Source organism: Pinus tabuliformis, chromosome 7, assembly GCF_031772625.1.
Source record: "Pinus tabuliformis cultivar Carrire ecotype Pingquan chromosome 7, CPIR1, whole genome shotgun sequence".
In the NCBI taxonomy this organism is placed as follows: Eukaryota; Viridiplantae; Streptophyta; class Pinopsida; order Pinales; family Pinaceae; genus Pinus; species Pinus tabuliformis.
In genome coordinates, this window is record NC_142293.1 from 1,611,087,380 (window position 1) to 1,611,159,468 (window position 72,089).

The 72,089-nt window shown below is 35.8% G+C and overlaps 1 pseudogene; it reads right to left on the reverse strand.

Annotated features, from left to right (window-relative positions):
- Positions 1-25,703: 25,703 nt before the first annotated feature.
- On the reverse strand, positions 25,704-26,452 carry LOC149254352 (7-deoxyloganetin glucosyltransferase pseudogene; annotated as a pseudogene).
- Between the last annotated feature and the right edge of the window lie 45,637 nt (positions 26,453-72,089).

Consider the following 72,089-nt stretch of genomic DNA (forward strand, 5'->3'; position numbering starts at 1 on the left):
TCAAAACTACTCTAATCAAAATTATGCAACCTTTTATACATTCACAACCACCGACAGTGAAGTATCAATGATTTTTTAATTAAAAAATAAAAAAATGCTCCACAACAATGGAATATGCTTCTTATTTTGGGACGACTTCATATGGGCACAATAGTGGACTATTAATTTACTTTTGTAGTTAAACCAAGAAAAAACATGTAGTATGCTTTGGTTTTATGCTACCATGGGGCAACCCAATACTTACAGTCAAAGGGAGTGCATATCTTCTCTCAATAAGGTCAGATATTCTGAATTTGGTTTGTTGTTGATTTGCCTCCACTACAGTCTGTCATCAAGAAAGACTTTGTGTTAGTTGCACGCACACCCTTTTTTTAGAGACAATTTGCCAATTCCCTACAACAATGTAAACTTGAGGCGTTGATAGATGATTATTTAAATGGCATAAAATGACAAGCTGAAGACCACTAAACTAGAAAGGATTCACTAGGATTGTGTTGAAATTACAAGTGTACCATTTCCATAGTAATATTGACCAAGGGCACAAGAAATACATAAAAAATTATTGAATATAGGTAACAAATGGAAACACCGCTAGAATAAGGAAAACAAAATTCCTAAATGAGCATTAATACATGGTTAGCTAGCAAGAAGAAAGAAACAAAAAGATCACAAAGCTAAAACACCAAAGGCCTTGTACCTTAATTCTATCTTCTTCAATTGAAATATTTGTTGCTTTTTAGTAGCTTTGGAGGTACTCCAAGCGCTAGGGTTCGAGGTTTGGAAGTTGGAGCACCACAAAAGGGCTTTGTGGGCTTAGAACCCAAGGTGTTAGATTTTCACCCAAGTTGGGGGTGTGAATCCGTGAGGAGTTTCAATGATTTGACACATGGAGGTGTTAGAGGACCCTTAGAGGAGAAAGGGGCAGCGAAAATCATTGAAATTTGAGCTCTAGAAGTGGAGAAATGATTTTTTCTATGTGGCTATAGGTTAATTTGGCATACAAGTCAGGTTGTCTTGAGTATTAAGTGTGAAAAAACATAATGTTATGAATCCACATGTGAAAGGTATAAAAAGAAGAGAATGTGAGGTCATTTTCTCACATCCAAGAGTCCATCTCTCATACGAAAACCATCCCTAAGGTAGCCATAGCTCTAGAAGAGGACGAAAAGTATGTTTGGAGACTATTTGTGGGTTCTTGGGATGACTTGGAAAGTCTTTTGAAGAGAAACGACACAGCCACATACCTAGAGACAATTTGGGCAATGTTTTGGTGAAGTTTTTGTGTGGTTTTTCTCTCTTGAATATACCACATTTCTAGGTCATAATTTCAGGTAGGCCATTGGCCTTTTTCGTCTTGGGACATGGAGCTGAAATGGTATTGAACAACCCATGAAGGTTGTAGGCCTGTATAGGTGGACATAAGAGCTTGTTTGGGGCTGGTTTCTAGTCGATATTGGAAGAAAATGTGGGCATACATGTTTAGAGATAGGTCACAACTGAGAAGGAGCCCCATACGTGAAGGAGGGATATTGTAGTAGTGTTGTTGCAGCCCTAACCAGAGGTTCATACCTACAACATTTCATAACAGGCCATGAAGGATGAAAAGGTATGTGTTTTGTTGATGGTTTCATGTTGAGTTGATTCTAGCTTGATAGGTTGGATAGAAGTTTGTTTTTGACATCTTGTGGCTGGCGGAGGGAAATAAGTAGGTGTCTAAGCGTATACCTAAAGTAGTGGACAAGAAGGAATTTGGGCAACTGTGAGTTGGGTGAAGTGTGGGTGGCCTAAGTAGTTCCTTAATGGACTAAGGAGGCTACTAGAGGAGGCAGATTGGAGCTCAAAGTTTGGCCATCCAGAAGAGAAGTTTGTCTGAACTCTTTTTCATCATTGGAGAAGTGAAATTTGATGGTGATAGGTGGTAGCCATTGTTATCGGGAAAACTAATGTCCATTCAGAGTTGCTAGTCCCACTAAGGTGGGTAGCTATCTTAGAAACAAACAAACTAAAGTCACTTGTGTTTTCCTTTATGAGAGATAGATGAGAGAGAAGCAGAGAGTACCAACCTGAGTCTTTTGCTTGGCTCCTTGTTTGTTTCCTCCCTCCTTTGACAAAAATTCACCACTCCTTCCTTACTTGTCCCACTTCAAAGAAGACCTGTAGAGTCAAAGAAGCATAATACCATCAAAGCATAGAGATCTATAGCCATAAACAATATAGGATCAGATGTATATTAACCACAAAAATGCATATATCAATACAAGATTTAGAGATATACAAGAATATGGAGGAAAACTCAAATAGCGTTATTGATAGAAGTAGTAGAAGAGAGGATTAGAACCCATTGGTCTGATCCAGCGCCATCCTCCCAGCATGAAAGACCTCTTCACCTCATGAAAAGCTTAGATCACCCAAGAATACAATGTTGCACAGAGAAACCAATAGCACTTCCTTACAAAATACAAATTTCCAGCCTCTAGATCTCTAGAATGAGGGATCCATATATAGATATTTGCAGGTGGGTGAGTCAGCTTCTGGGATTTTGATTAGTGTCATCTCTCTGATAGTTCTTGGTTCCACTTGGAGATTTCATGATCTCTTACTCATCCCTGGACGAATTCAGAGAGGCAAGTGTCAAATGGGCAGTTTCTAGAAGATTCTTTGGGTTTCCACCTAGCCAACTGCCTCTACCATTTGTCTGCTCTCGCTCATCACACCCTATAGAAGGGTTTTTCAGTATGCATCACACTTTTTGCATGTGGTAGGTGAGATGCATCGTGCCCTTAGCACTGAGCAGTCTGTATGGTCCAATTTTGACCAGTTCTGGGTAGTTTTTTAGGGAGAACTTATGGGAGATGATGTAATCAGCTAACCTTGTTCCTTTAGGGTATGAAACAACACATTTAGGAGCTTAGAAGCCCTTGGTTTATGGACATATGAGATTGGGGTTGCAGTGCCCAAATATGTCTATAATAGTTGCCCCTTAAAGCATGAGGTCGTAAAACTTCTGATGTTGGGTGAAATGCTTTATCATGAGGATCCAAGGTTTTTCGAACTAGAAGGTGACTTGTAATAAGATACAATACAATACATTAGCTTCATAATGTTTTCATGATCTAGCCAAGGCAGGCATTCCCATGCTCAACTTTATAAATTCATTTTCATGTACATAGTACAAACAACCGTCTGTGTGGCAGACTGATGATTCTGGTAGAGCCATCATCCATTAGCTCGAATGATTATCTGTGCAGCTATGATGTACATTTGATGTCTTTATTTTCTTGAATATATCGCAGCCCGAATGGATGAAACTAGATCCGTGGTCTTCAAAACTCGTTCAATCTTCGCCTGAAGTACAAGTTGATCCATGTGAAAAGATGTTCTGACGTCAAACACAGAAGACGTTCCTTGATTACCAGCCAATGATGTAAGCTATTGATAGGCATGAGAGGAATCACCAATAATGATAATGACCCTCATGGTACTGCAGTACAATTTACATGGTGTGAATACATGAGTCGATGTCAAACACCACGCAAAATCTTTCGGTCGAAGGCCATTGATGTAAACCCATCACCGGAAGTGAGAAAGTTGCCATTGAGGCATGCAAGCTTCCAAGTACTGAAATGGTTGTTCCTAAGTCGACTTCTTGGATAATGATCTGATGTCGACAAGAAGTGACCCATCATAGGAGGGCCTTAATGAATCCCACATCTACAACACGGAATGAAGCAAATGATTTTGCGGAGGTGAAAATGGTCTGATGATATAAGTTTCACGGTGGCAGTCATGAAAGAATAAAGCATGAAGGTATTGCAGCGGATGAGACATAAGCTGGGTTGGTGAATTCTCTGAGTGACTTCTCTTGAACATATCGACGACACTGAAATGGATTAGTAGCGTTAACCCCAAAATGGATGGTACGGAGGACCAATGGTGATATGACCGGTGAACGAAATAACCCAACCTGACTCAATCATGGTGATGGAGTGAAAGTGTCATGTTCAAGAGTGACCTGCTACCAATAAAGTTTCTTCAAGTTTTCTTCCCAATTTTTCCCCAGTCATTGCTGACCAGTACCTGTTTATTTTTGTCAAGCTTGAGGAGGATAACATATGCTTGTTCTATAATTTTCCCTTCAGGCAAACCTGTCGCTATGTTTTAGCGAGCCTAGCGACAGTGAAACTCGCTCTTGTCTACATGGACAAGTTTGTCGCTATTGTTTTAACGAGTTTAACAACAAAGATAACTTGGTCCTTTTCAATTTCAGAGAGTCTAAAAAGAGATAAAAAGGCAACTCCAATATTCCTTTTTCGTAATATAATACCTTAAGTCCGAAAAGGTATAAAATAATATGAAAGGGATGACTTTTCGATAGTTTTAACGAGCCGAACAAGACAAACGCTCGATCTTTTTGTGTAATGATCCCTTAGGTCCAAAAAGATTAAAATCTAGAGGGATGGCACTTCCAATCACTTTAACGAGCTGGAGAGGCCAATTGCTCAACAATCTTTTCATATTTTACGAGTCAGATGAAAAGAGCTTAAAGGAGACTCGTTTTTTGAGGAACGAGTGATGTTGTCAGATAGCAGCTGGTTCTAGTTCAGGTTTGGAACTTTTAAATTATGACAATGTAAAGAAGGTGAATAATAGAATCACTCATCGTAGCTGTTCCTCAAAAGTGGTAAACAATCAAATGGAGGCATATGATTGGCTAAAAAAGAGTGGAGGTGATGGTAAGAACACAATCAAGGTTCAAAAGCTGATAATTATGTGATCGCAATGGTTCTTTACTGAAGATGGGTTCATTTTTTAATGAGCTTAAACTTTGGTGGAACATATGCTCATTGCTAGGTTTATTTTTTAACGAGCTTGAACCTCGCATAAAACTGCTCATGCTAGTCCTATAATAAGGATGTCTCATTGATAGGTTCATTTTTTAGGGAGCTTGCCCCATTCGAAGCTTTGCTCTGGAGCCTTTATTATGCAAGCTAGGAATGACCCACCTATGAGGTTAAAGGGTTGAGAGCCTACAAACTATGAAAATAGAAGGTCACTTTTCACTTGCATGAAAAATGGTTGCATGCCCCTAGGTATAAAGAAAAGTAGAGTTTCCAGGTTACCATATGAAGGTTTCTCGCATTTGCAGACAAAACACTTCCTTGGCTCTGTCCATCGAAATAGACAAAGGTGAATGGTGGGATGCATCCACTCACATAACTTTGATGAGGGGATCTTATTCTAGTCTAATCCCATTTTCCTAAATGGATGGGTGTGTCAGACTTGTCATATATCCTCCGCGGAAACCTACCCTATACCTAAAGTTTTCCTGTTGTAGCAGACCAGGGTGCATGCCCCCTAGATTTCAGTCACAATCACCGAATCACTCACGCTCAACAGGTGGATGAATTGGAGATTGATGAGACATTCCTTGCGTAAAAAGACCACTTAGGGATGGCATTTGACTAATAGCTGTCTTTGAACCAAGGAATGAAAGCCGGTCAACTAGGTGAACCACTCTGCCTTCATGTGGAAAACACATCTCTCGGAAGAGCGAGGAAACATTAGCTCCCATGTTATAAATGTGGTCACGCCCAAGGAGTATATTGTAATCTATAGGTCCTTGGACTACCATAACAATTAGATGAGTGGTTTTCCTTCTCAAAGTTATAGGAAAATTTGGAAGGATCCCTAATGGTCTACTGGTTCCTTTGTTGAAGCCTATCAGATTTCGAATCTCAGGCAGAAGCGACAGTGAACCAAGTGCTTTCCAGGCGGTTGAGGAAAGGATACTCACAGAAGCCCCTTCATCTATGATAGTACCGACCATGATCATTCTGTAAGCTTGTACTACAATTCAGAATGGTACATTAGATGGTAGGTAGGGTCTGCCTAGTAGATTCCAATCGAAGGAAACAACTAGATTGCTTGGAGGAGGGACGGAATAAATGGCCAGATAAATCTCTGACGAACTTCCTTCCTATGGTAAAGGGACAGGTAGATTGCACCCGTGTTCATCGGATTTTGTGTTAAGGAAAATAATTTGAAAGGTGTCATCCTCATTCTCTTTGGTGACTGTATCATCTGAAGGTGGACCTTCTGAAGACAAGACTGGGTCGACTGCCGTCTCGACCTGTTGAATTTGGTCTGGTGTGGACTCAGAGGGTTTATCTTCAATGATAGGTGATTCGACCGACAACAAAGGTGTGTCGATCAGATTTTCAACTAGCGATGGACTAGGCAAGAGTTTCTTGTATCCAGGAGGAAGTCGCTGCGGTGAAGCAGGATAGTTGTCCAAGACTCTTTTAGCTTCATCGAAGAAGGGACAACAGTGGAGGGCATGATCGCCTTCACACAGTCTACAAGGAATTTAGATCTTCCTTTCTGTCCATTGATTTTGTTTTCACTAGTTAACAGTGTACTCTCAACAGGATCGTCAGAGGCTAACGACACCGGATTGTGCAAGCGGGGAGACCAGTCCCTTAAGATCCATGGGATGCAAGGACAATCTCGATGATAGTGGTCCCCTTTGCAAATGACACATGGAGATCTAGGTTTTGATGGTGCAGTGTGTGGAATTTTGCCAGATGATGCATGGTTGCCCCCTTCCATCATTGGCTTCTTCTTGTTCTTCTCCTTCCCTTTCTTCTTCTTCTCAGATACTTGGTTTTTAGTTTCACTAGCTTCACTAAGCGAAGAGGAAGAATGAGAGGGAGAAAAAAACGAAGTAGAAGGTTGGTGGGTAGCTCTAGTATCATCTGGTTGCTGATTTGATTGCTCAGAAATCACGGTGTTTTGAATGACAAAGGTCGAGAAAAGCCATACTGGCAGGCAAATTGTAAGCCCTGGAAGGGAAAATGTAGCCATATGGGGTGCACCAACATCTCCCCAAGAGAAGAAGGGACAAGGATTCCATCCTTGATTGGTGGACTCCATTTTCTCAACCTAATACCAATGAGGGAATAGTGATGTTATTCCGATTAAAAAAAAAATTATGACGCTCTGACACAACTTTCTTTTTCAATTTTTAAGAGTCGAGAAAAAGCTAAAGATGACTCTAGTCGCCTTCAATTTTTAATGAGCCGGAACTGACAAGTGCTCAGATGGACCTTTTCTTTTAAGGAGTCTGAAAAGGAATGAAAGTGACTACTCTGGAAATCTAGATAGAGGGATTACCAAACCAATCACAAAACTGCAGAATACTTTTTACGGTACGACAGTCAATCTTCCCGAATGCTGTGTTCAGTGCATTGCAATCGATAGGTTGGCAGACACGGCTTCCTAAGGATAAAGGATGTAGCCTATTGTGGTCTCCCAATATATACTCGACGGTACGTGGGAGCACAAGTTCATACTAGCACTTGTCGTATCAAAGAGGAGGAATCACCCAACCTATGATGAAGATGATAGTTACTAGGCTTTACGACACCGGACTACGTCTCTAGCCTAGACTTCTATATGTTGTGCATTAGGTTCCAAAGCATTTTATGTTCATTGAAATTTATTTAACAGTTAATCTTTCTTAAGAAGTTTTCCGTTAAGGTTCACCGCGTGATGTAGATATACAATTCCTAAATATGCAATCTAAGATGATAAACAGTCGTTTACTTTCTTTTTTCAATCAAAATCCTAGCTACTAAGGAAAGAGAAGTAAAATGCTTTCAACATAGAGCAGAGAGCACACACTAAGATGCATTGTCCTAAATCAATTTCTGCATGAAGTCTAAATGCAAATGCATATGCATGTATTTGTTTTCCGCTTTCTTAATGCGTAAATGACAAAAAGAATGCTAAGTATAGATCTGAACTATTTTTTCTTTCAAAGCGACAGTACTAACAATTTTCTTTTCAAAAAAGAAAGGAAGACTAAGATGAAACTTTGCGATTTTGAATTCAAAAAATGAAAGGAAGACCACTTTGCGATTTCGAATTCAAAAACGAAAGGAAGGCTAAGACGACACTTTGTGATTTCAAATTTGAAAAATGAAAGGAAGACTAAGAGCGACACTTTCAACTTCAATTTGAAAACTACTTTCAACACTTCAAAGAATTGATGATTCAAATCAAATACAATAGCAAAAGTGCAATCAACTATCAAAAAGAGGAAGACTTTATGACACTCTTTTCTTTGATTGAAAACGACACTTGCGACACTTTCAAATCAAAAGCCGACAGTTCGATTAAGCTACTATTTGAAAAATAGAACTGTAAATGATGAAAAATACATAAAAACATTCACAATTCTTTATCAGTGGAGGCTAAATAATGCAAAGGAAGATGGTTTCAACAGTGATATACTGATCATAGACAGTTAAACCACTGAATAAAGTCGAAGACAATGAAGAAAAAACAAAAATCTGGAGGCAGAAACAGTCTCACCTAATCATCACACATGTAACATAGGGAAATAGGGATGCATATCACCTTCAGCACATGGGAGGTGTGATGCATCTAGACTACCAATGAGAAACAGTGCGATGGTCCAGGGACAAGACTGAGCTTGGTTTTTGCTCACAGTTTGCAGCTAAGTTCAGGGGTTTAGGCTGAGGTAATGATAGGCAGTAAACACAAAGTATAGGGGCTGATCTAATGAAGTTAGTTGAGCTACCACCAGGGCACTTATGATGTTTTCAAGTCAGTTCTTCAGTTCATAAACAAACCTGGAGATTGACTAAAGCAGCGTTGATCTACTTTGAACTTGCATAGCAAATGCAGTTCGAACGCTAGTTGGCTTAACTTAAGGCTCCATCTGTAGTTTATAAAGCAAACAAATAGAAACAAGCAAACAAGCTATTCGATCCCGAGCGGAGTCGTCATTTTGTTATCGGGAAAAGTAGTATCCATTCAAAGTTGTTCATCCCACTAAGACGGGTAGCTATCTTAGAAACAAACAAACTAAAGTCACTTGTGTTTTCCTTTATGAGAGATAGATGAGAGAGAAGCAGAGAGTACCAACCTCAATCTTTCACTTGGCTCCTTGCTTCTTTCCTCCCTCCTTTGACAGAACTTCGCCACTCCTTCCTTACTTGTCCCACTTCAAAGAACACCTGTAGAGTCAAAGTAGCATAATACCATCAAAGCATAGAGATCTATAGCCATAAACAATATAGGATCAGATGTATATTAACCACACAAATGCATATATCAATACAAGATTTAGAGATATACAAGAATATGGAGGAAAACTCAAATAGCTTTATTGATAAAAGTAGTAGAAGAGAGGATTAAAACCCATTGGTCTGATCCAGTGCCATCCTCCCAGCATGAAAGCCCTCTTCACCTCATGAAAAGCTTAGATCACCCAACAATATAATGTTGCACAGAGAAACCAACAACACTTCCTTACAAAATACAAAGTTCCAGCCTCTGGATCTCTAGGATGGGGGATCCATATATAGATATTTGTAGGTGGGTGACTCAGCTTCTGGTATTTTGATTAGTGTCATCTCTCTGATTGTTCTTGGTTCCACTTGGAGATTTCATGATCTCTTACTCATCCCTGGATTCAAAGAGGCAAGTGTCAAATGGGCAGTTTCTAGAAGATTCTCTAGGTTTCCACCTAGCCAACTGCCTCTGCCATTTGTCTACTCTCTCTCATCGCACCCTATAGAAGGGTTTTCATTATGCATCTCGCTTTTTGCATGTGGCAGGTGAGATGCATCGCACCCTTAGCACTGAGCATTCTGTATGGTCCGATTTTGACCAGTTCTGAGTAGTTTTTTAGGGAGAACTTCTGGGAGATGATGTAATCAGCTGACCTTGTTCCTTTAGGGTATGAAACAACACTTTTAGGAACTTAGAAGCGCTTGGTTTATGGACATATTATATTGGGGTTACAGTGCCCAAATATGTCTATAAAAATCATCCTACCCTATGTTAGTCTTCATTGGAGCAGCATAGGAAGACAATAGTGGGAAGACAAGTCCCAAAAGAGCTAAGTAGCATCAGTGGGAAAAAGTCTCTATATATTGATGATAGATGGAATTATGATCAGCTAGAGGAAAGATTATGGATATTGAGTTTAGTGGCCTAAATGAATTGGTACATTGATAGAGGCAAGTGCTACAAACTGGGAGCAAAAGACCCGCAGGTGTATAGGATATGACAAAGAAGTTGTGATCATAGACTGCATTAGATAAACTATCAGATTTTCTTTGATTTTCTATTCTTGTACTTATGGATATTTGAGATCCATTATCCCTGGTGAGGGAATTCTAGGCTGTTGTATTATTTAGTTTGATTAATATAACAAAGATTGGGTTATTGTAGAAGATTGTGTAAAAAGTTGTGTATATTTTGTGCACTAGTAGATTTATTATTGTTTATATTCCGTTGTGCAAAGTAGCTTCATTGTGATTCTTGGTTTGGTAGCGTCAATGATTTAAGATTCTATCCTAGACACAGGATCGTGGAAAATTAACAATATCAACATCAAGTTCACAAAGAGCATATAACAAAGCTCTAAAATCTTACTTATTGCCTATTTTAGCCTATTCACAACATGAGAAAATGTTAGATAATATTTTCCTATTACATAACATAGCACATGAAATTTCTCTAGCTTATGTAGTTCATATAATTTACTGCAAGAATTCAAGATTTCTAAAATCTAACCAACCATCTTGGAGATTATGGGATAATGGAAAGACAAATAAACAACAGAACACTAGGAACTAGTCCTGGATCACCTCCCAAGATTTGTTCGTTTTAATATTTTGAGAAAAAGACAATAAATTTTGTATGATTTTTAAACCCTTCTTACTAATCACATACCTATAATCCATGAAATAAACAACCCAAATAAATATGTCAGCATTATGCCAATAGTAATTGAAAGTTATTCCACAGAAAAGAGACCATGGTCAATTACAATTAATATTTCTAGGGCTTTACAAGTCACTTACATCCATGCAAATATGGCTCCTTAGAAAACCATGATGAAGATATATTCCCAAGGTGAAAAACATAAGAAATTAAGAATAGGAAACTCACTTGATTTATAGTACCAAGAGCTCCTCGCAAGTGCTTCAGAGCTATCTCAGCTATATATATTGGTACCTCAATTTACCACAACACATGAGTAACATCATAGGCTCGACAACATTACTACAATAACTACCTTATCAAAGGTTTTCGAGGAGGAAGGGCACGTGAGGGAGTTGGAAACTTAATGTGAAAGATATCTCTCCCATTCCAAATCCTATCAAAAATCTATTTGCGTACAATACTAGAGAATTCTGCTACAACGTAAATGTGGCAAGACTAAATCAGAAGTACTTTATGTTATTTGTTTGTTCCTCAACTTCTACTCCCATTGACAACCTGCCTCACTCATCAAAGAAATTTTTTTTCTTCTAGTTTTGTTCTCAGGAGAGATCATAGGTATATTTTGTATGAAAGTTTGTGAAAAGTGGCTATTAGGTGCCCTGATTTTTCTTTTTGGAAGTGATATGGCATTTTATAAACACTTTTCTATGTATTTTCCTTCTCCAAACCACGAAATAGAAACTTATGCATTATTTCTCTATAGAATTTCTATAAACATTAAATTATGAATGAAATTCAAGCTCTCTTTATCAGTTGCACCTTCTTGGAAAAAATGCAGCATGTCTTTTCAGTTTCATACTCAGTGGATTTATCAGTTCCACTCTTGGAAAACATTTGATGTGTTGTTTCAAATTCAAACTCAGTGGATTTATCAATTCTATCCTTGGAAAAAATGTTGTCTGTTGTTTCAGTTTCATATGGAGAGCTACCAATGAGTGCACATAAGGAGTCCATGGCTGAGATGACTACTCTAATATTGAGCTTTAACATATCAAAGGATTCATAAAATGGGAAACAAAAGTGGCATTATGTTAAAGGAAATATTGGATAGATGGTGTTAATTTCATCCTTCAAGAGAAGCATATTGAGCTTTTTACTTTTTCCAAGAATTTTCAAGGACTTCTAAGTTCATACATGAGAGTATGGTATGAAGCATATGGTGTTTCCATATTGTTTAATTTTCTACTTGGGTGCTAGTGTCAATTCTATTAGTTGATAATTATAGATGAAAAAAAAATAAAAATATTGAAACTTTTTTCGCAACAATGTTACTATTCGCTTATCAAGGCTCATTTAGATTCCATCATTCATGTACATGATATTCGACATCTGTTTTATGTTATTTTCCTTTCTTTTTACTGCTTTGCACTCATTCTCTTTTGCATGTTTGGAGCTAGGCCTTGATTTCATTTTATAAGATATTGTCTATGCACTATAGGCTAGGGGTTATACTTGGAAGTTCATTTCTTGTGAAATGAGACATAGTGTTCAAGTGCAATGTTTTTCCCCAGGTGTCAGATGTCGTGCGGGCTGGTTATGTAATGCCTCATAGTATCTGGGTAACCATATTATGATGTTTTGATGCAGGGAATTCACTGGCTAGCTATTAGTGCCACCAACATTACCCTTTTGCCAAACTTTACACTCCATGTTATAGAACTTTCAAACTTCCTGTAGCTATAAATTCCAAAACATTCAGGTATGATAGAGCCTCATATCCTATAATCATTGATCACAGGTTTAATGACATACATTTTGTTTTCAGATATACTTTATTTCATCTACAGATTTTCCTTCTGCCCCACAAATTCACAATTCAAAATATGAATAAAAATAAACATGATGACAGGATTCACAACCTATAACAATACACTTACCAACATTCACTCATCATATAATCCACAAGATATTTTACCATTAATATGATTAACGACCATCAAATGCCATTCAACGTTCCTATCAAATCTGGAACCCTTGCTACCTAGAGGTTTAGGTGACCCATGTAATCTCAACCACAGATTTAATCGTCAAACAACTCAAGGTCGTTGATTTACCAATCATGAATATCTGAAATTGAAATTTCCAAGGAGTAAAACACCCAGCGATATGGCTACTTCTCAAACAAAAGGAAAAATATTTTATTCTGGATCTCCTTTTACCAAATTGTTCCTGCAGTTTCTCTTCAATTTTATAGATGGGCTCTTGTCATTTTGTTTGTTACAGATCATCTGAATTCATCATGTCTTTATGAATGCTTAACCCTGGGGACCTTTATGACATAGTAATGGCTTCACACTTTTCAACATAAAGATGAATCGTCTCTCTTCAATACCCTTAAACCTGCCAATACTTAACTGAGGACACAATTCCAGAATTGAGAGAGACGAGGTGTTCGAAACCCCACGATTTGACCAATCGCTTTCAACACCTTTTCCTACAGCGATTTCTCAACACAGAAATTTGTCAGTCACAGAGATTTTTCAACACACTATTCAAAACACAGTTAACATTGAAATTGCTCAACATGGGTTTCTAGTTGAAATTCAATCTCTTTCAGATGACATTCAAATTTCGTCACTTGAAAAGACAACCCTTGATTCTTCCAAACTCAAATTCTCATCGTGAATTCAATCTCACTCTCAAAATAAATTCATCCTTCACTTTGTCTACCATTACCAATTCGAAATGCATTCAACACTACCGTCTTACATATGGAATTACAAAGTCTCATTATATTGATTGCACAGAAAATTAGTCTAATTTCACAAGAGTTTATTAATGTAGAGATCAACTCTGTTTTTTACAGAAACAAACCACATTCCACAGAAAATCTATTACAGGAATTTGCACATATAATCACACACAAATCTTCCTTAACCATAACTATTGTATTCTAGTCTCATCAACCCAGGATGGGCGTTCCTTTATTGGCCCTTTTCTCTCTCGTTCCTTTTCTCGCCCTCTTTGCCTCTACGTACTTAAAATAAAAACAATCTGCTCAGATCCAAACAAATAGGATCTGCAACTAACTAAAAGAAAAATCCTTGGTTCTATTTAAATAAATAAAAATATCTAATTTAACACTCAATCCTATCCTTGGCAACAAATGCCATTTATTTCCGCACAGCTCACCACTCAATTCAAACAAACTTGATTTTCGAAACATCAACAAAACAAAATAGAAAAGTTAAATGATCCCCCTGTATCATGTTTTATGAGTAATAACCTGACTAAATTTTTCTCCTTATCAAGTCATGAGATGGTCAACACTAAAGTTTTCTTTTAAGTTTGGTTGAAGGGAAAGGAGTAGTCTGTAACATTCTGGGGCTTAATAATAACTATGAAACGAGATCTGATTTTTTAAATCAAATTTTCCACCTACCCTCCTCCATCTTTGTAGCATATAAAATGTCTTTCAAAAACAAAATTTTCGATCAATTTTTTTTTCAAAAATGTTCCTCAACTTATACGAGACTACTTTTGCATCTTTTACATTTTTTAAGTTTTTTGTCATGGGCTTCTCCACTGATAAGATTATCAACAATAGGGCTTCTCTGTTTCTCTATGCAAATGTTGCTAGTACATCTTGTTCTTCTGTGTCATTTCCTCATCCACATAAATTATTGTGTCAAAGCATATTCTCCATTAAAATGATCCAATATTTTTCACTTTAAATCCTGTGATTCTAACAGTGTGTATTAACCACCTAACATCTTGTTAGTTTTAAAATGACTTTTACAAATTACCTTTGTTTTGTTGAAACCAAAAAAAATATATGATAACCTCTATTCTGTCTCCCCATTGATTGTTCTTCTATTCCACCACTAATTATTGTTGTGTCTCACTACTGTCTGTAACCACTGCATGCCATTCATTGTACTCCCCGTCGTCTGCTAGTTTGTACACCCAAAAACTAAATGAAAGTTTGCAATCCACTTCTTCCAAACTTCTAAACAACTGCAAATAAATTTACCCACTACTCCCATATGCCCAAACTAATAGTCAATTCTTATAATCAAACACAAACTTTAAACTCATTATTTTCTTTTTGTTGAAATAAACTTGGAAATTTCTGTTATTTGCATATTAAAAATTTTAGCCCTAAAGCCCTATATCGGTTGGTAGAATCCTATTTTAGACATTTGAGAATTACCTTTTATGGGGATATATTTTTGTTGTCTCAAATATGCAATAAAATGGTGATCCAAATCAATTTATGTGGGTTTGTTTAGTTTGCACTTCAGATTTAGCAAGTGACATTAATTTTCCAGATGTATAAATGTTTTAGCCTTGTATATACTTAAATTCACATCTATTTGAAAGCTAAACAAATATATTTTTTAGCATTGTATATACTTAAATTCACATCTAATTCAAGGCTAAACAAATATATTGTAATTTACTTGGTTGTTAATTCAATTTTGTTCACTTTTTATTCAATTTTAAAACAACAATAAACTATTTTCAAGATCTGGAAATTAATGGGATGAAAACTCATAAGGGATACTTCATAAGCCTCCTCAAGCTTGCTTGAAATGAACATTAAAATCAGATCTGAATATTTCCTTAAAGAATCATCTCAAATGATAATTCACAAGCCCCCTCAAGCTTTCCTGAAATGAACATTAAAACCAGATCTGAAAATTTCCTTAAAGAATCTGCTCAATTGATAACTTGTTATCATACGAAGTTGATCCATGTGGATAGTAACTTAAGAAACCATAAACTTCTTTCTCTAGGGAACCTAATTGTTCTGCTCCTAGGGAAGTCTCCCTTTTGTTGATTATGAAATATTTGGTGAGGTGACAGTGACAACTCTTCCAAGTTATGCTTGCTCTTGTAACTCATGAAGGTTTTGCAATAAGGGGTGCAAGTTTGGGTGATAACAAGTCCCATCTTGTGACTTGTGGGGATACAAGAACATTGGATTTTGGAGAGTGAAGAGCCATGTAAATCTCCTTTGCATGATGACATAGTTGCAACAGCAAGTAAGGAATACAATTTTTTTAACCAATATTTTGTGAACTTTAATAAGAGACTCTATTGTAAAGGCAATGAAATGAACTAAAATTTTAGGGATGGAAATATTTAGAAACTTTGGTGAATCTTAATTCTCCCTAATATACAAATTGTAAAATGTTTGGCTATATTTTTGTAAAAGTATTGAAATTTGTAATCATTTTATATTGTCTTTGTAAAATATTAGTGATTTTTAAGGTAAAATAATTTTATAATAAAAAATTTGGATGAAATATTTAAAAAAATGGAAATTGGAATTTTTTTTTTTTGGAAAACCATGGAAAATTAGTCCACTTGATAATATTATCCCCTAAAATTTTCCCTAAATAAAATTTTCCTTCCAAAATACTCAGCCATTTATGAATGTTTCTTATACAGATTGTTCACCTTATTTTTTTCTTGAATAGATGCATTATAGATCAAACGTTCATATTTAAAGAGTCTCCCATGAGTGTCTTGCATCCAAAACACACTTGTCTTTTTTGTAAAATCTGTGATCCTTGTATGCAATTTCATCCCTACTGGATTAGTGAATAAAATAATGAAGACATGATTTAATTATAAATATTATAGCATTTGGTAATCTCTCTCAAGAAAGTAATACTCCTAGAGGTTAAAGTAATATTCATTTTACCAGCCATACCTATCAGCTTGATTCTAACTTCTAGCTATGTTATGAATAACACACCTAGCATTGCACAGGTTACTATGAACACATCATCATTTTTCTACTAAATTAATGGTCAAATGAATTTGAATGCCCTATATCTCCAATATTTGAGATTTACCAATATATTATACTACTAAGATGTGCACATATTTTGGTTTACAAAATAAATTTCTTGAAAATGGAAATTGTCGATTCATTTAGGAATTTTGAACTATTACTCGATGTTGCCAATTAGAATTGATTTGAGTTCAAATCCTTAGGTTCCTTTCTAGGAAAGATGACTTTACTAGAAACACTCAGCTATCTTGTAAGAGACGAGAATATACAAATTTTAGAAGCTTTAGATAGGGCTTCATTGCATGGACAACTTTCATTCATATATATTATCAACTCATTTTCTTATTTACTCTCTTTTGTACTCAGCTATCTTGTAAGAGACGAGAATATACAAATTTTAGAAGCTTTAGATAGGGCTTCATTGCATTGACAACTTTCATTCATATATATTATCAACTCATTTTCTTATTTACTCTCTTTTGTATTATTTTTACTAGGTAAAATTAATTAGTTTGCAGTGTTTACATCACTAATATCACTGAAAATTATTGGTAAAAACATAATGGGTATAGTTGTAGGATCATAATCATTATAATATATTGAAGGAATGAATAATCACTATACAAACATGATTAATTTGAGGAACAAGATTTTTCATTTAAGTTGTGTGGAGCATACAACATGATGCCGAAGCTACCAAGGGAGCAGCTATAGATGGGATTTATTTTCTCTTCTGCTCGTAATCATGCTCATGGCGTTGCATTGGCAGCTCAAAAACTATTATGTAATGCAGTGATAGCAATGTCGGTTATAACCCTTGAAATCAAGGTTAACTTATTTTTACATGCTCTAGAGCTTATGGATGTCTTATATATATATATATAACATTTAATGGATATTGAATTTTTATTTGTAGCTAATCTAAGAATGGAAAGAAGATTAACAGGTGACCAATTTACAAGGGATGCAAGAGCTTTAGATCTATTGAAACTTTAAGATTTTATCAACTCTTGTTAAAGCATATTAGTCACATTTCAATAACTGGAAGTTTGAGAAGTGTCTATGTGAAGTTCTTGTCCACTCAGAATGAATGATTGATATTTGTGTAGAATTTTTGGGTGGTGGAAGCAAAAATGATTAGTTAGTGTTTTTGCAGTGGAAATTGATTGACAAACTTGGTGCGACGGTTGTCCTTGTTGGTTATTCATATGATGAAGCCCAAATTTATGCTAAGAAATGAAGTGAAGAGGAGGATCTCACTTGTATACCTCTTTTTGATCATGTGAGATCATTTCGATGACTTTACTACATTGGTCCTTGGAAAAAACATGTATTCTTATTCTTAACCATTAGGTGAGTCTAAGTTGATGATAAGGTTTACATTAACATTTGAGGTCAAACCTTATGTTCACCCTAGAGCTGACAAAGTCATAAGATTTTGAGTTAAGGGATTTCTAAAAGCATAAGATAACTAGACTGGAGCTAACAATGTCGAAAGATTTAGAGCAGAGGGTTTTCTAAATGAAGGGGGTGGCATTGTCTATTTTCTAAAAGAGTGAGGTGAAAAGCCTGGAGCTAGAAATGTGGGAATATTTGGCGCTTAGGGTTTCTAAAAGCACAACATGATTAGCCAGGATCTAGAAATATGGGAAGATGTGAGTACTCTATGAAAGGTGTGATTACCTTGGAGCCAACAACATGGTAAAATGTGAGCAATGTGGAAAGATGTGGCTAGCCTGGAGCTGGCAATGTAGGATGGTTTGGATTTGAGGAGTTTCTATGAAAAAAAATGCATATAAATGAAAGCTAACATTCCATTTCCTTGTACTCTATAAGAGGCCTAACAGAACCATGTAAATTTATAAACATGAGCGGTAATATCCCTTACTTTTATGAATCCTAATTAAAAAATTAACCCAATTACCTAAACTATATATAAAAAAATGTTTGTGTCGCACCATACAAATGGCGTTTTGGCAAATGGAACTGAACGATTTGAATGTCATATAAACACATTTGTGGTGTCGCTCAGTAACCTTAGCAAGATTTGAAAGAGGATGGAAGTGATTTTGAAGAGCATTTCTGGTATCGCTAAGGAATTTTAGCGAGATTCGGAAGAGAATGGAAGTCAAAGAAACAGAAAAAGGCTCATTTTCATCAAAAAAAATTTCTATTTCAAATTATCAAAACAAACCCTGTCATGTATTTTTATTGAGACGCGACAGGGATGTGACCAGGGTAATCTGCAATTAACTTAATACTCATGTAAGATGTGATAAAACAGATAACGTTTATGGAGTTGATCAGCACCAAGGATTCCACTCTACCGAAATAAAAATGTTAATTAAGCTACAGGCCCTATGTTGCTCTCTAAAACTCAACTTCAAGAACGAATTGGCGTTTCATACTTAAAACAAAATTACAAGCCCCAATCGTGTGCTTGTTTACATTTATGTATTTTGAAAACGAAACTGCGTTGTGGCAAACCCAAATTTCCAAACAATAAAGGTACAACAAAAGACTAATTAAAGCAACACAATAGAAGTGCGTGCTCATGATATTATGGTTTCTACAATCATTAAAATCCTGCTACAAATCTAAATACAATCCCAATCGCACAGGTGGGGTAAGAACTTGTTCTCAAAGGTCCCAGGCAAAACCCATGTGATCCAAACATTTGGGAGCTCAACCAATGAAACACAAAATTATAGGCATAGATTCCTTCTCAATGAAAGAAACACACGAATTCAAACATAAACCTCTCATAAAAGGAACATAACAAGCAAACCTTACTCGCCACCGATGCGGTAATGAGAAGTATTCAAGCGAAAAAAAACACCTAGAACGCAATCCCTATCAAGCTGTAATCTTTTAAATCTTCGAGTAACCTAGTAAATAAATAAATAGGGACTCCAAATAGAACCAATTCGATTCAAAAGAATTATACCAAGTGGGTGGACAGCACAAGAGTCCCAATAGCTGACTTGAGAAAAATTGTCATACATATCTCTAATAAGCCCAATCAGGGCTCTAGAACACTATGTCATCATCCAAATTCAAAAAAATAAAAAAAATGTTTAATTAGTGTGGCTGAAATGGTCAATACTAATCCAAAGTTTACAGGGAAAAGAAAAACACCAAGAAAACGAGGGTAATGTTTTTCAATACGACTCCACTATAATCTGAATTGAAAAGGACAACACATCAACATACAACTTTTATCATATTCTTCATTTTACATAATGAAATTAATACAAAAAATGCAGAATTATCGTGAATATGCCCGTGTGAATAAATTCATGATAAATTTATGTGTCATTCAGAGAGGAGGAGGTAATTTAGTAGCTCGATGACCCAAGCTCACAGTCTTTGAAATGGAGCCTTACAAACCTCAGATCAATTCCTAGGCGACATACCAAACTGTTGTCCTGGGTTAGTGAAAGGCTTACAAATTAACTCCTAGATTGTGGTAACTTCCATGCCCAAAATCATTATCCATACAAATAGATGAATTTTGACTCCATTTTCCCAAAATAATAGAGGTTCTATGCACTCTTTCCAAATAGAAGATAGGTTGCGCTCTCACCCAGTAGAACAGAGGTTGCGCTCTCGCCCAACAGAAAAGAGGTTGTGCTCTCTGTTACTCCCACAGGCCATGATACTCCCTACCTGAGGTTGAAAATAGAGGAGTGGTTGAACTCTACAAAGGTTGGGAATAGGGGAGAGGTTGCACTCTAAGATACTCCCTAGCTGAGGTAAAACAAAGTCTCTCCTAACAGAACAGAGGTTGCTCTCAATTACTGCAATGGGCCAAGATACTCCCTGTGTATTTTTGACCTATGCTTGGCCAATATTTCATATAAAAAATACCATATAATATATATATTATTATATAACATATAAAACCCCTCTCATCCCTTATTATATAGTCAATATATTATTTTGTGTTTTTATTTTTATTTTTTATACCCTAATATGAACGCACCAGATATTGTATTTCTTCATCAATGAAGCCCCCATGACCTACTTCCATATGACCCATTCGTTCTATCCCCATGTCCATGGATGATCTGGACTAGCCCTTGTCGATGCCAGTCTGAAAAAATCTTAAGAAGCATAGCATTAACCTCCATTTGCTTCTCTTGTGCCTATATGATCTAGTCATTATCTGCCTTACAACTCCTTATCTCTTCCTTCAAAATTCTCAATGTAACTGCCAAATTGGAAAGATTCCTAACAACATACTACTCTTAAGATTCATAGGGAGAGTCTTTGTAGTCAACCATCTTTCTAGCCTTTTGATATTTCTTCCTGCAATAGATAATATGTCAGATAAGCCAAATCACAATAAAATGATGTACCTTAGTATAGATTGGGGAGGATACATTGTCTACAAGATCACCAAATCAATGTGATACAAGTATAACATAATCATAACAACATATAGACATATAAATATAAGTGTATCAACACATAAACATCACTCTAGCTAGGGTCCAATCATCCATGCAAAGCCATATCAAAAATGCATACTATGACCTCATGCATGACAATAACCATTACTACATTTTACACATTGCCATACGCAACCAACAACATGCACAAGCAATGCCTAATCAACTACACATACACATAAATGCATGTAGTCGAAAGGTGACATAAAATCAACATGTAAGTGATATATAATCCATATGCAACGATTCACATACTCATGAGAAATACATTTCATGAAATCAATATCAAATTCTCCAAAACAACCATACTACAACCATAATCAATCATCAAGTTAATGCAACAAGCACATGAAATGCAAGTGTAAGAGACACATGAAACTGGCATGCATGCATGACCAACACGCACCTCTCATCCGGTCTGAGAGTTGAACCATGCTTTGGTACCAGTCTGTAACACCCTCCTCCCACATTTACCCAAGTAACTATGCCAACTGGGTTAAACATGAGACAAGAGGCTACTATGATCAGATTCCACCTCCTATGTAAGCTTAATGAAGTGGAGTTGACGGAAACATCACACACAATCATCCAACATCAGCTTCAGAATCCTTGGAAGACATGTCAACTACTCAGACAGTCTGTCCCTAGGTCCCTCTGTTGTTATGGATCTCTTAGGCCACAACTGCTCTCATGCTATGGGCAAGCAAGCGAACAGAAACCCAAAGTATCTCTCACATGCTTGCCCACCAACGACTAGAGACCAAAGTTGCCAGTTCTATGCTAGCGACCCCGAGATTTAAGCCATTGTTTCAAGCCTAGAGCCAAGGTCACTAAATAGAATGGAGTGATATTTTGAAAGCTGTAAAAGAATAGGGAGAGAATGATGCGAAAGAAATAAGATAAACAAGACCATAACCAAACCCGTACTACCCATGATAGGCATTTTGTCAAACATGTCATCAACATGTAACTTATAGGTGTAAACAACATAATTAAGTGTACGGGTCTCATACTTATCTGAGAATCGATATGAACCATTGGTCCCTCATGTCACTTGTTGCACTATCATTTATTAGGTGATAGACACATTATCCATTCATGTACAGGTAAAAACAAGCTGAGATCCCTACATGGATGTTGTGGTGTATATATATATATATATATATATATATATATATATATATATAACCTATCAACATAAATGCCATAAACATAGTAGCCATCAAAATCCACATATACATTAATACATTCACACATGAAAATCAAGGAAATGAATCTTCCATTAATAAATGCAATGAACCAACCAGAGATGGAACTACCATGTTCCACCCGACCATAGATTGGTTGATCCAAGTCTCTTTTCAGCCAATCACCCCCATGCCATATTCCAAGCATGAATGTGGGACTCATAGAACACACCATAAACACCAATCAACATGGATGCCATTGGAGTTCTTCTCCTACACCATGAAGAATTTGAGTGCCTCCTAGTCTCTTAGGATTTATCATGTATCCAGAGTGCGATCTGGGGATAGCTACGACTTACACTGAGACATACTCTCTAGGCTTTACCATGCATCCCATCCCAAGACCACTGGGCCCAACGGAGAGAAAGTCCACCTCTTGGCTTTGTCGCATATCCTGCCATTCACTTGCAAGGATTCCTAGGCCCACTGAGGCACACAATCTGGCTTTACTGCAACCGACAGTCTGGTTCAGGGGTTATTAAGCCAGTGGCATTATGATCCTCAATCTAGTTCAGAGACCACTTAGACCATGTGTTTTTCAATTCGGAGATCCACCCCAATCAACTTCAAATCCAATCTAGCCATCCTACGTAAACTAAATGAGAGAACCCATCTCATCAAAGCTATCGGGAAATGGCAAGGCTAGGCTGAAAATACTTTCACACCTAGAAAAATCCATGCCATGGTATAAATGAACCACATGAAATCCCATTCATGCCAAATATAGCAAGGAAAATACACATGAAAATCTATACCTGCAATGAATCCTGTCGTAGCTGCTTGATCTTGCATTTCCCTGCTTGATCTTTGTTTGCTCTTGCCTTCTTTTCCTTTCTTGCTCGAATGTCAAAGTACTCCAAGAAACTCTAAGTTTACAAGAGTGAGAGAGAGAGAGAAACAATAACGAGAGAGCTCCAAACTTCAACTAATAGAAGGCTAGCAACTGATCTTCAGAAGCCTTTTTTATTAATGAGGCCTCTATTTTCTTTATTTTCCATTATTTTCCTTCATTTTCCTCCGCACAAGCAACCTATGACCTGTCACCTTCCTTTTCTCATAATTTCTATTATTTTCATAAACAAATGTGTCAAAAATGTCATTTTTCCTTTCCAAAGCCTTAGTCATTGTCTTTTTCAATTTCCTTAGCCATAAGCAATCATATAAACACCCCCTAGAATGCCTTGCCCAACATTCAACTTAGAATAAGTGTCATATCAACCATGGTTATCGTTTTTAACCATTACTCTTAACATTAAATAAAATATTTCAAGAGAGATAAAACAACTAAAAAAAAGTTATTTTTCACATTTAACTGCGGGCAAGATGTGTTTCTTATATTTTAAAAGAATACTCCAAAATATTTAAATAAATTATTTGAGTATCTATTAAGGTCAATTATATATATATATATATAAAGAAAACATGTTACCATAATAAAACATTTCAATTCCACTAAAAAAAAATTTCCTAATAAAAATAATAATAATAAGAGAGAGATGTATAATTCATTCCATTTTTAATATAAAATTAATATGTGGTATTTAAAAGATGTTATTAATAATAAAAAAATTAAATGTGGGTCATAGATAAACTATTTCAATACCCCATATCAAATAATATATATATATATATATATATATATATATATATATATAGGGTTAAACAAAAAACTATGTATATATCATATAAAACAATTAAAAAAATATCTTATTTTTAAGAAATTTCAAGTAGCTTCACTATTTTACATTTTCGCCTTTTGTTATGTATATTTTTTTGTTAATTTTGTATGAAAGCTAGCAAATATTTGTTGGAATTGCAAGTTTAAGTTGAGTTCAAGAAATTGAATCCATTTATGTATTCCAAAATATAATTTCAACTATGAAAAGTGATATATATATATAAACCTCTATAAAATTGTGAAGACCAAAATTTTTGAGCTAGAATCTTTTTTTCAAAATTTTCATTCTAAACAAGATTTGTACTTTAAAAAATATCATCACCCTCATCCCTTGTAATATATATGATTAAGATATGTATATATAATAGTTGGTTTTGAATAATTGATCTTAAAAAAAAAACACTTAATTTTAAAGTATTGAGTTTTTCTATTAATTTGTCTTTGACAAAAAATTTATGACACTTATCCATAGTTTAACATTAGGAATTAAGTTTTATTGTTTTTTATAATTATTGAAATTTGTTTATTTATAAGTGATTGGTTGAGGTCATATTATGGGTTGTTTAGTAACTTCCATTTCTATTAGTTACTAATTTTTTGTTTTTTGTTTTATTTCCTTTTTATTCAACTTTTTCTTTTTTCTATTATTTCTATTTTCATAAATTGTAATTTTTTCACAATGTTTTCAATTTACAATGATTTATTACTATATTAAAAACATATTTTAATAAATTTAATTATAGACAAGTATATATATATTAATAAAAATACAATGGACACACGCACAGATATATATATATATATATATATAAACAATATTAGTTAATCATATTTTTGGTGATGACATTAAACAATATAATATTTTATTAGTTGTTTTATTTTCATTATGAAATCTTTGTTTTTGTTATTTTTTGTTTCATTAAACTATATTTAAGCTAAGCTACAGATACTAGCTACTATGTAGCCTTTGTTATACATTAAAACATAATAAAAATTATTATCTTTTTATAAATGATCTTCCTAGCTATTACATACTTAGTTGTCATGTATGTTAACTACTATTAAATATGTATTAAATATGTGTTGCAGATTTAACCTACTTATTAAAAACAAAAAAACTTAACAGTGTACCGTAATATAATATAAAAAGTGTTGCAGATTTAACCTAGTTATTAAAAAACAAAAAACTTAAAAGTGTACCGCAATATATATAAAAAAATAAAAAGATTTGAAAGTATATATGTATATATATAACTAGAGCAACCGTAGCAACCGTTTAACCACAATGCCACATAGTTTGCCAAGGAATAAGTCTATAAGTATTCATTTGAGGGCGACTTAAACTCGTACATGGAACCGAAATATCCTTATTTTAGCTCGTCTATCTTTGAGCTTGAAACGAGGCTGGCAGATCACGATGTTGCATCAGTCATGAGGTAAAAATGTACGTGAAGTGGAGCTGAAACATTAGAAATTGTAGCTGCAGATGAGCTCAACAACCTGAATATATAGAAATTGCAGAACGATATGTAACATTAAAGATTAAATTGGGCCTCTCGACTTGAGGTGGTCTTTAGAGGTTTGCTTAGGTTTCCTTCTACCATCTGATTAGCATGTGATGCATTCTTTTGAGGAATAATTTGGTGGAGTAACTTGTCTAAGTTGTTGTTAGAAGATCCTCCTTCCTCGACAGCTCGCTTCGCACTTTCCTTCAATTGTCCATTTCTTCTCCTCATTTTGACTCCTCCCTCTCCTTATATCAAATTCCTCACCAGCGCTGCCACCTTTTCCCTTTTCACGGTCTGTTTCGAGTGCTGTCCTATGCTCCACTCTTCACGAACAAATTTCGCATTTGTAAGTTGCTCGGCACAGAAGGGCCAGCATATCATCGGCACTCTCGTGCTTATGCTTTCCAACGTGGAGTTCCACCCGTTGTGAGTCAGAAATCCTCCCACAGAAGGGTGGGACAGTACCTTTATCTGAGGCACCCACCCAACCAACAAACCTCTATCCTTTGTTTCTTCAATGAATTCCTAATTTCCTTGGGCAATATGGCAGACTCACCATGAACTATATCTTCTCGGACAACCCACAGAAAGTGTTGGTTGCTGGAAGCCAATCCCCATGCAAATTCCAGGAGTTGTTGATTAGACAAAGCTGTAATGCTTCCCAAACAAACGTACATGACAGAGCATGGATTCCGAGAATCCAACCATGTGAGGCAACTATATTCTTCCTTCCACATACTCAACTTATCCGAGGATCCGTCGTTATCTTTACAATGGAAGGACTGAGAGAGCAGTAGAGGACCGACGGGATATACACGGAAGTTAAGTCTGAGTTTCTCTAATACTGGGCCTTCCAGTTCTTCGAATGTGTTAACTATTATTGCAGCTGCCGATAATGCACCTTGGCCTTCAATTATACTATATTGAATACCCGGATCCGAAATGTCTGTAACTAAGAGGAAGTTTGGAAGGTCCCTCAGCCGCAGCGGGGGCATTCCTGGAATGCAAGTAATTCTCACTTCATCAAGATATTGCTCGGTAAGGCAGCTTTCATCTGTCAGACATGAAAACTATTCTATAATAATACAAAAGAAAATCCATAGAATGTTTTAAAATACGTTTGTGTACAGAACAAAATTTGAATGATTTTAGCTACTCGAGACAATTATATTTTGACTAGAGTAAACGTGAGCAGGTGGTGTAGTATGTATATTTTCAGTTTCCGAAAATATACATATAATAGAATATTGTAAAAGTCAATTTGTATATAAATTGAATGTAAATCACATGTGATAATTTTATTATAATAATTTGACCTGGAATCTAACGACTAAATCTAAATAATCCACATGTATGGAAGGAAGGGAAAAGATACAAATATATATATATATATTATAAATTTTATTTTACATTATATATATATATAGTTATTTTTATTTAAATTATAGATTTTGTATATATAATAATTAATAGTTGATTTAACATATGTTACTTAGATTTATTATATATTTAATAATTTAAGGTAGTTAATACTAACTTGTCAACCAATATAATTATATTAGTAAATGTGGTTGATATAAGTTGTTTGGCTTCATTTTAATACACCAACTACTATATAAAAAAGGGAAATTGCTATATATCAATGACGTTTAGTAATGTGATTGTGCTTGTATTATAAATTTAGTATATATAGTTATCAATAACTGGAACTTGTCAATAGAGTGTTAGGGTTTAAGTTTTCGCTCTGCAAAATGAGATAATTTAGGTTGCAAGTTTTGAAGGACCTTGGGCCCTCCCCCCATTTCAGTGCGCTCCCCATATTGCCATCCCACCGATTCATACAAAATGCATGAAGACAAGGTGGATTTTTCTAAGGACCCCCACAGGGGCCAAACCATTCGAAGATCTCCACCCCCAACCTTAGAACACTCGATGGACCTTGGCGTGCAGTTGAATAACAATAATTTTTCAAAAAGGAAATCATCAGTAGGCTCTCCAAAGGAAGGATGAATGGAGGAGTAGTAGGTATTTCCTTGAATTTCCACCCCACCTCCTACAATAATGACCGAATCAACTCCAAATACATCACTCCCTTCAACAAGTGACAAAAGAACCCCTCCCCCATTCCTAGACTTAACTTATCAGCCAATGACTCCTGCGTCTCCCCACTCCCCACTAGATTTTACTAACTTAGTATCTTGATAGCTACATAGTAGATATCCTCCTTCAACGGACCTTCTCTTTAGCCGTTAGTATTATAGCTCATCTTCTAGTTTCTTATGCATCCTTCTCACAATAGACGTTGAAAGCATAGATGGTAAAAACCCTAGGTTGTTTATTCTCTCACCTCCACTTGTTGATGATCCACCAAGGCAAAAGAGGAAGTGCATCAAAAGAAACAATGAGGATCCTTCCCAAGTTCTAGGAAAGGATGTGCAATTGATTGAGATTTTATGTGTGGAAAATGAGTTGGCATTTTGCTAGCAAAAGAGTGTCCATGGTTGTCCTATAGGTGGATAGAGAAAAACATTTTTTTCTTCTTTTGGATATGCCCCAAAATTCTTGATATTAGTTAAGGGTTGGATGGGGTATCCGACAAAGACAAAAGTGGATGTACAAAGGCACTTCAATGAAAAATCATTTGGGATCTATTGGGTACTCTATCTGAAACCATGGACAAGATTTGGAAAAGAAAAAATTGATGCCCATGTAGGTTCAACCTCCAAGGCTTCCACTAAAGTTTTGGTTTGAGGAAATCTTCATGGAAATTTTGAATACACTAGGTTTTTTTTTATGTAGTGGTAAGTCACAAATCCTCATGTAGAGGAGTAAATGAAATCCTATCTATTTCTCAAAGCATGGCTCACTTAGAAATCAATGCTAGAAAACAAAAATCCATTATTTGAGCTCTTAGGGAATCTATCCCTATAAAAGCTCCTAAATGAAGTTCCTCTCCCTCAGTTACAAGGCACTAACCAACCCCTCATAAAACTTGGCTATGAAAGGACTAATGGGCCTCCACTCCCTCACATCCTACTCTTATAGGAGTATATGGTTGAAGAGATAAAATCCATTTCTTCTCTCAAACAAATTCTTTGGTATTGGTGTTTTATTGGTTTGGATGTAATTAGGAGATTAGGGGTTATTGTCTCTAGACGAGACACTAGATGCGTTCATTTAATTTCGAACTTGTCCTTCAAACCATGACTTTCCATGACCATTCTCTCTAGAGAAATGGACAAAGTCTTCCTTTTCATAAATGTGTATGGTCCCTTTACAAATCATGAGGTTTATTGGTTAAAAATTCCTAGACTCCCTTACATGGATTATGGAATTGTTATCATTGAAGGAGACATAAATTTCACATTGGGAGTTGTTGATGTCTAGGGAACTTGTGCAAGAATTGACCCACTGATGAGATTCTTTATATATTTTACTGATGAGATGGGATTTTGTGACATCCTTTCAACCAAGCTTCTGCCCACATGGTCAAACAATAGGACAAGATCTTATCAAATTTCCAAAACATTACATTATTTCATCATTTTAAAGGCCCTCCTTAGCTCTAGAACCAGGTTTGATCAAATATCCATGGTTGGTGGAATTTTGATCACTATCCCATTCTTTTAAATTTAGATATCTTTCTCTCCAAGCATCTAATTCCCTTCAAAGTCAATCCTTCTAGGCTTGAAAACCCAACCTTTTTTGAGTCACTGAGATCCAACTTGATTCCCTTTTAATCCTCTTCCCTTGAGCCTCAATTGGCCCCTCCCCCCTCCCCACAATACAATCCCACCAAATCTTAGAAATGTCAAACTAATTGATTATTAAGTAGGCAAGGGAAAAATAAGAAGAAGAAGCACACAATAAATATGTGGCTGAAATTGAGGCTGAATTGAAATAGATATGAGAAACCTATCTAAGGGACGACCATAATGGGCCAAAAGGAAGAGATAAGGGGATTGGAGGATAAAGGAGAAATTTCTCCTAGAAAAGGAAAAGGAATGAAGGATGAAGAGTAGATCCATCTAGATACACATAGAGGATGACAACACCATGTACTTTCACAATATTGCAAACTGAAGGATATATATTCACACTATTTGGGAAATCAAAAAGCCAGATTGGCTCCCTTGCAACCTCCTTCAAAGATATTAGAAGAAGCATGTAATTATTTTAGGGACATTTTTTCTACTCCTGAGAGAGCCACCATAAAATAAGTACTAAATGTGATCAACATTTTCCCCAGATTTATAAACTATGAAGGGAACATATCCTTAATGGCTAAGGTCACAAAAGAAGAGCTATAGTTTTACATAATTTCCAAAGGGGAAAAGCCCCAAGACAAATGGACTCCTTATTGAGTTGCACCTAGAATGTTACAACTTTATAGCAGATGACCTTCTCTATATAATGGAAAAATGAAGGACTTCATGACAAGTTATTTCCCCCTTTAATTCCACTTTATCCCAAAATCATACTCACCTACATCTGTTTACCTCTTTCATCCGATTTCTTTTTCTAACTCTATCTACAAGATCGTTCCAATGCTCATTTCCCTCTACCTCAAAGGCACCTTGTCTAATCACATTTCTCTAGAAAAAATTGTATTCTTGCAAAATCATGATATTCATGATGTCATTATCCTTTCCCAAGAAGGAATTCATTCTATAGGCACTAATAAATAAAGAGAGATTCTCTATAAGTTTGATCTCTCAAAATATTTTGATCAAGTAAGTTGGATCTACCTAAGAATCCTCTTAATTCATATAGGCTTCTACCACTTCTTGTAACCTGAGTATTGAACTGCATCAACAAAACCTCTTTTACCTTGCTAACTAATGGAGCATCCTCTCCATTATTCCAAATAAAAGGAAGCCTTAGGTAGGGGCCCCAAGGAAAATTTGAAGGATAGAATTTTATCTTAAAGTTTAGAAACCTTGACAAATCTTACTAGTCCCTAATATGCAAGTTGTAAAATGTTTGACAATATTTGTGTAAAAATATTTATATTTTTAATGAATTTATATTACTTTATATAATTTTTTGGCGACTTTTAAGGTAAAATAATTTTATACTATAAAATGTCGGCGAATCATTTTTAGAAAAAATGGAAATTGGAGAATTTTTTTTTGGAAAAAACATGGTAAATTAGCCCACCTGTGAATATTGGCCCCTAAATGTTTCCCTGGGTAGGGCTATCCACTTTCACCCCTTCTGTACCTTCTTGTTGCAAAAGGAATAAGCAGAGAAATCATGGATTCAAAATCACAAGGAGATTTCAAAGGGATTGAAATATGCCAATGTTGCAACCTCTCACCTTGACTATTTCTAGACAATATTTTGGTTTTATTTGAAGGGAACATATACCACCTTCAGTCTCTAAAATACCTAGTTTTGTTATTCATCAATGTTACAGGAATCAAGATAAACAATGCGAAACTTTCCATCTTTGGCTAGAGGATCGTAGAAAGCATGAAAGCCTTTTTGGAGGAAATTTTCTCCACAAATGTTAATCAGTTGGGTTTTGGATTAAAATATCCATGTTTTACTTTAAAACTTCTGAAATATCTCAAACTGGACTAGAGATGGATTTTGGAAAATGTGGAAAAGAGAGTATAAATCTGGTGCAATAAATGGCTGTCAAGGGCATGAAGATTGATGTTGTGTAAATGAGTTATGAAAGCTTTCCAAGTTTTTTGGGATTCATTAATCTAGATCCCTCTAGGCATTCTACAAAAACTTAATCACGTGGCAGAGTGAAAACTAGAGGGTGGTTAAATAAAAGGAATTGTAACTCGCAGAAATCATTCCCACTTCTGATGCCATTGGAACCTAATCCAAAAGAAACTAGAACCACGATTGGAGACCTCGATTTGCTGATGCCAGGTCCCCCACACTCAATCAATGTGATTCCTCAATCATCCTTATCCTAATATTCATCATTTAACTCATAGGGTGGAGCCTCATGCCATAATCGCAAGTGCAAATCGACCACTTTCACTGACATTAGAGGTCACCCACCCCCCTAATTAGGTGCTGAGTATTTAGCTCAAAATTCAGAGTACCCAAATTTGCTCAAAAACTGTATGGCTACGTCTGTCTTGTGAAGAAGATCGCAACGCAATTTGTTTCATCGAAAATGGTGTCTGGATGAAGGAGAAAAGGCCTACTATTCATTTTCCTAAATAGCTAAAAAAATTATAGAATCGGACAGAATGATGACATGGCAGTCCAGTCAGCAAGGGGAATCTTCTTCAGTTTTCACCCAATGGGGCTGTGACAAGTGTCACCTTTGGATTCACCAGTGTGGTTGTGTTCAAGAATAATTGCCTAATTGGCCTCTAAAGTGGAATTTAATTTTTTTATTTAATTAAAAATTATTATATATATTTTATATATAATTACTATGTTATATCATATAATTTTTAAATTATATGTTATAATATAATTAATATATATTTTAATATATTAATTAAATATTAATTACAAATTCCATATATATATCCACTTTTTTCAAATTTAATATGACATACACATATCCCAAAATCCAAAATCAACGTAATATTTCAAGGCACATTTAATATGTTATTATATTAATATGGAAAAATTATGTGAAGAGCATTGAGAGGGGGAATGGAACCCACAACCTTCCCCACCCAATTCCAAGGCCAAACCATTAAGCCAAAAACAATACATTGAATGGAGGGTCGTGCAACATTAATTAAAGCCTTAACTTGATGTTGATGACGGGGTGGTGGGAGTCAGCCCTACGGGCTAGCCCCCCCATGTGACCTCAGACACCTCACCAAGGGCCAACACCAAAATTAAGCGCGATTAGTGCCATAATCAAGATTGGCAGTTAATTAATTCGTTGATTAAGTTGGCGTAATTTATGGCAGAGCCACCAAGTACAAAACTACCACTAAATTGGTGGACTTAAGTGGAGTCTTTCCAGATTTAGTGGAGGTTTTCTAGGAAAAGCCATTTGAGCCATAACTTATTCAATTTTGGACCAAATCGATATAAAAAAGAAGTGTTTTTAGCTAATTTGGACCTTATGAACACATTGGTGTAGGTACCAAGATCCATAGAGCTTTGTAAAATAATTTTCTCCACATTGAGCTAACACAGAGGCCCAAGCCATGGAAGCTGGACTAAGGAGATGTAGCCTAGGAGGGGTGAACTCCTTCATCAAAACTCTGTGTTAATGTGTCTGTTTGATGGTTTGCTATACTGTACATGTTTTCTGTTCATTATTGATTTTTGAAGCGACTTTGCTCATGAATGTCTTGTTTAACTTAAGGAAATTTACTTGTTTGTAAGCACCAACAACTAAGGAAACCTCAATACAAAAAGAAAGAAGCAAGTACATGTTTATAAATCTGTAATTGTTATTAGCACATTAAAACTAATCATACAAATACAGATCACCCCCTCCCACAATTCAATAGTACCATCGAGCTCTTTTTATCAATCACATCTATAAATTGGAGGTCCCACTTCATACAAACATGATTCATTATTACTAGGATCATGTGGGTGCAAATGGGAAAGAAAAATCCCATGAGGAGAAGCCCTTAAGTTTGTTAAACATAAGGTGTCTAAGCTGGAAAAAAAATTGGGTACTGGCCCATGAATTGTAGGTGTGTAGTGACATAGAAATTTGGGTAGTGGCTCATGCGAGATGAAAAGTTGAAGAAGTACACCTAAGCTAGGCTAGCTAAATTAGAGTGGTTTCAGAGCACAAAAATTCTCTTTTGGAATTAACAGATGAAGGAAGTGATTAGAGGAGGTTTGCAACTAGAAAAGGAGGAGATTTAAGAGATTATTTGTGGGGCAGAGAGTGATTAAGGAACATTCCCAACTCATGGGTAAGATTGGAAAAAGGGTCAAAATCACTACATTTGGATCTTGAGATGGTTGGTAACTTAACCATTGGATAAACTCTATTTGAATGGTGATCCAATGTGTAGCCAATCGGTGAAAATTTCAATTGACTTGTTGAATAAACAATATCAAACTATAAATCTTTGTAATGTGAATTATATGAATTTCCTGTATGAATTCAAAGAATTAGTTGCAAGTTGCTAAATCCTATAAGCATACTTCTTCTTTTAACAAAGTCAAGGTTTAGATTTAGAATGAACCTAAGTGTATTAGAGTCTATCATCTGGTAAGATGATGAGCTCATAATATGTTTGCATGTTAATAGTTGGAAATGCAGTTTGTGTGATAAACTATAGTTGATTTCAACAATAAAAAAGTTATGTTGCTAGTTATAGGAATTTTGAATTTCTTGTAACAACATACCAAGGTAGCTTATGGAAAGTAGAGGTTCTAGGTAGTATTAAAACATTATAGGAAAAACAGGGAATTAGAACTTCAATACATTGAGTGGGGAAAGAACCAGAACTAGGATAGAGAAAATTGAGGAGATTCCCAACCAAGAAATAATCAAATTTGGAGAAATTGTAATCCAAGCATATTAAATAAATGATTGAAGGAGAAGTGGTGGGAATGGTCATAACCAAGAGTGAACCAGTGGTCTTCTTGAATGAAAAAAGATATCAAGAGAACAAGTGAATTTCCCAAGAGGTGAGAAGTATGTATAGAAGCCCAAACAAGCAAGGAGTGCTTAGGTGGTTGTAGAGGAGAGAACCATAGGAATACCAAAAGGAAAAGATATAGATAAGGTTTGGTGACATATTAGGGTAGCAAGTTAATGGAGAAGACTTGTTACTAGGGCGTGATTGCAACAAACAGTGAGTCATATGATGCTCATAAAGTTGGAAGGAAGTGGACGCCTGATAAGCCTCGGTATTGCAACATGAATGCTGCAACTCCTGAGGCTACCGACTTTAATTATCAACCCGGGGGTTCGTACAAACTTAATAGGTATCGGCACTATATGTGCAGCATACAATGTGTCCTTCCTCTGTTGTCATGATGTAATGGAGTGCATGTACTTAAGTCAAATCCTAAACTAATCGCAGAAAATGAAATGTTCGAAATGGAACCTTAACCTATTGCAAGAAAGAAAGTACAAGGAAAGAGAATGAGATCAAATGCTAAAACACACCATTTTCTAACTAACTGCTAAGAGGCTTTGCTTAAAAAGAATGCTAAGTTAACATGTATGCAATCCTACTATCCTAAGCATGCATATTCAAACCATAAAACCTTCTACTGCTGTGCACGTAAATGAATAAAATAAATTTCATTTTCTTTTTGTCTTTTTTCATGTGAGAGTGTGAAAGCTAATCTCTTTTAGTGATGTGGCAGGTGGCTTAGAGATGATGGTGAATGGTTATAAGGTTTGGGAGACAAGTAGGGACCCCTTGCTAGCTTCCTAGAGGATTTTTCCTCAATTCGTCCTCAAAACACACTTTCCTACAGGATGCTATAGTGAATTCCTATAGGATCCCCTGATTTCCTATAGGATGTACATATTTACTATAATTCATCAAATGACCAAGAAAATCAAATCCAAATTGGGCCAGACAAATTTTGGTATTAAGTAGGATTTCTTTGGTCCCTATTCCAAGTGGAATGATGCAAAAATACCTTTGTTAACCTATGAAAATAAGTAAAAAACATTACTAATCGAAAATCTAGAAATTCAAGAACTAGTGAGTTAGTAAATTTAAAAAATGCCTAACCAAATCAAGTTCAAATGTAATGGGGTAGTTTTTGTTATGAACTATAATGTTTTTGTGATCTAATTCAAGTGGAATAAATTCAATTGAAGCTCGTTAGTGTGCTCTAAAAAATAACATAAATTTACTGTTCTTTGCTAAAAAGGAGGTCCAGCAATCTAGATTTGGGAATAAGGAGATCTAAAAAATGCCTAACCAAATCAAGTTCAAATGTAATGGGGTAGTTTTTGTTATGAACTATAATGTTTTTGTGATCTAATGCAAGTGGAATCAATTCGACTGAAGCTCGTTAGCGTGCTCTAAAAAATAACATAAATTTATTGTTCTTTGCTAAAAAGGAGGTCCAGCAATCTAGATTTGGGAATAAGGAGACCAATCCAAGAAACTCATTGATTATCATGAACTTCCAAAGCTTTTTCAAGGATGAAATAATGTTTGTGATCCTACAAAAGAACTTACATCAACCATTTAATTCAATCCTATAACAAGAAATCATTAATATTAAATGCAGAAATAGAAAGAAAGAAAAACTAGAGATGCATGTGAATAATCAATGAAAAGAATGAAAGAAAATGATACAAAAGGGCTATGAGGTTCCTAGGATTGCCAAGCCCAAGGAAACTCAGATACCTATGGAGGAGAATAAGATTTAGAAGTTTAACATGACACCAATCTTTTTTATTTTCATCAAAAGAATTACATCCCTGCAAGAAAATACAATGGAGCTGTAAGAATACAAGCTCTCTCCACAATAACACTAATGAAAATCTCTTACTAGAGGAGAATTCGACTTGGTACTTATACAAAATGATTAAGAATAATTCTCCATGAATGGAGGAAGCCTTCCCCGCCAAAATCCCTTGATTAGTGGATCTAGTCCCCAATACTAGGAATTTGCATTAAATGGCACGGAACACATTCCTAGATTTTCTCAATCATTCCCGAGAGGCAAATTTGACTTGTTACTAATACAAAATGACTAATAATCATTCCCCATAAATGGAGGAAGATTTCCCCACCAAAATCCCTTCATTAGTGGATCTGCTCCCTTGATTAGTGGAACACATTCCTATATTTTCTTAATCATTGGAGTTGCACAATTTGTGCCTTAATTCAATAATATCTTGTTGACTTTATTATTTATTATTGATCCTCTAGTAGCAGGGAACAAGTCCCTAAATTATCTCCTCTTCCAGCTCTTCATAATCTACCCAATATTCTCATAATATTCCATAAAAATAAATAATATTAGGCACAAATATTCAATTATTCATAAACATTCCTAATGAATATATTAAAGTTAAAAATAAATTATCTAATGCAAAAAGAGAGGTTAAATGTGTTGAAAGATGGCCATAGGCCTTAATTTATGTTTTAAATTAGAGCCATGGGCCTTAATTTATGTCTAATTTAGAGGCTCATCATACCCCCTGCTGAAAGTGTTGCTCATTCTCTGAGCAACTTAGTGACCTCATTGTGCTTAATACATGGCCTTGGTGGCCTCTCTCTTGTGCATTCAGAATATTGGATGCAAGCTCTACAGGGACAAGCCCAAAAACATATTTGTGCAAAGAAACATCATTGTTTGTTTAGACCATTAGCTTGCCTTCTTCCCCTTATTAAAGATTGGTTTTTGAATATTTTGCAATTTGGAAAGGTCTTCCACACCCTTATAAACCTTCTGCTACCTTGTTTCACCATTTGAACACCTCGAACACCTTCAAAATGCATTTAGATGAAAACTAGGACATCATGTATGAATTCTTGTCAAAACTACAGGAAACCTACAGGAAAACCTGTTAAAACTACATGAAAATAGTTTTGAGCATAAATGATAAAGGAAGGTTAGGTCAGGCCCTAAACTTGACTCCCATGCATTTCTCCCATTTTTAGGTTGTGGACAAAAGCTAGAAAGATATTGGAGAACTCTTGGAACACCTCTTTTCATCACTGGAGTTTGATTTATATTTTGATGGTGAATTCCTTATTTCTTTTTGTTTCCTTCTTCTTCTCCCTTGTGGCCTATATGATTTCCTAATGGCCTTGGAGTTCTCTATTTTGATTAGGTCTATCTTAGGCTCTGTCATTTTGGGTTTTAGCACAATTTTTTCATTTCTTTCTTCTTGTAGCAGCATTCTGCCTTCCTGTACTACTCATTCCTTCTTCCTTCAGAGACTTCATGCTGATGCTAGGGCTCAAAGGTAATGGTGTAGGTTTGTGAAAATGGAGAGGATGCTCTCTTTGGTTTTTTTTCAAGAATGAAATGGGATTGATGAATGATGAATAGATAGTGAATATGAAGTGGATGGAGGGCTTGAAGTGTTGTGGTGACCTCGACCTTTGCAAAAATTTCTTCTTTTAACTGCTATCCTCATTCCTTGAAATCATCACCCTTCATAATTTGACTTTTTCACATTGCTTGAGTGAAGGAGTGAGTTGCACTTAACTAGCTGAAGGTGGCTGAGACTACTGACCAATCCTTAGCTTATAAAACCTCATCTCTCATGCCTTGACAACAAATTTCTAACTATAATATGCTCAAGAGAAGAGGTCAAGAATATTGCATACCTATACCTACCTGATGGTTGTTGGAGAGACATGCATGCTGCTGCTGAGTTGATGTTGATGTATAGGTGTTGATGCTAATGCTGACCATGGAAAATTTTAGGGGTGAATTTTCTCCCTTAGGGGAAATTAAGGGGTTTTAAATTTTTGGTGGGCAAATATTTTGTATCATAGTACATTTTTACAAATCGCCTCAAATAGCCCATCTTATTTTAAGGGAGAGGGTAAGAAAGGTAAATTTAGCCCTTGAAATTAGGAGTTACAACCTTCCATTCACCCTAATTTTCAAGAATAAGTTTTATTTAAGTGAATCCTATGGGCCAAATACCATATTTATAAAAGATGCATGATAAATTAATAAAAATATAAATAAATGAGAGGTATGGTAAATAAATAAAACATTTTTTATATTTACTCCATAAGTCACCTTATATACATGCAAAGGTGTAAACAAATAAAAATATAAAGAAAGTGGAGGCATGGTAAATAAATAAAACCTCTTTTTATACTTACTCAAAAGGTATGGTAAATAAATAAAAATATAAATAAACTAGACTTATGGTAAATACATAACACCTCTTTTTATATTTCGTCCATAACCCTCTTTCTATTTATGAAGGCTCAAAAAAGAGGTTTCATTTAAGTGAATCCTATGGGCCAAATACCATAATTGTAAAAGAGGTATGGTAAATTAATAAAAATATAAATAAATGAGAGGTATGGTAAACAAATAAAATGTTGTTTTATATTTACTCCATAAGTCACCTTATATTTACGAACACTCAAAAAAGTGCGTTATATTTAGGTGAAATATATGGGCAAAATACTATGGGCCAAATACCATGGGCTAGATTATTATTAATACCATGAAAAAAACATTATTAACCCTAATATTAGTATTAATAAAAAAAAAATGGCACATGGTATTGACCCATGGTATTCACGTGGAATGTAGCTTATTTAAATGGGGGAATTAAACCAGCATAGATCCATCTTTACTCTGGATCTACTAAGCCCCGAGAGGGATCAAATATCATGATATGCAAACTAGCATAGAGTGAAAAAATATTTGATCCCTCTCGGGGCTTGGTGGATCAAGAGTAAAAATGGATGTTGTAATTTAATGTATGTTAAACATTTTAACTTGGTTAAAATAAAAAATAAAATAAAAATCAATTATTAATTTTATTAATTTTTATAAATTACTAAGGGTAATTTTTAAGCTCCAAGTTTGTGATAACCCATGGTATTGACCCATGGTAATACCATGGTATTCATGTGAGCATAGACTATTTAAAGGGGAAATTCTATCATCTTAGATCCATCTTGATTCTGGGACTACCAAGTGCTCAGAGGGATAAATAGATTTCATCCCCCTAAGAGTGGTAGATGTGGAGTTAAGATGGATATAGGTTGGTTTTTATGATCATGAAGATATTAAATAGACTTAGGAAATTACATTGTAAAAACATCTTAAGGTGAATGGTTAAAGCTAAATTTGGTCACTTCACAAAATTTAGTAAAAAATACCAATATCTCCATTAATATTGGTTTTGAACTTTTTCTCATTTATCAAAAAAAATTCAAAACAATGAAACCTTATCACTCTTTCGGCATCACCCTCGCAGAAGATTTCTCACCATTTTTCAAACATTCTCAATATGATATCTTCATGAAAAAGTTTAGGTACTGATGTTGGATTAGTAGTTTTAAAAATAAGCTGGTTTGTACAACCTTTCATCTTTGTGCTATTCTTAGTTTGTCCTAATGATCTGTAGGGGTTGGAGCCAGTGCACCATATTTTCCTAAAAGGTGGAGATTGTTCACCAAAAGGGAAATTAATCTACATGTTACAACACTATTAAAAAATGCGAGACCTATGATGGTAGTGAACTATGCTAATAAGCAATTTAGATTGGGAGAGATGTAATTAAATTTTATTATTTAATTGACGATTTCCAATTAAAATAATAATAAATCTACATTTATATATTCATATATTGATTGGAGGGATTCTCACAATGGTCACTTCTTTCAATTAGATCCCCTTCAAGCCTTTGGGACACCTAATACTTTCTTATATAATATAGTTGGGGCTTGCTACTTATTGGCGTGTTGGGGTAAACAAACCTTATGTGCTTTTTTTATCTCGCAGTTGGAGTCTATGGAATAAGAAAGAAATTTGATAACTTGAAAAAAGTGGTAGCTTGACAAAAGTTGTAAAGAAAAGATTAATCTCTCCTACCTTGATAGAACTCATTGTAAATATCAACACCTACAAGAACTTTGTTGTGGAATATTATCAAAACTAATAGAAGGATATGAAAGAGTGTATTGTAAGAACCTTGACAAACACGACCACTGAAACTTGGAACATTGTTTGTAGGAATAGAAAATTATGTTTCTTTTTTCCAAACATGTATGTTAGTATATTACAGTTTAATGAATATGTTTTCTTATTATCATATATGGTTTCATACTTTAGCAAAACATTCAACAAGACTTCACAATGTTTTATTATTCAATAAAAGATTTTCCAAGATCTTACAAGATTTTATAATTTAGTGAAAGATTCTCCATCACTGTACAAGATAATATAATCTGGTGAGAGATTCACCAAAAAAATTATATATACATATTATATTATTGATAAAATCTCCTCCCATTTTTCCTATGTATCATGGGGATTAGCCCATTTATTATACATATAAATTTAGGGTGGTTCTTAAAATTTTCCCTAATGCTGATGATCCTGTTGTTGTTGCTAAGATCTGGAGGAGCTTCTTTGACCTTTGAATCTCCTTTAAAACTGCTCACTGCCAATCTTGTAGGTGTTGTTCTGTATCTTGTAGGTTTATAGGACATCGACTTTTTGTCTATATCTCCCAAAAAATAGACTAGATTGAGCTGAAACTTTTTGAGCACGTTGTCATCATCATTATGCACCTCCCATAGAAAAAATTTGGTCAATGGATGCACAGATCTCGATGAAAACCAAAAATGGCTGAAGATGATGGAGGCCGATTTCTTGGAAACCATGCACTAGTTGCTGAAATTGCTTGGGCATGTTGCCATCATCCATATGCATCTCCCCATGAAACAACTTTTTAAATGGATGCACAGATATTGAGAAAATGAAAAAATGGCTGAAGGTGATGGAGGCCAATTTCTTGGAAACTGTGCACTGGAATTTGCTGAAATTTCTTGAGCATGTTACCATCATCCATCCCGTGAAACAGATTGGAAAATGGATGCATGGTTTTCAATTTATGGCAAAAACAAATTCCTGCTCTATGTATTTTTGTATCTTGTAGGAAAACAGATCGTGTTGTATTTTTTTAGGACACCAAGCGAACTGAATGGTAGAAGCTTGAGAATGATGGGTGGATGGTGAAAATAGATGAGGGTGATGTATTGGCATGGCCTTGACCTTGTTGGACATTTGGGTGAAGTAGGAGAAAGTCAAAATTTGACTTCTTTTGACTAGGCTTGACCAATTTTCCTTTTGGTACCGACTTGTTCTTGTTGCTTGCGGATGTTGGAGAGTTCATGCATTCATCATAGAGATACATTAAGCAAATATTTTCTTATTTTTTCCTCTCTTTTTTTCTTCTAAGCCTACTACCCGCCTCAACGAGGTTTTCAACTAGTAGGTCTGGCTAGGCGCCTCAAAAGAGGTTTTCACCTAGGATCTTTTCTTTTTTCCCTTTTTTATTTTTTCCTAAGCCATCAACCACCTAATCGAGGTTTTCAATCAACGAGCCAATCTGAAGCGCGTCCAAGGAAGTTTTCACCTTAGCTTTTTATTTTTTCTTTTATTTTTTATTTTATTTTTTGTTTCTTCTACCATACCCTACTTGGAAAACAAAATCACTTTCAAGTATAAGAATACTTCCAATGGAGCCATGTGCACATCAAGATGACAGACAAAATGATGTGTAGGCTTAAAATGTATGCTTTGACATTTACCTGAATTTGAGTGATAAAATTCTTTGACTTTGATGAATACAAGCACAATTGAAGAATAGAGTATTGTTGCAACTTAGTGACTGTCTAGAACCATATTTAAATATAGTTGTGATGTCCTTTGTCCTTTTGCTGATCAGGATCATTCTTCATGTCTTCTTCTACCACGACCTTCAAATCTTCCTCTTTTTGCTGATTGTTCTCTTGAATACATGGAGGATTTGATGATAACCATGAGGGATCTTTCTCAATCTCTAATTTTATTGTCTGCTCTTCATCAAGTGCACCCAATGATTCTTTGATCTTCTCTTTCAAATCTTCTTTCTCTGCATGTTATCCCTCAATGTCATCAAGAGAATCACTTTTTTGTAATAATCTTCCTGAGCTATGGTGAATACCATTGAGTTCAAGAGGAGATGTTTGGAAGTGTTATACCTCAGCATTGTAAGTGGGATGAGGTACTTCAATGTGTGGGTTTGGAAATGGTGGTATAGGTAGTTGAGTGGGAGTGTATATTTGAGATGGATGTGGATGGGGTTGTGGTTGTGGTGGAGGTGAATGGTAGGGATAACATGGAGATGGGTATGGAGGATATTGAGGATATTGTGGATGGCTCCCATAAGTTCCTTACCAACCTTGTTGCCAAGATTGGTTTTTGGGTTGAGATGGCCAATGTTGCTAAGGAAAGGGTGTGTTCCAATTACTTTGAGGTGGAAATGCATAACCTTGAAATTGTGAATTAGGCTCTTGCATCATATCACGCTAAATAGGTTGCCATGGTCCTCCTGGAGCTACATAACATAGCTGCATTGGCGATTGACTTTCTCCATTATCCTCTTGGTAAACTTTCTTCAACCTTGGTAATGATGGACAATGTTTAAAATCCTCTGATTCTGCAACACAAATATCATCATTTTCTTTTCCTTCATCTTGCATTCTTAAAATTTCTACTTGTTTTTTTAGATTGCTAAGAATTTATGTTTTAAAATCATCAAGCAAATGTCCAAGTTTAGCTTGACTTACCGATCTTGATGCTGATTTACCGACCCTTGCTTTTCCTCTTGATATGTGTTTGCATGTTTCACAAATTTCCTCAAATGATAATTGGTATACATCACCTCTGCTCATGAGATTAAGGAGATCAATCCACTCATCCCTAAATTTTCTAAGCAAGAGGGCTTTTAGTGTGTTGGATCCTAAGTGATGTAGTTTTCCCCTCTTAACATTATACATGAACCTCTCTGATAGATCCTCTAGACTCTCATCTTCTCTTTGATTCATTCTAAAGATTTCTTCTTTAAGATCATGATCTTAATATTTTTCTATAAATATCTTTTGCATATCATTCCATGATCTTATTAAATTAGTCCCTAAACTCATGAACCATTTAAGAGCTCTATCCTTCAAAGTTGCCGGAAACAATATAAATTTTTGAGTTTTTAATAAGTAACCATAATATCTACAAACAATTTCAAATTCAAAGAGAAAGGTTTCTGGATCCTCTGACCTTATACCATGAAATTTTGGAAGAAAAGGTGGAGGGATGTTCTTCATGTGCGCCTTGATATCAGTATCTTGAATGGGAAATCCGAGAGGATCTTCTTCATTGTCATCATCACCATCCATTTCTTCAACATTCTTTGATATGTTCTTCTTCTACCTGCAAAAGTGAATGGTGATATGGTTGTTACTACACCATGTGATCAAATGGGGGGGTGGATTAGTGTTAGAGAATTTTTTGTTTTTGTTTTTTAGATTGCATGAAAACTGTAATGCAATGCAATTTTCTACTTTTGAAATTAAATATTCCTAATGCAAATATTTTTTGTTTTTACAAAAAGTAAAAAGAAATGAATCAACTAGGGAAGAAAACAATGCATACTTTGACACCTCCCCGACAACGGCGCAAAAAGTGATGAGCCTCAGTATTGCAACAAGAATGCCGCAACTCCCGAGGCTACCGACTTTAATTATCAACCCGGGGGTTCGTACAAACATAAGAGGTATCAACACTATATGTGCAGCATACAATGTGTCCTTCCTTTGTTGTCATGATGTAATGGAGTGTATGTACTGAAGTCAAATCCTAAACTAGTTTCAAAAAATGAAATGTTCAAAATGGAACCATAACCTATTGCAAGAAAGAAAGTACAAGGAAAGAGAATGAAATCAGATGCTAAAACGCACCATTTTCTAACTAACTACTAAGAGCTTTGCATCAAAAGAATGCTAAGTTAACATGTATGCAATCCTACTAGCCTAAGAATTTAGATTCAAATGATCAAACCTTATACTACTATGCATGTAAATAAATAAAATAAATTTGTTTTTCTATTTGTCTTTTTTCATGTGAGAGTGTGAAAGCTAATCTCTTATGGTGATGTGGCAGGTGGCTTGGAGATGATGGTGAATGGTTAGAAGGTTTAGGAGACAATTATGGGCCCCTTTCTAGCTTCCTAAAGGCTTTTTCCTCAATTCGGCCTCAAAACAGGCTTTCCTACAGGATGCTGCAGTGATTTCCTACAGGATCCCCTGATTTCTTACAGGATGTACAGATTTACTATAACTCATTGAATGACCAGGAAAATCAAATCCAAATTCGATGGGAAAATTTTTTGTATTAACTAGGATGTCTTAGGTCCCCATTGCAAGTGGAATCACTCAAAAATACCTCTGTTAAGCCATGCAAAAAAAATAAAAAACATTGCTAGTCGAAAATCTAGAAATTCAAGAACTAGTGAACTAGTAAATCTAAAAAATGCCTAACCAAATAAAGTGCAAATGAAATGGGGTAATTTTTGTTATGAACTAGAATGTTTTTGTGATCTAATGCATGTGGAATCAATTCGATTGAAGCTCGTTATCATGCTATAAAAAATAATATAAATTTATTGTTCTTTACTAAAAAGAAGGTCCAACAATCTAGATTTGGGAATAAGGAGACTAATCCAAGCAACTAATTGATTATCATGAATTTCCAAAGCTTTTAAAAGGATGAAATAATGCTTCTGATTCTGCAAAAGAACTTACATCAACCATTTAACTCAATCCTATAACAAGAAATCATTAATACTACATGCAGAAATAGAAAGAAATAAAAACTAGAGATGCATGTGAATAAGCAATGAAAAGAAGGAAAGAAAACGATACAAAAGGGCTCTGAGGTTCTTGGGATGGCCAATCCCAAGGAAACTCAGAGACTTATGGAGGAGAACAAGATTCAGAAGCTGAACATGACACCAATCTTCATTATTTTCATGAAAAGAATTACATCCCTGCAAAAAAATACAATGGAGTTGCAAGAATACAAGCTCTCTCCACAATAACACTAATGAAAATCTCTTCCTAGAGGAAAATTCGACTTGGTACTTATACAAAATTATTAGGAATCATTCTCCATGAATTGAGGAAGCTTTGCCACCAAAATCCCTTGATAAGTGGATGTAGTCCCCAATACTAGGAATTTGCATTAAATGGCAGGGAACACATTCGTAGATCTTCTCAATCATTTCCTAGAGGCAAATTCAACTTGGTACTTATATAAAATGATTAAAAATCATTCCCCATAAATGGAGGAAGCTTTCCCCACCAAAATCCCTTCATTAGTGGATCTGCTCCCTTGATTAGTGGAACACATTCCTAGATTTTCTCAATCATCGGAGTTCCACAATTTGTGCCATAATTCCATAATATCTTATTGAATTTATTATTTATTATTGATCCTCCAGTAGTAGGGAACAAATCCATAAATTATCTCCTGCTCCAACTCTTCATAATCTGCCCAATATTCTCATAATATTCAACAAAAATAAATAATATTAGGCACATATATTCAATTATGCATAAACGTTCATAATGAATATATTAAAGTTAAAAGTAAATTATCTAATGCAAAAAGAGAGGTTTACTATGCTGAAGGATGGTCATAGGCCTTATTTTATGTTTTAAATTAGAGGCAAGGGCATTAATTTATGTCTAATTTAGAGACTCATCAACAATTGATGGTCATTATAAATGTTTGAGTGCAAGCCGCAAAAAAAGAAAATAAGATGCTAAAATGAATGGCATAAGGTGAAGGATGAGTCAAGAATAATTTGGCGGATAATTTGTTTATTTAAAGGAAATGCTCAATATAGTAATTCAACTACTACAATAAATTGAATAATACCAAAAGCATGGTTGGGTGTTAAAGAGGAAAAAAGTGAAATGGCCTATGCTACAAGAGAAGCTGAAGCATAGTTTGAGTGTCTCATTATAGAAGAAAGAACTCAAGAAAATCATGTATGAGGGACATAATGTTTACCTCTGTGAACTAGAACAAGGAGAATTCCTTGGTGGATATGATGATGAAGATGAGGAGAGGAGATTCATTGAAAGGGTAATTGACTGTGTGAAAAGTATAGAACAAAAAATGAATCTAATGACAGAGGATGAGGCTAGAGAACCTTGCGATTATAAATATAACAAAGTTGGTGTGAATGTAGGTTTTGAAAGTAGTGAAGGTGGACAATAATTAAAGGTTGTCACAAAGGATATATGTTAGAATTGTCCCTATGACAAAAAGAGAGGGACAATTTGTCCAATGAAATGAAGGGGAGTAGACTTGAGATGGTAAAAGAGAGTGTAATTCTTGGTGAACTTGGGACGAAGGAAGTTGCAGATGCTAAGGTAATGGTTTAATTTTAGTAAATATTTTTTTTTTGAATGAATATGAAAGTATGTTGATAGGTGAGGAGCTAAATGTTGTCTCTAATGACAATAATAGAGCTCGACAAGAAAATAAGGTGAAGGAAATCTCAACCAAGATTTCAGAACCAGATAATGAACATGGTAAAGGAACACTTGGTGAGTATAAGGGTTTTTCCAATAAACCATAGAACTTTCAATTGAGAAAGCTCCTGCAACATGAAAATTCTTATGACAAGCAACTCATATAGTATTGAAGAATGAGGTCTTATCAAGTGAGAGGAAGATCTATGTTATTTGGTATTTTATCACTAGAGGTGAATTATTTGATAAAAAATTATATCATCAATAGCTCAATGAAAACAACACATGCAAATATTCCCAACAACATATTACCATAGGGATTTAAAGCTTGGAAATATTCTGCATGACTCTCAGGGAAACTTGAAAATATCAGACTTTAGATTAAGTTCCTTACACAAACAATTAAGAGAAGGTGGAATCTTTCACACAACCATTGGAACACCAAATTATGTGGCACCTGAGGTTTTTAACAACAAGGGATATGATGGTACATTAGCTAAGGTCTAGTCTTATGGAATTATTCTTTATATGTTAATGGCAAAAATTTTTCCATCTTATGAAGATGGCCTAACAAATATATATAGAAATATATATGAGAGAAATTTCTCATGCCCAACATGGTTTTCCCCTAGTATCCTACCAAGTGTAAGGGAAATCTCGAGGAAATAATGCAGCCTCAAAATTGATGGGGAATTTTTATTTTTTTACAGAGTTATAAGTAACAAAAAAGTATTCAACGAGGAAGGAAAAAAATCCATCTCAGTAAGGAAAGGAGGAAGAACACATTAGACGAGGTAGAATATTCTTCCAAAGGAGAATTTGAAGAAGTAATTCCAGGAAGGATAATTAACGAGATGTGTAATCAGAAGAATTTAGAAATAGAACAACAAATTGAAGGAATCCTGAGTTGGTTTAAAAGTGTTATAATTAGCAAAGCATGCATGGTCCTAAAAGAGGATGGGTGGCCCTACATTGAAGCAAGAATAAAACTTGTCAAAGAAGAAAGGACAGTTTAGGAAAATGGTAGTGAAGGAGCACCCAATCAATAGTGCATGCTTACAATGAAGTTCTTGCAAAAGGAATATGTGGAAATGATGTTTTTCAAAATTCCCCTGAGTTATAAAATTCAAATCGTAATTGATATATATTTTGGACAACATATTGAAGAGAAAATATGAGTGTAGATTGGGTTGATTATGCCTTGGTTGAAAATTAAACTTCACATAACAGTGGTGGAATGGGAACATAATAGGTCATAATATCCCAAGTGCAGGAGGAAACAAATAGAAGAATAAGGCTAACTATAAAATATTGTACCAACAAAGTGAGAAGACGACAACAAAGCACAATATGGGACCCCATAACATTGAAGATAGTAGCAGGAAAACTAGAACAAACCCATGAATACAAACAACACAAAGTATGGGATGCTTAAGGACTACAATAAATTTGAAGAAGTATGATTAGGAAGCCAAAAAAATTATACCTAGGGTGTTTAATGCATGACCATCAACCCTTATGCAACCATTTTTCCTAGACCCAAAGGGGGTCATGAAATTTCCAAAGGTAAAAAAATTTCCCTCAAATGTAATTTGTATAAATTAGAAATAGTGGGTATTTTATGTAATTACATGTGTCCCAATTCTAGAAGGAATCTAGGTTGTTAGGTTGTTTTGGTGATCTAGAACTTCTCCCACGTGGGCCTTTGTAAAGGTGACAAGTGCCAAGTTGAGGTATTAGTAGCTTGTGATATATTTCCAATTTACCTTTCACGTGTTAGGATATTTTCTAGCTGATAGGAGTTATATCTATATGTAGACCTCAAATTCGATCAACGAAAGGGATTATACCTCAAGGAGCTCAAATAGAGGCAACCTGAGAAAGCAATCTAAGAACTTATACTAAATTAACCATATAAATTCTTTGTAAATTTATTTTATGAAATATAAACTAAATTGAGGTCCTTCTAGTTATTTGTTGTGCATTTGGTTCATTAGTATGAACATGTGTTGATGGCTACTCTATAGGGCGAGTGTCTTTGTATTATGTTTAATGGGCATTACCTGTGTTCTTGAAACCAAAGTGAGTCCCTTTGTGTTGGGTTCATTCACTCGCTGCTGAAGGTTGAGAACTCAAAACCTTTGCTTCCTAATATCAGTATAGGTTATAGGTTCAAGTTTGGGAGGTGTGTTGAGGGAACTGAATCCAATGGAAAATTTATGGACCAAATCCTTATGAGTGGAATTTGTAATTGGGCGGTTGAGTGAAAATTGGAGGGTGCTCAAATGAAAGGAATTGGAACTCGCAGGGAAAATTCCCACAGATGGTGCCATCGAAACCTTGTCCAAACGAGAGTAGAACTATGATTGAAGATCCCCCTCCTTGTTGACGTCGACCACCCTCAACCACCCCCTTCAACAATTGACAACAATAGTCAATCCTCCACAACCTAATCTATTTTGTCCTACTGATAGGGTGGAACCTCCAGCAGGAATAACAATTGCGGGACCCCCATTTACTAATGTTAGGGGTCACTCCCTTACAACTCACCAATACCATCAATCTCTTTCTCTCGATCGAAAACATGCATTAGAGGGCCGACTTCATGCGAACATGCCTATTCATCGCTGCGGTGACATGCATGCAAGTGGTCAAGGCCAAGCCCGTGAGGATAAGCCCTTAAGTTTGGCAAGCACGGGGTGTTTGAGTTAAACAAAAACATAAATATTGTCCCGTGAAGCGCTGGTGTGCATTGATGTAGAAATTTAGGTAGTGGCTCGTGTAGGGTCGAAATTTGAAGAAGCAAACTCGAAATAGATTGGCTTCATCACCTCTGTAGGAGGGACTGAGGGAATTTTAAATCTAAATCACAACTTGTCCTTGAATATATCGACAAGCATATGACCCGAAAATCTTTGGTTTAAAATTGATTTTGCAACTAGCAAGAGATTAGAAAATCTCAAAACTTCATATATATGAGGACTCCTAAACGGTAATAAAATACATGTTGGGAATAACTCAACTGAAGAATTAATCTACTTTTCTTCTAACATGGATGTTGAATCTCTCTACAAAAATGGATTAGATATTGATCGAAGCACATGAAAAAAAGAGGTGCGATAGCTGCAAGAATATATTCATGACCCTTTGCAATAATTGAAAGTTCAAAAAAAAAAAAACATCACTTCATGTTTTTGCAATATTATTATTTAAACATTGTTTTTAATATGCACCTTCTATAGAAGTAAAGAAATAATTTCTTTTTGACTGATAATTAGTAAAGCAGTTATTATATAGACAGAAAGCTAGTACTTGAACTATCGTAAAGACACTTTCTGTAAACCCACCTAAAGTATCAATTGTATCTAATAATTTTATTTGTCTTTCATAAATACAATATCTATTTTTACTCAGGAAAAAAATTTAATAATTAGTTTAATATGTTAGGGAAATTATAGAGAATGGAAGACCCCGTTAAAACAGGGAAAATGTTCATTTCATTAGTAAATGATTCTCACCAATTTCCAAGAAACCGGGAAACTACCAAGGAACCGTATGTTAGAAACAAAGTCAACGCTATGCTCGAAACCCACACACTCTAGTGGTAGTGACCGGTTGCACCGTACATCATAACATATGTTTTATTAAGTCAACGGTATGCTCGAAACTCGCACACTGTGGTGGTACAGAACGATTACAACGTAATTTAAGTGTTCTCGGCCAACAGAATATCAAGTCTCTCGTATATATATATTAGGAGTAGTCTAACTAGGCGGAGGAATTGCCCGGTTTCCGTCGCCGCATGGAAGAACATCCGGCTCTGGCCATCAACAATTCCTCTGCCTTCCACCACCCTCTTTCCACTCTGCCACCCTCCACCACCATTCCACATTAATTTCTTCTGGGACAGCCCTCCGGCCTAGAAAGGACTCTAGCCTCCATTGGAAAACACTGACGTGACCCAGGACCTGCATTAATGTGATAGTCATTTGACTTTTGAAAACGCCTGCCCAAATTCTAGATGTTTTAATTCCTAGTTAGACTACTCCCTCTCATAATCACAGATTTGGGATGTGCAACTGGTACAAACACCGTAGTAGATGTCGATTTTGTTGTCAAAACACTCACAAATATTTGTGAGAATGACCATCATTCTAATGCCAGGAGTTCAATGCTAGGGTTCCAGGCTTATTTCTTTGATCCGCTTTCTAATGACTTCAATGGCCTCTTCAATCTGTTGGACCGACCTGGGCATTCTCCATATTTTGTTGCGGGTGTACCTGGATCCTTTTACAACGTTCTGTTTCCTTTATGGAGGTCCAGTGACTAACCTATGTTCCCAGCCAAGCCAACTGTGCTCTGCAACGTCCTTACTAAAGTTACCCTCTCCAATACTTTGATCGCAGGGTGCAGAGAGCATGACCTCTTGCAATAGAGTTTGAGAGCATGACCTCTTGCAATTGTTGGGTATTTTTCAGTGGGAAAATACCAAAACCAAACAAACATTAACACCACAGAGACAATGCTCTGTTTCCACTGTTCACAGGACCTTTTGCACAGGGAAGCCTTTTAATAAAAATTGACTGAACAGAGTATTACACAGCCATAAAATCATTTCCATTCATTAAAATATAAAGCCTGATACATATGTCTTCCTCTTTGTTGAGAGGGATTCACCAAAATTACTTTCACCCATCAAAACTCTGTTTTCACCTGAGAAATTACTGTGCTGGGTTTACTGCAGTAAAACCCATTTTTACGTTTGCTGGTGTAAAACTATTTTTACACATACTGCTGTAAAAATATTTTACACATACAGTAAACTTTATATTACATTCACAATCTCAGAAAATACCTGAGCGCTCTTTTCTTTTGCATTTCAATGCAAGTTCAATACATAAAAAAAACTTACTTAACACACATGCGCTCCTCTCTTTTTCTTCTCTTCATGCACTGCTGTGCATTTCCTTGGCTTTGGCTCCTGCTTCATTTTTACAATATATTCAACTGCATAAAAACACCAGAACATATGCGCTCCACTCTTTTATTTACAGATAGCTGTTGTGCATACATTTTCAAAATGAGCAGCATTTATTATGCACTACTATGCATTTTTATAACAAAAAAAACATTCTTCATTCTTTTCGCACGAGATGTGCTTCACCCTTAATTTTTCGCTGCACCAACGCTTTACGATGCCCCACACAAAAGCATTACAACCCATGTGCCAAACAAAACAAAAATACAGAGCGCATTTTACATTGCTCCTTTGTCCCTCTTACAACACCTTACCACACACTCGCTTACATAGCATATATATAAAAAAAACATATAAAAATATATATATATAACGTATGTGCCCATAACCATTTAAGAGGGCCACCAAAAATTACGTAAAGCATTAAAAACATTAACTCCTCCATTCTCGGCGGTCAACCAAAACTTGACTTTTACTTTACGCAAAAAATTGATTTGATGCGGGTCGTATGCAGCTTCGGAGATCGACGGTGGAGGATGAAGAGCCCCATCGGACGGCTGACAACAATATCGGAAGACATCATGTGACTGAACAATACCTCCCGAGAAACTTACGTTGCGTTACGTCAGTGGTAAACCATGTGTCAGCTCCATATTTTCTCGGAGCTCCTTGCTGGATTATTCCTTCATCGGAAAGCTCGTCCGAGAAGTTCCAGGCGTGTATGCTGAACGGATTCTGGCGATGTTGCCGCTGCGTTGAAATTACGATTTCAACACTCCCCTTTAATTTCAACAGCTGGGCATTCAATCTTACCCAAACACTTCCTCACATGGAGGGATTCCCCAACACTGCTGTTACAAAAGTGTCTTCCTCACATAGAGGGATTCACCAACTTCTTCTGATGCAGTTCATAAACAAACAAAGTTGTCTTCCTCTTAATAGAGGGATTAACCTGAAACTGTGCTTAAGAGCACCTTCCTCATGACAGAGGGATTCACCATAACAATGTGCTGAAGAGCACCTTCCTCTTGACAGAGAGATTCACAAAATGACTGTGCTGAAAAGCACCTTCCTCTTTAACAGAGGGTTTCACCAAATGACTGTGCTGAAAAGCACCTTCCTCATTAACAGAGGGATTTATCAAACAATGCTAAAGAGCATCTTCCTCTCAGCAGAGGGATTCACCAAATGACTGCTTCAAATGCAGTTCCAAAACAAACAATCATTGCACTGCTGTGTGTGCAAACTCATTACAATGTTCTTTTATGCTGATGCATATTCTCTGCTGCACTGTTGTGCCATCTTCTTTACTGTGTCTATCCCACACTGCTGTGTCTACACTTGCTGTTGTGTTGCTGCACTTCACTTTCATTTCTTTGCAAACTCTGCATTGTTGTGCATTCTTCAAAGACCAAATACTCTGTCTTTTCTTTACTGCTGTAAGGAAAATTTCTTTTGCATGTGCTGTTGTTCAAAACTTCTTGCTGCTGCATTTTTCACATTTGCATTGCTGTGTGCTTCTCCTTCTTGCCATCATGCTGTTGTCCATAACTTCTTGCTGCTGCATTTTTCATATTCATTGTTGTCCCTATTTTTCTTTATGCATTTCTTTGCATGCTGCATTGCATAAAAAAAACATTACATTTTTTTTACTGCTGTGTGAAAGAATTTCATTGCATTCTCAGCCACTGGGCATTTACGCTCTGCTGCGTTTTGCCTTCTTCTCATTTTCTTCTCACTGTTTTGCATTTTCATTCCCAATACAAAACATTTCCATCTGCTGTGCATTACACTCATTCTGCTGTGAGTATATTCTCTCACATTACATAGAAGGAAACTACCTTCCATTGCCATGCAAAACTTCAAAACTGTTGTTCATTCTAATCCATGTGCTCCAAAAAAAATTTCAAACTGCTGTTTTATGTTTTGTCCTCCCACTGCTGTGAGGGTCTTCATGCTTTGCATTTTTCTCTTATCTCGCTGCTGCTCTTTACATTTCAGCGCTGCCATCTTTTCTTCTTTATGCATTTCTGTGCATATTGCATAAAAACAAAGCAAAAACATTGCTGATTTCATCACTGCTGCATATTACCTTTCAGAGGGATTAACAAAGATTTCATTTGCAACTGCTGTGCTGCAATACATCCTCCATCAACAAATGACTGTTAATACAGTTCAGCAAACAAAAAAATTCAAGCTCCCCTTTAGTGTATGCTTGTCTTCTTTTGGCAGACTCTTCTCAAAACAAATTTAGATCCACTGGGGAGTTCAAGGGGTTTTCAGATTGTATTACCTTCCTTCTCCATACTTGTGTAACTTTCTTCTTTTGCATGGGTCTAGCTTGTGTAAGAGCCCATGTCAAGTTACAGTCTCGTGCCATATGCCCAATGTTATGACACTTGAAACATTCTACATTTTTCATGAATGACATTTCATGATTTCTTCTAAAATTGTCTCTTGGAGGTTTTCGGAGACCACAACATTTATCTTTATGAAATGCTCTACAGTCTTTTGCCATGTGACCAAAGTTTGAGCAAGCATAACAATAACCAAAAAATGAACTTTGGTACCTGGGAGATGGAGGTTTTCTTGATGTACTTCTGAAGCCTTGCTGCCTTGAGATCCTTTGATGATAACCATTGCATCTTGCCTCTTTGACATCAGCTACATTTCTTCTTGGAGCTAGTTTTCTACTTGGAGCAGGATCTCTTCTATTGCTGCCTTCATTTTTCTCCTTGCCTTTGCTGGAACTAGGAGCATCACCATCTCTTTCTGGCTTCTTCACATCTCCTTTGCTTAAAGCATCCTCATCCTTGTTTGAGGGTTCACCTACATACCCAAGTCCTGATTTATCAGATGGGGATCTGTGATAGCTGAGCATGTCATCCAAAGCTTGAGAGCTCTTCATGATCTTGTTCATCCCTTCAACCTTCTTCCTGAGGAGGACAATCTCTTCTTCTAACTTTTCACACTCATTATTCTTCTTTGCAATTTGTTCCTCAGTTTCTTCCTTGCTACGAGTAGCTTCAGCTGCTACGACTTTAAGGGAGATAATATCAGTCTTCATTTTGGAGATTTCTGCTTGACTGCTCTCCATTTTCTTTTCAGCTCCTTGTGCTTGCTCCTTGGCTTCTTGTAGTTCGGACTTAAGGGAGGAGACCTCTACCTTGTACTGTCCAATCTCTTCTACAAGTTTGTTCACTCTCTTGTGTCTTTGTTCAAGTTCACTTGTCAAGGCATCTGCCTGCTTCTTTGCTTCATTCAGCTGATTTGTCATGGATATGACTTCTTCATGGTGTTTCCTCTTGCATTGATCAAGCTCCTTCTTAAACTTGGCAAGCTCTTCATCCCTTTCTCTTACTTGAAGCTTGATGAGGTCAAGCTTCTCATTCTCAGCTTCTATGATGGGTTCATGACTTTCTTCTTGACTCATTTTCATGGTCAGTGCTCCCTTTGCATGAAGGTCATGCAGTCTGTCCCATATATCCTTTGCTGATGTGTATTTTCCTAGATTCTTTTTCACAGAATCAGGCAGTCCATCCAAGATTAGTTTTGCTGCTTGTGCATCATACTCCATGGATTCTTTATCCATCTTGCTGTCATCAATCACTGACTCCCAGACTTCAATCCCCTCAGACATTAGGAAAGCCCTCATCATTATTTCCCATACATCAAAGTTTCCATCAAACTTTGGGGTTTCAAATAGAATGTATTCTAATGGATTGCCTTCTAGTTTAGTAGATGGGGGAGACACATTTTTAGCAGGCTTGGATGCTTTCTTCTTTGACCTTGCCATTCTTAACTAGTCTTCAAATACTTGACTGTGTTTTTTTTTTTTAATCACTGACTGTTTCTATAACAGTAACACAAGGGAAAGATTGAGGAATACCTTAATCCTTTTGGCTGAGTCTTCACACTGTTGGAGAAGTTTGACTGCTGCAACCACATTTTCCTTCAGCTTCTTTGAGTCTTCAAAGAGCCTGGACTAGCTCCGATACCACTGTTGGGTATTTTTCAGTGGGAAAATACCAAAACCAAACAAACATTAACACCACAGAGACAATGCTCTGTTTCCACTGTTCACAGGACCTTTTGCACAGGGAAGCCTTTTAATAAAAATTGACTGAACAGAGTATTACACAGCCATAAAATCATTTCCATTCATTAAAATATAAAGCCTGATACATATGTCTTCCTCTTTGTTGAGAGGGATTCACCAAAATTACTTTCACCCATCAAAACTCTATTTTCACCTGAGAAATTACTGTGCTGGATTTACTGCAGTAAAACCCATTTTTACGTTTGCTGGTGTAAAACTATTTTTACACATACTGCTGTAAAAATATTTTACACATACAGTAAACTTTATATTACATTCACAATCTCAGAAAATACCTGAGCGCTCTTTTCTTTTGCATTTCAATGCAAGTTCAATACATAAAAAAAACTTACTTAACACACATGCGCTCCTCTCTTTTTCTTCTCTTCATGCACTGCTGTGCATTTCCTTGGCTTTGGCTCCTGCTTCATTTTTACAATATATTCAACTGCATAAAAACACCAGAACATATGCGCTCCACTCTTTTATTTACAGATAGCTGTTGTGCATACATTTTCAAAATGAGCAGCATTTCTTATGCACTACTGTGCATTTTTATAACAAAAAACATTCTTCATTCTTTTCGCACGAGATGTGCTTCACCCTTAATTTTTCGCTGCACCAACGCTTTACGATGCCCCACACAAAAGCATTACAACCCATGTGCCAAACAAAACAAAAATACAGAGCGCATTTTACATTGCTCCTTCGTCCCTCTTACAACACCTTACCACACACTCGCTTACATAGCATATATATAAAAAAAACATATAAAAAATATATATATAACGTATGTGCCCATAACCATTTAAGAGGGCCACCAAAAATTACGTAAAGCATTAAAAACATTAACTCCTCCATTCTCGGCGGTCAACCAAAACTTGACTTTTACTTTACGCAAAAAATTGATTTGATGCAGGTCGTATGCAGCTTCGGAGATCGACGGTGGAGGATGAAGAGCCCCATCGGATGGCTGACAACAATATCGGAAGACATCATGTGACTGAACAATACCTCCCGAGAAACTTACGTTGCATTACGTCAGTGGTAAACCACGTGTCAGCTCCATATTTTCTCGGAGCTCCTTGCCGGATTATTCCTTCATCGGAAAGCTGGTCCGAGAAGTTCCAGGCGTGTATGCTGAACGGATTCTGGCGATGTTGTCGCTTCGTTGAAATTACGATTTCAACAGCAATAAAGTGTTGGAGAGATTAACTTTAGTAATGAAGTTGAATTGAGCATTTTTTTGAGATCCAGTAATGACCTATCTACCCAGACAGACTATAACAGCTAACATTTCCATGAGCAAGATTGAATCCAAGTTTAGGGATTTAATTTCCCTTTTAACACCCGGGCTATGACCCTTGGACGACTTTGAAGCAATTATTACAAAACACTCCATTACAACCACGCGGAGTTCAATTAGATATGTTCGAGTTGCCCAAAGCATTATTTTTGTCAAGTCGATCTAGCTCTCTCATCTACATAAGGATTGTTTTTTCCTCTGAGATATTGCTGGCATTGCACTGAACTACCACTTGCAAAAGATTCATGATGAAAAGCAGAATAATTTGGATTGGGAGGATTGCAACTGCAAGCAGAAGCGACAGAATCGTCTCTGCCACTAGACTAGCTTTCATTTGATGAAAGTCTCTGCCATAGTATCAGTTAAAGTCTCTGCTTATGCAGTCCCTTACCAGTACAAGAATGTTATGTTGACTAGAATATGTGCACAGAACAACTTTCTAGTGTCATATGAGTGAATAGATATCTAGTCATAGATGCAGTATCCCATATGGATGACCACACATGGACTGTCTTCCATTGTTTCGTGGATTAGAAGATAAGAAGAGTCGAAAATTTCAGGGGCTAATTTTTCGCAGTTGTCGATTTTACTTTAATTAAATATATAGTGTGCGGCTCTTTATTTACATACTTAACAATTTATCTGATTTAGCAGGTGGACCTTCAATTCAAGATAGCTCATGGGTCTGTGCAAAAGGTGCTGGTAGAAGAAGCAAAACTGTATGATGCTTCAAAGGGGATTCTGGGAGCTAGTAGGCACAATGCCATAAGGTATGGCATTTCCCAACTCTTTGTGCCAGAACAAGGGATGAAGCTTGGAATTTCATAATAAACAGGCCTTGATTCATGATTTTATTAATTTCAGGTCTTCAATGAAATTAACCAAATATTGTTTTAAGCGATTACCTTGCAGTTCTTCTGTATTGATTGTTGAAATTGGGAAGGTGATCTTTGAGAGATGCAGAATAGAGCATCTATCAGGTATGTCTGTTCCTAACAAGGCATACATGAGTGCAAGACAAGGATCCTTGATTGGTTCTTTTGTTAATATTTCGGGTATTCACTGGTATTAGGCAAATATTGTGTTAAGAAATTACCATGCAGTTCTTCTTTACTGATTGTTGAAAATGGGAGAAGGTCATCTTTGAGAGGTGTGGAAGAGAGTATCTATCAGGTATGTGTGTTCCTGACAAAGCATATTTGAGTGCAAGACAAGCACACTGATTGATTTATTGTATGTACTAATAATGAATGTGCTGAGGTTCTTGAGGCTTCATTTAACCTTGACTTTCTTGTATGTTTAGTTGCAGAGAAATCTATTTATCCTTGGCTAGGATTGTTGAATCGAATACGATCGAGAATTGGAAGCAAGAACTGCGAAGCTTTAACCAGTGTTTATCATGTTCTTTGGACAGGACAGTTTTAAATCTCCCGACAGTTATAATTTCAATGGGCATGACAAGATTCTCAGTCTAGTTTCCGATCATGATGGTCTTAAAATCTTTCTTGTGAACAAGGTGACGTTTATAAATACTATTGGTCTAAAATGGAAGCGTTGAAAAGGTCATCCCATCGTTTCAGATTGCCTCCACTGCCAGTTGGATAACTAGACTTTGTTGGCAGTTACATGAAACATGCGGGATATGAAATTATAGATTCTGTTCTTCTTATAATATGTAGCCTAGTCTCCAGAAGGAGGGAAAAGTTATTCTCATGCAAAACTTAACGAAAAATGTTCCCAAAGGGGTGAATTCTAGTCTCATTACAGAGAAAGTAGAATCACTACCAAGCCTTCCTATTCCACAGTCTGCATCAAAACAAATGTCTGTGGTTGAATGGGCACTACAGTGTCCAAATAGGCATACACAGACAAATGGAGAGCTTCTATTGAAAGAACAGATTACGCAGAAGGTTTGCAACTATGAACATGAAGCTCGGTCTTCAAATGAGGTAGCACCAATTCAGACAATCTCTAAAGAAGGTGGGTTTCGCTGCAGTAAGCAGAATGACTCTCATCGAAAAGAAAATTATTTGGCAAGAGGTTAGAGTGCGTTTGTCGAACTAAAACCTGTAGGCATTTTACGGAGTTGCAATCTGCCACTTCCGGCGTTTCAACGGGTTGCATCTCTGGTTTTCCTCCTGGAGCTTTTAATTTCTGTGCATTTGCTTTGAATGGAAAATGTCCTTTTTGAGTGTTTTTTAATCCAGTGAATCCGCATTGGTTATGTGACATCCTTGTTCTTGGTGGGAATTTTCTTATGGTATAGAGGATTTCTTCCCGACGGACAATCAGTGGGAGTGAAAATCTTGAATTCTTCAACCAAAACAGAGCAAGTGCTACTTTCCGAAGTTGAGATTCTTATTCTATTGAAGCACACCCACATCATTATATTTTTTATCATGTAAAAATATCAAGCGGTAGTCATTTTAGCAATTACAGCGTCATGTATTGTATGGCGGAGTCTTTCATTTTCTATTTTCTGAGATTTGGTTATAGCCCTCTCTATGGAATATACATATAGCCCTCTCTGGCAAGGAGAAGCCAATGGCGGTGTTTAAGAAGCCAGAGACGCCAATGTTCCGGACTCTTTCATTTTTTATTTTCTGAGATTTGGTTATAGCCCTCTCAATGGAATATACATATAGCCTCCCACAGAAACTTGTTGTACAGGAGACCAACTGTCTGGTCTGCCCATCATGCAGAAGAAGAGCACGCCTCCCGGTGCCATCTCCTGAGCTCTGCAGTTGAAAAAAGTGGTGAGGTCCTTTTCGGATTGCTTTGAATAAGCTTCTGCCACATCCTGCCTGCCTCCATTAATCCACACTCTTCCCTTATTATATAAGGGTGAATCCTTCATCACAACAGCCTGAGGCACCTGCAATAATGATAATATTACTTGGTTCAAAATTCTGAGCTATGAAAATAATGTAATCAGATAATTTAATTCGGTGTGATAATAATCTGTCAGATCTCACCTCTGAAAGCCAATGAAGCGCCATGACAGAGAAGCAGACATGAATGGTCGATCTCGGAAACAGAACGTTGTAAAAGGATCCAGGTACACCCGCAACAAAATATGGAGAATGCCCAGGTCGGTCCAACAGATTGAAGAGGCCATTGAAGTCATTGGAAGGCAGATCAGAGAAATAAGCCTGGAACTCTAGCATTGAACTCCTGGCATTAGAATGATGGTCATTCTCACAAAGATTTGTGAGTGTTTTGACAACAAAATCGACGTCTGCTACGGTGTTTGTACCAGTTGCACATCCCAGATCTGTGATTCTAAGAGGGAGTAGTCTAACTAGGAATTAAAATATCTAGAATTTGGGCAGGCGTTTTCAAAATTCAAATGGCTATCGCATTAATGCAGGTCTGGGTAGCGTCAGTGTTTTCCGGTAGAGGCTGGAGTCCTTTCGAGGCCGGAGGGCTGTCCCAGATGCAATTAATGTGGAACGGTGGCGGAGTTGGCAGAGAGTGGCGGAGGGCGGAGGAATTATTGATGGCTTGAGCTACTTAAAAAAATATATATATATTATTAAAAATATATATATATTACCAATTTAATTACAGTAATAAATTTATTATTTAAAAATTATAAATGTAAGTGGTTGAATTTATAAAAAATGTTTAAGATTTAGAATTTAAAATTTATTTATATATTTAAAAAAAAGTTAAACAATAAAAATTATATGATTAATCAAAAAAACATATATATAATATATATTTCTAAATTATTTTAGAAATATATGAACGTTAAATATTCAATTAACATACGTTCTTCTAGCACCTTCAGACTATGCAGAATCTACTCCACATGAATCTCACTGACCGCCACAACGCAAGCACAACTTCCGACCTCTGGGTATCGCCGTAGAAAACATTTGCGTTGCTTCATGATCTTCCGTGACGCTCCCCACTATCTTATAAAATATATAAATGTTGTCTATATGAGTTTTAGTATATAAAAACTGTATGTATGTTTAATTATATACAATTATATAAAATTATGTATAGTTTTAATAATAAGATACTGTGGAGTGATAAAAAGGGAGTTGTCTATAATGCGACTTTTTGAGATTCCGGTGACGGAATCCGGCGGAAGAAATTGAGATGAAATCATGATTTGTTGCAGTTAAAATGGTTTTTTAACTGCATATTCGGATTCAGCACCCTGGAAAACCCCTGGGACGCTTTCATTGTGCAGAAACTAGTTATCAAACTTGGATTTGAATAAATTACTGCCGGATTTTCACCGGAAAAAATCGCCGGAAAGGCTTTCAAAAAGTCGCGTTAAAGACTACGGCGATAAAAAGTGCTGAAGAAAAAGGAAATTAAGACTTGATAATTTTTTAAAAAATTAGTATTTATAATTAAATTAGACGTTAATATTCTCAATATTTCATGAGATTGAAAAAGTTTTTTTTTAATATCTATATTTAATTAAAACTACTTTAGTCTTAAAACTCTAAGGTTATTTGGAGTACTAATTTGCCCAATATTTAACAATCAGAGGGGTAAGACATGAACTGAATATTCAGCGAATCAGCCATCTAGATAAGAATACCTATCCAGAAATATATTCCTACAATTTTTCAAACATAAAAACAAAATCCCCAATTTGACATTGTAAATACGGAATAGGTAAAAAGTCATTTCGTTTCCAAACACTAAATTGGCAAAATCAAGATGCAACTAAAAGTAAAAGTCTCACCATGTTTCTCTGATCCATAATCTGAATTTATAGAAATATTTTCAAAAAAATTATATCAGAAAATTTTTATCAATGCGTTTCGAAGCAGTAAGTGTGATTCATCGTAGGATTGTTATTATTGATTATTATTTTCTATTGCAGGTTAACAATTAGCTCGTCATTAGAATTCAATGAAAACCACATTTCTTAAAATTAGAGGGAGGTGGAGGTAGTTATTAAAAAATAAGGTTTCACACTATTTGAAATTACAGGGAAGTAAGTAATTAAAGGTTAGAATTTCACTCTGGGAGTAAGGTTTCACTTATGCTCTTTTGGATTTTAAGATTAACTTGTTCCTTTATATTACAGAAAATAAGCTTTTAACTGAATAAAAACAACCCAATAAAAACAATTGCCAGGAATTTATTATTTCATTCATATTATCATATTAATTTAGAAAGTTTTTTTTTTTCAGAGAAAAAAAACATCATAGCTTTATATTAAGGGTATATAAAGATCTTGTATACATAAATTCAGAATGACTGATATGGCTTGGATGCCCAGACCTCATCATAATGATGCAAAACAAATTCCCATACCGGCAAACTAATGCCTATCATCATTTGCAAAAAAACCCAGTTCAGAAGAGCATATGAGAAGGACAGAGACAATATATATACATCTCCCGGATTTAATGGAGATGTGGCCAAAACTTTACAGGCTGTTACCAAAAAGGAAATTCCTTCAAAAACAAATAAGAAGAGAGCAGCTACGCCCTGCCTATTGAAGAGGAACCAAAATCAAAAAGAGCAAGTGACAATCAGAAGGCAGAGTCCGCTTGCAGATCTCAACCCGCGGCATCAAATGAGAAACATGTTGTTGCAGAAAGTTATTAATGATAGGACTCATGACAAGCCAGGATACGCTGGAGAATAGCCTGGAGAGGCTCCTTAGAGTCTTGGAATATGTGCGCATTCCTCCAGTTCCACAGATGCCAACAAGTGATAATGAACAGCGATCTCCAAGGGGGGGATTGTCCACTCCACCAAAGGAAGCCTTCCTGAACAGAAGAGAAACAGATGTGAGGGAAAACAAAATATGTAGACAAATCATACCAGATTGTGAGGGACGTTGGGCACTGAAAGAACATGTGCAAGTTTGTTTCCGAAGCATTCAGGCACATGGAGCATCTGCTTGGACCCTGCCAACATCTCCTTTGCAAAGACTCCCATGTAAGGTTTTTGTTCCAAAATAAAAACCAGGAGAAAATGACCATCTTCATCGGACATGCAGCTTTCCAAAAACAAGTAGGAAAAAAAGGATGAGGATTCCCAGAGACAACAGAAATCATGTCATCGTATATGTTCTTGACGCTCACAGGTTTATGGATGGACCATACCAAACTATCATAAGTGCCTGTTCTGGAGACCCCCAAGCAGACAAGTCTCTCTTTTGCCATCCGCCATAGAGGAAGCGTCTGTCGAGGCAGATGAAGCTCCTCCCCATCCTTCCAAATCGGAGAGGCTCCAGACCATCCCTTGATCAGCTTGTCCCACGTAAAGATCCCCAGCCTATGAAAATCATGTAGCAGTGGATGAGGGAAAGTGAACCCCCGGCCAGATAAAATGGAGTCAAAAGCGAGAAAAATGTTAGATCCAGAATATAAAGTCCAGCAAAATTTTTTCATGAAAAATGGGTGAACTTTTCGTAGGCTTTTCCATATCATCGAGCCATTTCTGGTTCCAAGGATCCGCTTTCTGTACCAAAAATCGACAGACTTTCCCTTCAGATATTTAGTCTTTACAAGACTGCTCCACGGCCCATCCCCAAATATTCCTCTGTAGAGAGACTTGCAGAGAAGTGCGTTTCCAAAAGAACGGATGTTTTTCAAGCCCCATCCACCCATACTTTTTAGAACAGAGATGGAGGCTATCTTAACGAGATGGATTTTACTCTGATATGCTTGGCCTCCCCAAAGAAAGTTAGCAATCAACCTGTTCATCTGCTTAATAATACTGCTGGGAAGATAGAAAATGTGAGCCCAATAGACTGATAGTTGACAGAGGACTAACTGTGCTAAAATAAGTCTGCCGGCAAGTGAGAGGAATTTGTATTCCCATCGAGCAATCTTCTTATAGAACCTATCCAATAGCCATTGCCAATCCCGGATAGTATATCCTTTAGCCTTTAAAGAGAAGCCCAGGTATTTGAATCCATGCTGAAGTGAATATGGAGCTATACCCAACAGGTCTGAAATCCATTGTACAATATCCAACTTCACATCATTATGGAACAAGAAGGATTTTTCCTTATTAATGAACAGGCCTGTAGCCTTCTGAAATCTTAAGAGAATGTCATTTATGCAAGTCCAGGAGGCCCTACAGAGCATAGCAAGGATGAGAATATCATCAACAAAAAGATTATGTGAGATGGAGATATTCTTACAGATTTTGACCAGAAGACATCTCTTCTCCGCAACAAATTTGTTGATTTGAATACTAAGAGAGTTCATCACCAGAATGAACAGCAAAGGAGAAAGGGGACATCCCTGTCGAAGTCCCCTCTCAGCTTGAAAAAAGACCGAGGGGATGCCATTTACGATCACCGAGTATTTTACATTCTCCACGCAAGACATGACCCAATTAACACCTTGGGATGTAAGTCCAATTTTTGCTAACAGGATTCTCAAAAAGCCCCAATCGACACAATCATAAGCTTTTTGCAAGTCGATTTTGAGGATTGCCGCATCCATATTCTTTGATATCATTTTAAAGAGGCTTTCTTGGGTCATGGCAACCGCATCCAAGATTAATCTGCCCTTTAAAAAAGCGTGCTGGTCTCTGGAAATATAGGGGGATAGAAGATGCTTCATTCTCTCAGCAACAATTTTTGATATGATTTTGAACATGATTTTACATAAAGAGATTGGCTGAAAATCCTGAAAGGAATCAGTCCTATGCTTTTTTGGAATAAGCGCTATGAATGTTGAGGTAGTTGCAGAGTGAATGTTTCCAGCGATCCGAGAAGCATCTACCATGCGCAGCAAATCCGATTTGAAGAGATCAAAATAATGAAGGAAGAATTCTATTGGCCAGCCGTCAGGCCCTGGGCTTTTATCCTTTTTGAAGGATTTCATGGCCTTAAGAAGTTCATCTTCAGAGATGGGCCTTATGAAGTCTTCATTTGCAGCATCATTAAACATATCAGGCATATGCTCAACACCCCAAAGGGCGTCTTCGAAGACAACCTCCCTTCTTCTGTACTGGTCTTGGAAATACCGCACTGCCTCCGACGTGATTTGGTCCTGTGATATGAGAATGTTCCCCCGGTCATCTCTAATGCTCCAGATAGAATTTTTTTCTCTTCTAGCACTAGCGAATTTGTGGAAAATTTTTGTGTTTCTGTCGCCTGCTTTGAGCTAGATGGCTCTGCTCTTGAGACGCCATGTTTCCTCCACTTTTAGGAGGATCATGTTTTTCCTTTTTTCCAGCTTTCTAATCTTGTTTTTCATGTCAAAAGAAAGGCAATTGGGGTCTGACAGCGCCCAAATGGCGTCCAGTTCCTTGCGTATGCAATTCAGTTCCTCTTTATCCAACTTTTTCTTATTTTTTTGCCACTCTTTCGAGACATCTTTCAACCTCTTTAGCTTTTCACGGAATGGAAAGAAAGGAGCCCATTTCGGATTCCTGTATGAGCTTCTAATTCTCTGATATGATTTCATTGTAGGACATTTTAATATAATATTATGTTTCTTGGCGTATAAGTTTTGGGTTTTCGATGAAAAAGGTTGGAAATCGGGTGCACACTGAGGGGTCAACTGATGCCAATTGGAGATGGAAGGGATTTAAAAACGCCACCCTTCAATCAATTGCATGCAGTCACCGATGATTATTGATTATTATATTCGGGAGCCACCCATACATTTATATTTTTATAAGCCTGCATACAGTCACGGGAGATTATTATATTCAGAAGCCGCCCATGTATATTTTTATAAGCCTGCATACAGTCACGGGAGATTATTATATTCAGAAGCCGCCCATGTACATTTTTTATAAGCCTGGCTGCTCCAATGACTCGATGTAAACCACAAGCAAGTATAGCCTTCTGATCACTCAACTGTGTTATGTATTTCGTCGTCAAGAGTGAAAAAGTTTGTTTTCTGCAGCGCTGCTTTCCAGTTGCTTTTAGCAATTCTTCTCGCAGAAAACAGTCGTGTTTTAAATGGAAATCATTTGGCAATTTGGAAGAAAAATCAAGACAAAATAAAAAAATTGATTGTGAGATTTAATTGTAGGGATAAAATTGGTTACATTTTGAATTTTAACGGGCCTAAACCATATACAATGTTGATTACAACTTTCAAATAAATAAAATATTTTTTAATATTTAAAATATAATAAAATAAATAGATAATTATATGGAAATTGTAGATTTTGGAAATATTTTAAAATTTGTCTCGAAAGTATAATTGTATGAGATCTTTTTTAATCACACTATATTTTAAGATATTTTTAAAATTTGCAGAATATTTTTAAAATAAGCAATTCTTGACCATATTATTCCAAGATATTCCTAGAAACTGCCATCCATATTAGTTCAACAAATACATGAATCTGGCCATTACATGTACCTTTTCCAACTAAACACTTAGACAAATACTTTTTTTATTAACATTGACAAATAAATATGTTAAATTTTTTATTAACATTGACAAACAAATATGTTTACCAAATAGGAGGAAATTGTCATTAATCATACCTGCAATTTTGATAACAACTTCTTTTAAATAAATAAATTATTTTTCCAACATTTAAAAAAACAATAGTACTTCTTAATAAACAAAAAGACAAATAATTTTTTTGAATTTAGACTTCTGAGATCCATAATAATTATCATAACATCTTTCGGAAGAAATCACCTACAAGACAGTGTAGTTCATTTTCAGGACAAGATGAGGAATTCGATCCAGGCATTTAGATAAATGCGAACTAGCCGTTGGGGATAACAACTAGTTTGACAAAGGGTAGGAAATAGAAAAGGTTAATGAAGAAAAAGGTAAAGAAAGAAATAAAACATTTATTATTATTTTTTTGGATAAATTAATGATGTAAAAAATTATAATTTAGAAAAATAATAACCCTTTATAACTAAATTAATTAATATAATATTAAAAAATAATTTTAAAAGTTATAAATTAGATACTATCAATAAATAATATTTTAAAAGTATTAATATTTTAATCTTATTCATATAATTATTACTTAATATTCAATAATCAACATTATAAAATTATATAATATAATCATATTAAATAACGAAAAAAAATTGGAAAAAGATTTTACCATAAAGGAGACTAATTAAAGAGAATAAATTACTATATAAAAAAGAGCTTAAATAATTATGTATTGTATGTGAGATATTATATTGTTTTGATATATTCCCTACGAAATAGTAGAAAAATAAATTTTTATTAACATTGTGGAACAAATATATCTATCATTCTTCATGAAACCCAAGGCACATATAAAGAAATAGGAAGAAATTGTCATGACTCATATACAATCATGATGACGGCATCTTTCAAATAAGTTTTTTATTAACCTTATGAAACAAGCATACTTATGATTCTCCACGACAGCTAACGTCGAACGCGTCCGTTATCCATGAACCCCATCTTCGTTCTTCCTCCCAATCTTATCAAATTCAGCCCCGATCCCTCCGTGGGAATTGAAGGGAAACCAATATAATAAGGGTTTCAGAAAACACTGACCGACCCTTTACGCGTTACATATTCGATCGGACACAAAGCCGTGGGGTGAGAGGTCCCATCAGGGATGTTGACCTTAGAGTGACCGTTCAAATTTTAAGGTGTATACTTTGTAGGGGTTGTCATTCTGATAGTGTTGCTTTTTAAGTGTACACTTACACTTTGTATGAGTTGTCATTCTAATCTTTAGTCGTTTTGTTTTAGGTGTACATTTTAGATGACAACAAATGAGATAACCATAACTACCTTTTCAACCCTGAAAATCTAAAATGAGAAATTATATTGATTGTGAAGTGAGAATTGACATATTATAACAAAATTAATATTTCATAAACATAGTTTTATTAATTAAATAATAATATAAGTTAAATCTAAGTAGATTTAATAATCTCTTGAAGACTAGAAAGAGACTCCTTACATAGAAAACATCGTAAATAGATTCAATAATCTCCTAAAAACTACAAAGAGACTCCTTTACATAGAAAGCATCACACTTAAGACAAGTAGGAGTTATAACTCTAATACTCCCCCTTAAAGGCTACTTTTCGTAATCTTAACAAACAAACCCTAGTTATGATCTAATCAAAATCTTGGTATCCATATAAAAGAAGAAGAGTCATCCACTAGAATGCATGGTACTTTATTGCTCCTACTCTACTAGGATGTCCTTCATGTACATGGTCTATTCAACCATCATATCTTCAAAACTAGACGAAGACCTATACATTAATTCCGCTTACAACACCATCTAAGTCAATGGGTTTGACAAAAAAAATAATTAAAATTAAATTTGGTTTAATTTCATTGTTGTATGCATTTTTAGATGAGGTTCACAGATCTCAAGCTTAGCAGGATCAACCTAGACATGAACATGAATAATTTCACAAAATTCGTCTAAAATTTGTTTTCAGTTCGTTATGGAATCCAAGATATTCAAAGAGATTAGTAATAAAATAAACAATAGAACCCTAAAGGCTAAAACCTAATTGTTTAAAAGAAAATAATATTATTTGGATTGCTTGCACTAACAAAATGTTCTCTCTAAATATTAAACTTGACAAAGGGAGAGAGAGACTCAGATAGCTTTTGGGAGAATGTTGGGATTCATGCTCCTAATTTACATAGAACTCTATTTTTTGTAATAATATTGTTAATTTCTATTGCTTGATCTTTATCTACAAAATTTTCATATGTTAATATTTTATTTATACCATACTCACTTAAATGATATAAATTTATATATTTATAAATAATTATAATAGCAGTGTAATATTTTAATAAAATATGAAAGTGGAATATATAAAATAAACCTATGTAATTTTTTTTTGTAACCCAGGGAATCCAATAACCCGCGTGACACGTAACTACCAGTAAACCACTAGGGGGATACAATATGTCCTCTCGATAGACGGGTACGATAGTACCTTTATCTGAGGCAACCATCCAATAAACAAACTTCTATCCTTTGTTTACTCAATGATTTCTTCGGTGGCAGATTCACTAGGAACTATATCTTGCCCAACAACCCACATAATGTGTTGGTTACTAGAAGCCAACCCCCATGCAAATTCCAGGAGTTCTTCATTAGACAAAACTGTCATGCTTCCGAAAAACACATACATGACAGAACATGGATTCCGAAAATCTAACCATGTGAGACAACTATTTTCTTCCTTCCACATACTCAATTCATCTGAGGATCCATCCTTATGTTTAAAATGGGATGACTGAGAGGAAAGTATCGGACCAAACAGATATACACAAAAATTAACTAAGAGTGCCTCTAAGATTGGGCCATCTAGTTCTTCAAATGAGTTAACTATTAATGCATTTGTTGATAATGTACCTTGGCCTTGGATTATAGTAACTTCAACACTCCGATTCGAAGACTCTTTGACTAAGAAGATGTCAAGCAGCTCTCGCAACCGCAGTTGGTCATTCCTGGGATGCGTATGTGTATAGAAAGTCCATAGATTGTTTAAAAATAAGTATTTGTATAGAAATAATTGAAACTACAAAGATGTGAATTATATGGAAGAATTTTATCTAACAAAACAATTACATTTTGAATATAGTAAGTGTGAGAAGATACATCAATTGTCCAAAAATACCTATGACTATAGAAAAAATTGAAACTATAAAGTCGTGAATTGTATAGAAGGACTTTATGTACCTGATGTATGTGTTAGAGTTGGCTTTTCCAATGATTCATTTCCCTATGAGATATATATGGTTTGTTGTAAGCTCACATAGCGGACTTTCATCTATCGAGTTGTCGTAGTTATCCTTAACCGACACTGGGCCTCCTCCATTACGATGTAATGGAGGTATTCTATGTAATTTTACACAACAATGTGAGTAATAAAATACTCTTTCATGGTATCATAGTAGGCATTTCTTTCCCCTACCTAATTGTTTTTGGAGTTTACTATTTTTAATTGGTCTGAATGGGGCTTATGTTTCACTGAGTTTTCAAAATTTCTTTTTGAGACCTATAGATCTATCCAAGGGATAATGGTTTCAATCTAATGTGGATCTTGAATGAATTCTACCTGTTATGATGGGATCGTGTGTGCTCAAGTCAGATCGGAGTTTGATTAAGCTTGCAACAACAATGTTTGATAATTTATTTTTTGCTTTCTAATCTGAATATCGTGTTACAATATTTTATTCTAGATATCCAGATCTTTAGTGATATCATATCTTCTTAAATAATTTCATCTGCCACTCTTAGATTGTATGTATCCTTCGAGATCAACCGTCAGATCAAATCAAATTGTTGTGCTGAAATCCTTGATCTTAGTTGGCATCATTCACTTGTGGGAAGAGTTGCGCTTCAAGACATTTCTGCAGGTTGCTTGTTGGTTATTTATGAAAATTGGTTTGATTTGGAATTTGTTGATGCCCATGACTTGATAAAAGGGAGCAGTGGTTATCTCACAGAGCTGAACGAATGTTATTTTGGTGCTTCTCTCTAACCCCGTCATTATGTAATTGTCCATTCACTGTTTGGTTTCTTGTTGGTTATTTATGAAAATTAGTTTGATTTTGATTTTGTTGATGCCCATGACCTGATAAAAGGGAGCAGTGGTTATCTCGCAGAGCTGAAGCAATGTTATTCTGGTGCTTCTCTCCAACCCCGTCATTATGCAGTTGTCCATTCATAGTGTGGGACGTAGAACAATCCACTTCATGAGCAGCGATGAATGAATCACACAAGTCCTTACATTTTTGGTGTAATGGAAAACCTCAACATGATATCCATATGGTTGAATCCAAATGGTCAACCTTTTGGATTTTTCAACTATTGAATTTTGTAACCTATTTTTTATATTTGCATTCTCTACTTGCAAAAGGGATACCACTGACTACAACTAAAGGACTTCTTTACAAATTTCATCCATTGCCTTCTTCTCACAAAGCTCCTGCAATCTTTTACCCATCTTGAAAAGATCAAGTAGGAAAATGTGTTTCCACTAGCCACGAAAACAAAATTGTTGCAAAACAAGATTGATGGAGATGATCATGAATCATCACATACTATTGTCACACCTAGTTTTGAAAACCATACTACCTGTATTGGGTCTTGATTGCTGAGAAGAATGAGATATACTAGAGCAGGATTTCGGAAGAATGGGCAAGGAATTGTTGTTCATAATAACCTTGTAGTGCAAACATCAAGAGAAATTCTTAGATATGATACTGTTGCTGGCTCATCACCTACATCCAACTATGAGGTGCTTGAAGAAAATGTTGTTGATAAACATATTGATGACCTAGCTACTAATGTCATTGGAGGTGAAAATGTTGTGGCACTCAACTTTGAGTTCGTAGAGGCAAAAACTAAGATATCCGCACATCCTCATCAAAACAAATTACATAAGCATTACCATTATTGGTCAAATAGTAGTCCAACATTCAGATGGTTACAAAAGAGACGTGAAAGAATGAATTGTTGACCAGTACCAACCATCAAGATCGATTGTGGATGGATCGATGAATGGTTGTGGAATCATTTGAACCAATGCTTGAATAATTCATATCATTGTATTGCATCAATTGTTCGTTGTTGATTGCCATTGTTCCCTTAGTTGTTCTTCAGGGGAAATTTGGTGATAATGAAGACTATTGATTCTTCATTCTTCCACAGTTTTAGGGGGGGCGGTTAGATGGTGACAAATATTGCTGTCATTTCCTTGTTTGAAATTGTAATTTTTTGTGTTTGATCAGTGTGATGGTAACCATGTTCAGAAAAATTCAAGAGTGATGTTTTACAACATTTTCCATACTTACAGGCCTCATTATTTGTTTGTTGGTTGATGGTGTTGCTTATGTTTGAAGCCTTTTCCTGGTTATTTATCGACACCTACTTTCTTTGAAGCATTTTTTGGAGATGTTGATAGTGTTTACAACCCTTGTGCCTCTGAAACAATCCTATTTTAGAGATCGACTGACCTCATTGAGGTTTCACGACTCTCATCTTCATAGTTTTGGTACTTCAACATTTTGTTCTTATTGATTGGAGGAGGTCTATGTTCTTTCCATTCATTGGATCGTTATGGGGGTCTGCAATTTCAACTCCATGATAATTTGAGAAATGACATCTTTCTCTCTTTTGGGAGAGAATTTTTCCCTACGGGTTTTTCTCTCTTTTTCTACTTATAGGATTGTGTACATTGGTACCTAGTCATACCTTTTTTTTGGGACCCATTATTTTTTTTTATTTTTTCTTTAGTTACTTCCTATGTTTCGCTTAAGGGGGGTTGTTAGAGTTTCCTTTTCCAACCCTTCATTTATCTATGAGCTAATTATGGTGATTTGTAGGCTCA